The sequence below is a fragment of the Bubalus kerabau genome, chromosome 2 (genome assembly GCF_029407905.1).
Source record: "Bubalus kerabau isolate K-KA32 ecotype Philippines breed swamp buffalo chromosome 2, PCC_UOA_SB_1v2, whole genome shotgun sequence".
Taxonomy (NCBI): domain Eukaryota; kingdom Metazoa; phylum Chordata; class Mammalia; order Artiodactyla; family Bovidae; genus Bubalus; species Bubalus kerabau.
Window position 1 is genome coordinate 39,879,932 of NC_073625.1, and position 72,089 is coordinate 39,952,020.

At 44.6% G+C, this 72,089-nt stretch overlaps 1 long non-coding RNA gene and 1 other non-coding gene across 3 annotated transcripts; one reads left to right on the forward strand and one right to left on the reverse strand.

The window, feature by feature from the left end:
• Window positions 1-6,068: 6,068 nt before the first annotated feature.
• LOC129644681 (uncharacterized) lies at window positions 6,069-59,646 on the forward strand. Of its 2 annotated transcripts, none has more exons than XR_008710926.1 (3): window positions 6,069-6,416; window positions 31,095-31,187; window positions 59,187-59,646. It is a non-coding gene; the product is annotated as an uncharacterized LOC129644681 (long non-coding RNA). The 2 variants fall into 2 exon arrangements; XR_008710927.1 differs by lacking the exon at window positions 59,187-59,646 and adding an exon at window positions 42,673-42,849.
• Window positions 51,528-51,600, reverse strand: TRNAG-CCC (transfer RNA glycine (anticodon CCC)). The gene has a single exon. It is a non-coding gene; the product is annotated as a tRNA-Gly (tRNA).
• Window positions 59,647-72,089: the final 12,443 nt, after the last annotated feature.

Below are 72,089 nucleotides of genomic sequence, written 5' to 3' on the forward strand. Positions count from 1 at the left end.
GGATTTCCCAGGCAAGAATACTGGAGTGGGTTGCCATTTTCTTCTCTAGAGGATGTTCCCGACCCAGGGATTGAACCTGGGTCTCCTGAATTGCAGGTGGATTCTTTACCAACTGAGCCACCAGGAAAGTCCATATCATGTGTTAAGAGGGTTGTGTTACACTCCCCACCATGACTTCAGATCTGACCGTTTTCCTTATAATTTTCTCAATATTTTTTGTCTTAGGCTTTTTTGTTGTTGTTGTTGTTGTTATTTGTATAGGACTGTGAAGAAGGCTGAGCTCCGAAGAATTGATGCTTTTGAACTGTGGTGTTGGAGAAGACTCTTGAGAGTCCCTTGGACTGCAAGGAGATCCAACCAGTCCATTCTGAAGGAGATCAGCCCTGGGATTTCTTTGGAAGGAATGATGCTAAAGCTGAAACTCCAGTACTTTGGCCACCTCATGCGAAGAGTTGACTCATTGGAAAAGACTCTGATGCTGGGAGGGATTGGGGGCAGGAGGAGAAGGGGACGACAGAGGATGAGATGGCTGGATGGCATCACCGACTCGATGGACGTGAGTCTGGGTGAACTCCGGGAGTTGGTGATGGACAGGGAGGCCTGGCATGCTGCGATTCATGGGGTCGCAAAGAGTCGGACACGACTGAGTGACTGATCTGATCTGATCTGATCTGATCTGATAGGTCTTGAGGCTATGCTGTTTAGGTCACAAAAGTTTGCAAGTTTTTGATGCCTGAAATGGACTAACTTGGCTCCTAGGGTGGCAGCATGGGGCCAGTGTCAGGATGTCAGGATGGTATGATAGGACTACCTGGATGGTTCTTTGTGGATGCCCCACTGGGACCCGGTAGGGAGGGCTGCCCAGGGCTCAAGGGGCCAAGGTCCTGGCCCCCATCATGAGTCTAACACACACTTGGAGGCACTTACTGTTCTCGCCTTTCCTCAGGTTCTTACTTCCTTTCCAGCAACTTCATTTCTGCACAGATTGGTCTATTTTTCTCCATTTCCATCGAATATAATTTTCCTGCCCCAATTCTTGCCTTTGTCAGATTGTGTGCCTCCTTGGTGTTTCTTTCTGAGATCTTTGTAAAGCTCCAAATAAAAGTGCATGTATTTACGTGGCGTGAATAATGCATGAATCCGTTCCTTTCAGTGCATGAAACTATGCCCTGTGTAATGTCACTCATTAATCTCTATTGCGAAAAAGGTGGGAGAAGGTCAATAGGGTTCAAGGTAATTAGTCTTTGATTAGCACCTGAGAAGCTAAATAAAAGAGCACATTTACCCCCGTCAACTTGAGTTGATAAAACCACAATTCCTGTTGGAGGCAAGGCATGGTGTTCAGGGTGGTGATGGAGAAAAATCTTTGTGTTAATATAAGCATAAGTCAAGGTAAATATTTATCTGGGAAAACAGACAGGAACCATTCCAAAGTATTCATCAGAAGATATTTTTGTTAAAGAGTATCTGTCACCAGAAATCTAAAATCTTTATACACATTTAGTGATAAAAATGTGAAATAGTGATATTGCAGCTCCAATTAAGCCTCCTGTTTTCCCAGTTGAGTCAGGCTCTTAAAGAAGGCTATTTCTCTTTGTGATCTTTTCAGGTAGGCTCGTAAAAGCCAACTCTTTCATTGGGAATGCTTTTGTGCAACTGAATGACAGGGCTGTGATGGCTGAGAACCGGGGCCCACCCTCCCCCAGGGAGGCAAGAGCAGGGTGTGTCGTTCATAGTTTTTATGCCGGAGCCTCATGCACTTTTGAACGCCAAACATGCTCAGTAAATCCTCTTGAAAAGGAAAAGGTGCATGGATTTTCTGTGGATGTAAATGGCTTTACCCTGGCCTCGCTTTTTTTCCTCTTTCTGCTTTTCCATGCTCTGAACCTCTTGTTCATCCTAACGTTTGTCTTGCCTCTCTCACTAGGAGCTTTGGCAGGATCCGTAACGGTCCCTTCTCTAACCGAGCACAACACTACAAGGCCATCCCAGGATAGACCGCCACACGTGTCTTCCACCTGCTTTTTGTCTATGGAAAAACTTTTAGTCAAAGAGTAAATTTAATCAGAGAAGAGAGAACATGCTGAAAGAAAGGAAAACATTCAAGCAAGATAAAACAATAATACTTGAGCTGCTAAACAAAGTCAACATCTTTAGTTCTTTCTCAAGGACTGTACGTGGTATTCTGAGCCATGTCCTCCGAGCTGTTTTGCTCATAGGAAACCACCACCAGGTGGGAGAAGTTAACCGCCTACTGCCCACAAGCATGTAGACCCCAGAATAGCTGGAACCAGGTTGATGATGCTGACTCTTAATTACTTCACCACCAGCCAATCAGAAGAATGTCCACGAGCTGACCACGCCCTGGCCCTTGAGCACTAGGAGACTCCTCACCGCTCACCTGGATGGACTCACAGTCTCAAGGGCATTAGCCTGCCATGGCCCCCTTTGCTTGGCAGAGCAAAAAGCTGTTTATTTTTACTTACTTCACCCCAAACTCTGTCTCCCAGACTTAATCTGGCACCAGTGCACAGAGCCTAAATTTTACCAACATTCCCTCAAATGGGGTGAGAAAAGGAGGGCTACAGGCTAGAACTCTTTTTGGCCTAAAATTGAATCAGAGGGCACAACCACCAGCGTCCCTCTGGGGGAGGAGGTCATCTGGAGGGCATGCCCTCCGTGTGACACTTGAACTGGTGACGCTTGATCCCGGCTGGAGCCTTGGGGGGCCCCTCCCTGCCTGTCCTGGAACAAGGCTCTGCCCACTGTCCTCTCAGCCCCGCCTGGGCGAGCAGGTGGTGCTGAGACCACGGGGCAGGCGCAGGACTGAGCCCCGCTAAGACGTAAGATGGCTACAGAAACGGCAGACTGGTGGAGGGGTGGGGGGGGCACGTGGAGATCCCCTCGCTTTGCAGAGCCGAAGTCAAGCCTCACGTGTGAGCTCCTTCCTTCCGCCGCCTCCTCTCCCTCCGGTCTCTCTCCGCTCCCCACTTACATATGAGGCGTCTGAGAACTAGCACCTTCCATTTCAACCAGAATTACCAGAAGACTTTTAGATGTTTCTACATTTCCATAAAGGCGATACTCAAAATGTGGGATGGGAGTGGGGACTTTATGCAAAAAAACCGAAAATCAACTTTCGCAGAAAGGGAAGAAGATCCACCTTCTTCCAGACTCTCCCAGAACTGGTTTCTCAGGGGAGTTGCCCCTCAGGTTAAGACCTCAGAGGTTTAGGAATAACTGTAAAGCATGCCTTTCAAACAGAGGTTAGACTTATGCAGGCCAACAGGAAAATACTTGAAATTCAGCTTCTTCTTTCCCCTAAACTTCTTCCCTATTCACTGATGGCATCTGGGAATCATTTCTGAATGTGAAATGTTGTTAAATGACCAAACATTTATGGGCAGGAGAGGAAGGTGGTGGAAGGAAGGGACTTACACTGGAGGCTTTACTTTGGCCCTGCCAAACGAGGGGATCTCCACTCCTGCCCGCCTGCAGTTTCTGTCTTAAGTCTTACATCTTAGCGGGGCTCAGTCCTGCGCCTGCCCCGTGGTCTCTGCATCACCTGCTTGCCCAGGTGGGGCTGAGGGGACAGTGGGCAGAGCCTTGTTCCAGGACAGGCAGGGAGGGGCCCGGAGACCAAACATTTACAACAGGTTTTCTTTGGGGAACCCCTCATTCCCCCTGCAGAGTATTTTATTTACTTTACAGAGGATTTTGTGATATCTTTCAGGAATTGGGATACTTCTCACCCTGTCCACCTAACATAAAGTCCAGTGACAGCAAAATCACCCAAGTTTCTTTTTAAAATTAGAATTTTAAAAATATTTTAATTTATTTAATGCAAACTCTTTAGTCATGCCATGCGGGATCTAGTTTCCTGACCAGGGATGGAACCCAGGTCCCCTGCATTGGCAGTGAGGAATCCTACCCATGGAACACCAGGGTAGTCCCTTAAGTTTCTTTAAAAATTTTTTATTTTTAAAAGTTATTTTATTTTTCAATTATATTGGAGTAAAGTTAACTTACAATGTTGTGTTAGTTTCAGGTATAAAGCAAAGTGAATCAGTTATATATATATATGCATTCTATTTCAGATTCTTTTCCCATACAGGTTATTACAGAGTATTGAGTAGAGTTCACTGTGCTATACAGTAGGTCCTTGTTGATTATTAACTTTATATATAGAAGTGTGTGAAAGTTAATTCCAAGCTCCTAATTTATCTATTTTCCCTACATGTCCCTTTTTAGTAACCATAAGTTGGCAAAACTACCTAAGTTTCTAAGACTCCGGATCATCTTTGCTTTCTTCCTGGTTTCCTGCACTGCAGGGAGGCCTGGAGGACTGGGGTAAAGAACCTTGGCTCTTGTTATATCAACAGCTTTCATTTTGCTGTCGCCCTAATGGGACATGTCCCTGGAACAGGAAAAATATAGTTTATTCAAATAATCCCTAACATCCTTTAATGAAACTCCCGGTCACCCTTTGGTCCTTTCCTGTGAACTGCAGATTGGTGAGGTTAATAAAATAGGACTACTCTAAGAAAAACCTGATGATGATGGTGATAAAAAGACTAGATCTTGTTGGCTCCCTCTCTGTGTATTGCTTCATGCCACCTCTTCTATGTCATCCTGATGACAACTATTTGAGAGAAATGTGTCGCTGCTCCTTTTCACTGGGGAAGGGGTGAAGCATAGGGAGGTCCTGCCCAGGTTGGGTAGCTGGTGATCCAGTGAGGCCAAGACTTAGACTCAGGCGTGCCTGACTCCAAACCTGCCTCTTAACTCATCTGTCTGTCACCAGACACTTCTTATCCTTAACCCTTTAAGTTGAGGAACCTGGCTATAAACTCTTATGAAATAGTTAAAAAAAAAAAACAACCCTTTATTATCATCACCGTGTGATAACCAAGCCAAGAACTGTCAGGGATCATTTTTTCTGGTTTAATATGCAGATGAATCACAAGCCTATTTGGGGGCAGATCTACCAGCTTGGAGGGCTTCCCTGATTAGCTCAGTTGGTAAAGAATCCACTTGAAATGCAGGAAATCCCAGTTCAATTCCTGGGTTGGGAAGATCTGCTGGAGAAGGGATAGGCTACCCACTCCAGTATTCTTGGGCTTCCCTTGTGGTTCAGCTGGTAAATAATCTGCCTGCAATGCAGGAAACCTGGGTTTGATCCCTGAGTTGGGAAGATCCCCTGGAGAAGGGAAAGGCTATCCTTTCCAGTATTCTGGCCTGGAGAATTCCATGGACTGTATAGTCCATGGGGTCACAAAGAGTCGGACACAACTGAGCAACTTTCACTTTTCTTTCACCACCAGCTTGGAAAGATTCTGTTGGGATCTGAGGGGTGGGGATCATGGTGAAGGGAAGGTGGATCTACTAGCTTGGAAAGATTATGTTGGGATCTCAGCCATGGGGCTTATGGCAAAGGGCCACTGGAATTAGGTATAAACGGAACTAGAAGAACCAATTTGGTTCTAGACATGGTTCCAAAGGGCTCCCCTGGTGGCTCAGCAGTAAAGAATCTGCCTGCAGTGTAGCAGACTCAGGTTAAATCCCTGGGTCAGGAAGATTCCGTGAAGGAAATTGCAACCCACTCCAGCAGTCTTGCTTGGGAAAAACCACGGACAGAGGAGCCTGTCGACCTACAGTCCACATACTGTAAAAGAGTCAGACACGACTGAGCAACTCAACAACAACATGGTTTCAAAGCCAGCAGACCAAACCTGCATTCCACAGCCATGGTGGCTCTGTCTCACGCGGGTCTGTGTCCACGTCTAAGACGGTCTGATTGAAGGAATTGCAGAGTCAACACCGAGAGCCTGAAGTCTTTGCTGCGTGATGATGTGCAGAGTGAGGAAGGGTTTGCTGTGAGGACTGCGAGGTCTGCCAGGCCTCGGGGAGCACCAGCCCCACCTTTCGAATGTGCGGTACTTGGGATGAGGGTTCTCCGGGCGCACGGTAGGAATTTCGAATACTTGCAGTCACTGCTCACGGGTACGGGTACTGTGTGAGGCTGAGCCCTGACCCCAGCTCGCTGCACGTGGATTAGATAAACAAGAGGGCGGCTCGGGAACAAGCGGAACAAGAGGCAGCGGTGCGGTTCTTCAGGCACGTGGGTGAGCCGGCTCCTCCCGGGTGCGCGGAGCGGGTGGAGGGCAGCTAGACGCAGGTAGGCTCGCATCCTGGGGGAAACACCGGCTTCTGCGGATGGTCTCGGGGCAGGACAGGCCGAGTCCCCACGGAAAAGCCGCAGGTGCACGCTCGGGGCTCCGGAGCGACCACCTGCGTGCTGAGGAAAGCCGGCTTTCTTGGTGAGCCTTGGCCTTCCTGCGGGACCAGGACAAACCTCAACACGGTGAACTGCGCGGACCGAGCTTGTGGGAGTCGTCAAAACCCTATGGAAGCAGGTGACTGATGTGTCTTCTGGTACACAAAGTCAGATTTCTTTTTTTCCCCCAAGACCGATTTGTATTCTGCTTGGTCTTCCCTTTGGATTCACGATGTTCTCTGAGACTCCGAAGTAACAGGGAGTTTTCGTCTCTCTCATGAATTCTAAAACACACTCTGGGTAACTAACTTCCAGCTGTCTGTACAATCAAAGTAAACCCAACGAAAGTCATTAGGAAATACTAGAAAATTCTATTTTCAGGTAGCACCTGACTCTTTTCTTTATTATTATTTTCCCCTGATAGTTGAGAGGTGGCTCTTGCTTGGGAGAGATACTTGATATTACATGATATTAGATGTGTGATATCAGAGCTTCACCCCAATACACCAGGAGGGCCCTCAGAGGGGCCTGGCTACAGGGGAACACCGCGCCGGAAATTTCGGAACAAGGGGTTGGTGGCGGGGGTTGGAGGACAGCAAAGTGTTGAAAAGCTAGCCAAGGCATGTGGTTTTGTTCAGAAGTGGACATTAAGGAAGTGAGGGAAGCTGTGTCTCCCCTTCCCCACCCAGTGCGGAGCACAGGGCCTCAGTATGGGTCTTGCGCATGCGTGCTAAGTCGCTTCCGGCGTGTCCGACTCTTTGTGATCCCATGGACTGTAGCCTGCCAGGCTTCTCCATTTATGGGGTTTCCCAGGCAAGAATAACTGGATCCAGGGGATCTTTCTGGACCAGGGATCAAACCCGCGTCTCTTGCGTCTCCTGCATTGGCAGGCAGGTTCTTTACCTGCCAGCACCACCTGGGAAGCCTGCCTGTCTCACTGACACTTTATGTAATGAGTAAGTGAATTTGGGAGCACAGGGTCGGGATTCCAGAATGTTTCTTGTCACCCTTCTAACTTGTCTGGATGTTGCACTGTCTGGCCCGGGGTGGCCTTGTCCTGTGTTGGTTCCTTCAGGTGTGGAAAGAGCTGAAATCCTTGCTTGGTGAGAGATTCTACTGCAAAGTTGTGGGTTTTCTGATGTTTTGGAATCAAGATTGTTCTGGTTATCTATTATTGTATAACAAACTACCGCTAAAGCTACTGATTTAAAAGAGCAATTTTTTAGATACCTAAGGACTTTCTGGGCCAGGAATTTGGGCCTGGTCTGGCTCAGGGATTCTTGTTCTACATGTGGTTCTGATCTGATGGGGGTTCCTTTTACATGGGGCAGAAGGGCTGGTCAGGAGGATCCAGAGTAGCTTTCCTGATGTGTCTGCTGCCTATCTGGGATGACGGGAGGGCACACTTCAGCTGCCGTTGTGGACTGGACACCTGCCTGTGGTCTCTGCAGCATGGTCGTCCCTGAGGGAGCAGGAAAGGAAGTCATCAGTTTTTTAAGCCTGAGCGTGGATACCGGCCATTCTGTTTCTGCTCTATCAGTCAAGCAGTCCTAGAGTCCACTTAGATGCCAGGGGAAGGGACACAACCTCACCTTTCTGTGGGAGAAGTGTCCAAGAATTTGTGGCCATTATATTTGATCACAAATATCCTCAAAATAAAAATGTCTCACAATTGCCAGAAGGTGGAAACCACCCAAATGTCCATCCATGAATGAATGGATAAAGAGAATGTGGTCTTTCCATACAATGGAATACTAATCAGCCATAAAAAGCAGGAAATTCTGACAATGCTCCCACATGGATGAGCCTTGAACATGTTGTGCTAATACAACTAAGCCAGTCACAGAAGGACAAATTCTGTATGATTCCTCTGATAACAAGGTCCCCGAAAAAGTCACACGTAGAGAGACAGAGAGTAGAATGATGGTAGCCAGGGGCTGTGGGGAGGGAGAGACCTGGAGAGAGCTTATGTACTGAGGACAGAATTTCTGTTTGTGAAGATGAAAAAGCTCTTAATGGATGGCAATGATGGCTGCCCCACGATATGAACGTAATTCATGCCACTGAACAATGCACTTAAACATGGTTGCTGCTGCTAAGTCACTTCAGTTGTGTCCGACTCTGTGCGACCCCATAGACGGCAGCCCAGCAGGCTCCCCCGTCCCTGGGATTCTCCAGGCAAGAACACTGGAGTGGGTTGCCATTTCCTTCTCCAATGCATGAAAGTGAAAAGTGAAAGTGAAGTCGCCCAGCCACGTCCGACTCCCCTCGACTCCACGGTTAGGATGGTAAATTTTTCTTGTATATGTTTATCACAAGAATGCAATTAAGTAAATTATATTAAAATAAAAATATATGGTAGATTTCTGAATTTGAGTAGTCTTTTGTATCTCCATTAGTGTCTGATATTTTTGAAGGGCTAAAGACCTCAGTACTCTTTTGTTTTAGGGCTGTATCTCCTTAACCTCCTGAGGATTTTTGTATCTAATCTGACCTCCTTTTCAATATGAGATGAAATGGACCCACTGAAATAGGTAGAGGCACTGATGGTCCCAGTCTTGGCGCCAATTGGGATACAATGTTTAGGTGATTTGTGAGTGCCATTTAAAAATGAAATCCATTGAGGACTTTCTCATCCCCAGGAAAATGTACTCCTACATTATGAGTTATTGTCTTGTTGCCTTATTGAAATAAGTAAAAGAGAGTTACTAAGAAGCGCTTTCACTGCCCTGTCAGCATCTATCAGCAGAGTCAACACGATGCTTCCCCAACTTTGTTGACTTGTAGGCAGATTAATTCAATCTTACCCTCCAGCTGTAACTGCCCCCTGGCAGAAGGACAGACCTAGTGGATTTAAAGGAAGCAATAGTAGCAATCTATCTTAAATGCAGATTTTCTGTTGTCTTTTTTCTTCAAAGGACATATTATTTATCACTTTGTATTCTTCTATAATGTTTATATTGATAATTTTGCCAAAAAATTTAACATTTATATGTTTAACCATATGTTAAATTTATAAAATTTAAATTATAACATACATTTGAAAAAATGCACAGTTCAGTGTGTTTTCATAAAATGAATAGACTCATGGACTGCAACTAGATCAAAAAAAAGAACATTTCACAATCGTGGAAGCTCCCTTGAGTCCCTTATAGTCACAGCCGTCCTCCCCAAGGGCAGTCTTGCTTTTGACTTCTAAAACCATCTATAATGGTTTCCCTGCTTTTGAACTTTTTCTAAGTGGAATCATACAGCAGTTGCTCTTTTTTGTATTGGCTTCTTTTCACTCAGATTTATGTTTGGGAGATTGACCCATGTGTAGCTTGTGGTTGTAGATCATTTTATTCTCATTGAAATATACCACAATTTATTTCTCAATTCTGCTATTAGGCATTTGGGTTATTTTCAGTTTTTTTGTTTAATATGAAAAGTGCTGCTATCAACATTCTCATACAGATGTGCCTGCCTATCTGTTGGATTTATATAGAGACGTTGAGTGACTAAGTCACAGGGTATGCAAATGATGACTTTACTTGTACATACCAAATAGTTTCTTGAAATAAGTCAGATCAATTTATATTCCCACTATTGTGTAAGAATTTCCTTTGCTCTAATGCTTCCCAGACTTGGACCTATCAGCCTTTTTCATTCTAACCATGCTGGTGGCAGGTGGTGGGATCATGTTGCACTACTTGTTTGTCAATTAGGCAAACAAGTCAGGCTTTCGTATTATGCCTGTCTAAGTAATCTGTCCATTTTCTCTCTCCGCATTGGGTTGTCTGTCTTTTCTTTACCAATTCATAAACATTTAAAAAGTATCTTCTGGATGCAAATACTTTATTGAATATTATATTGCAAATATATTCTCTTATCCAGGGTCTTGGCTTTTCACCCCTTTAATGGTGTCTTTGAGGAACATAAATTCTTAATTTTAGCATAAGTAATATAACACTGTTTTCCAACTTGTTTCCTTTTTGCATAGCACTTTTTAAACATCTTTATTGTCTTATCTTTTACTTTTAGATTTGCAATGTTAGGATGTGTGATGGTTAGTTTGTTATTGGATGAGATTAACATTCAAATCAGTGAACTTTGATTAAGCAGATTGCCCTTCAGCAGGTGTGTGGGCCTCATTCAATCAGTTGAAGGCCCAAATAGGACAAAAGACTAACGTCCCTGAATAAGAGTGAATCCTCCAGCAGATGCCCTCAGGGTGCACCTGCACCATTGGCTTTCCTGGGTCTCCAGCCACACCAGTGCTGCAGATTTTGGATTTGCTAGCCTTCCTAATATTCCCTTGTGTCTCAGATGGAGACCTAGACTCAATCCCTGGGTTGGGAAGATCCCCTGGAGAAGGAAATGGCTACCCATCCCAGTATTCTTGCATGGAGAATTCCATGGACAAAGGAGTCTGGTGGGCTACAGTCCATGGGGACACAAAGAGCCAGACATGAGTGAGTGAGTAACACTTTTACTTTTTTACTAATCACATGAGCCAATTTCTTATAATAAGCACATCCTGTTGGTTCTGTTTCTCTGGAGAGCCCTAACACATTACATGAGATAGAGGTCAAGATACATGTTTTTCAGTGCCCCGTACACCTGACTTTAACCTTGGGGCTCCATGGCAACCCAGTTTAATAGTGTTGCTTCAGAACTCATGTTGAAAGCATCCTGTAAATGTGTAATTTTTTGCCTGCTTCTAGCCACCCACTTTTCCTTATAGGCAATTTGGAGTCTCAGGAGCATAGGGATAGACCTTAGAAAGGGAGTGACTGACCTGTCTACCAAACCTAGAATAAAAAGCATTGAGATCTGAGTTAGGATGCCCTGCAGGGAAGCACAGGAAGGCACATCAAGGGGGCATAGTGAGAGGTGAGCAAGGGTGAGATGCACTGGAGGAGAATCTGAAAACAGGCCTGGGGCTTGGGCCGGGGGGTGCACTTGGGGGTGGGGGTGGGGGGGGGCGGAGTCCCAGCCTAGCAAATGGGAGGGTCTATGGCCGGTTCAGCTCAGGGCTCCATAAAGGTTTCTGCCTGGAACCCAAGTACACTCTCTGACGGTGAATCTTCCTGGGTGTTTCAGACCCTGTTCTACCTAGTTTCCATGTTTGTCTTTGTTCATTATGCGGTAGAGAAGAGAATTCCACAGGAGGGGATCTTGTTTCTGAGACGCAACCTTAGTGGAGCAGTCCACAGTTGGAGAAGAGACAGAGGAGGTATTCAGAGTCCCTTAGACTCTGTGATATTTAATTACATGCAAACCTGCCCTTTAGGACCTGCAGGCACCTGAGGGAACACTGTTATATTGGTAATGACTTTTTATTATCCTTGAAAGTGAAGAGGAACTAAAAAGCCTCTTGATGAAAGTGAAGGTGGAGAGTGAAAAGGTTGGCTTAAAGCTCAATATTCAGAAAACTAAGATCATGGCATCCGGTCCCATCACTTCATGGGAAATAGATGGGGAAACAGTGGAAACAGCGTCAGACTTTATTTTGTTGGGCTCCAAAATCACTGCAGATGGTGACTGCAGCCATGAAATTAAAAGACGCTTACTCCTTGGAAGGAAAGTTATGACCAACTTAGATAGCATATTCAAAAGCAGAGACATTACTTTGCCAACAAAGGTCTGTCTAGTCAAGGCTATGGTTTTTCCTGTGGTCATGTATGGATGTGAGAGTTGGACTGTGAAGAAGGCTGAGCGCCGAAGAATTGATGCTTTTGAAGTGTGGTGTTGGAGAAGACTCTTGAGAGTCCCTTGGACTGCAAGGAAATCCAACCAGTCCATTCTGAAGGAGATGAGCCCTGGGATTTCTTTGGAAGGAATGATGCTAAAGCTGAAACTCCAGTACTTTGGCCACCTCATGCGAAGAGTTGACTCATTGGAAAAGACTCTGATGCTGGGAGGGATTGGGGGCAGGAGAAGAAGGGGACGACAGAGGATGAGATGGCTGGATGGCATCACTGACTCAATGGACGTGAGTTTGAGTGAACTCCGGGAGTTGGTGATGGACAGGGAGGCCTGGCGTGCCACGATTCATGGGGTCGCAAAGAGTTGGACACAACTGAGCGACTGATCTGATCTGATCTTACCCTTGAGCTATGGCATTGAGGTCGCAGTTGATTACATGATTCCTATGGGTTCTTCTGGATCTATTGACTGTGAGATTTGAGAAACAGTATTTCTGTGGTGGGCAGAAGTGCAGTTTTGATCTGTAAGAGATATTGGGATTCTGGAAAGTATTTCTTTTAGGTTGAGTTCAGCCAAGAAGTATAAATTATTATCATACAAGGCTCTGATGAAATTACCTGTTGAGGGCAAGTTATGAGGGACACTCTTGAATTAGATATAATTCCTATAGGTACCTGATTTCTTTAAAGGCAAGTATTCTGTAGGATTAAAATGTTAATCAAGTATTCTTTCAATAAATCCTCTCCCTTCCCCCACTTTTTTTTTTTTTTGCCTAAGTAACCCTGTGTTGATTAAGATGGTGATGAAGATTTTTTAATTACATTATTTAAGATGACTTTTAATGTATGATGTATTAATACTTTCAGCCAGACTAAGGAAAGGCAGATTTATTTTTGGTTACATACACAAGATACTCAATATGAATTTGTTAACTAAATGAACAAAAATCACAAGTATTATTTTTAAAAGAAAATAAATAAATGCAGAGTTTCATTTAAACTCTGCATTTTCTCCTAAGTGTTAAGCCCTGAAAAAGTGATCCCTTTTGTGAATGTCTAATTATTCATGGTGTGTTCTATCACTATTATAATCAATATATGATTTTAAGACAATGATACTGCTCACACTAATGAAAATTTAGTTACTATAGCTACCAATGTGCAAAGGACAAAAGAAAACAAGCAGACAGAAAAATCTTCTCTGGTGTGAAGACAAAAACATGTCTGCATTGGAAAATCCTTGAGGCATTGAAATTGTTTGTAAGAGGATTTGTGGTCATGATTTCAGAGGTCCTTTTTCCCTGACCTCTCGTTCTCAGAAGAGCTCTCAGATCACCTTTCCCAGGACACGTAGCTTCTCTGCGTTGTCTGGTGTGGACGCTACAACAAGGGCAGCAGAATGTGTGCTGACTGAGCCCTCTGCTTACTTGGGGTCAAGTAGCCGGTCTGAGGATGTCATCTGATGGTGGATAGAAAGTGTGACCCAACAGGGAGACTGTATACCGCTTTGGAGAAGTTGGCTGTTAGGAACTTCCTCTTTATTTCAGTGACTCTGGCTGCGTCATCCTGTTTCATGCAAGAGAGGTATCTGAAGAGAAAACACAGAGTGGCTGGAGTTAGATACATGAGGTGGGGACAGTCTTCAGAGCAAAAGCCATTAAGGACCAACTCGGGTCAGGAGACAAGATATCCAAGAGACTTATAGTCTGTGCAAAGATGCTGAAGCTGAGTAACAGTCTAAGATTGGGGTCCACAGGGGTTCCAAGAGCACAAAGCAAAGGAATCTAGAGAGTGTGTGGTCAAATGTATTGGTCAGGGTTCTCTAGAGACACAGAACTAATAGGGTGTCTGTGTATGTGTGTATATATATATACACACATAGAAAGAGAGAGAGAGGGGAGAGAGAGAGGGAGAGGCTTCCCAGGTGGTGCAGTGGTAAAGAATCTGCCTGCCAGTACAGGAGATGCAAGAGACATGGGTTTGATTTCCAGGTCAGGAAGCTCCCCTGGAGAAGGAAATGGCAACCCACTCCAGTATTCTTGCCTGGAGAATTGTCCTCCTCCATGGACAGAGGAGCCTGGTGGGCTGTAGTCTGTGGGGTCACAAAGAGTCAGACACGATTGCGTGAGCGAACACACACATATATACAGAGAGGAAGGGGTTTAGTATAAGGCACTGACTGAAAAGTGCAAACCAGGCCCATAAAGAGCCTGTGCCCCAGTCCAGGTCTGACCTCTGTCTGCTGGAAAATTCTCTTACTCAATGGAGGGTTGGTCCTGTGTTCAGGTCAGGCCTTCAGTTGATTCGATGATGCCCACCCCTGTGATGGAGGGCCTTCTGATTTACTCCAAGTCCATTGATCTATCTTTCCATCTATTTATTTATTTTAATTTTAATAATTGGAGTATAATTGATTTAAATGTTGTGTTAGTTTCAGGTGTACAGCAAAGTGAACCAGTTATTCATATCCACATATCCACTCTTTTTTAGATTCTTTTCCCATATTGCATTATTACAGCGTGCTGAGTAGAGTTCCCTGTGCTAAAAGTCCACTGATTTAAATGTTGATCTCATCCAAAGCACTTTCACAGAAACACCCAGAATACTTTGGCAAACTACCTGGGCACCGAGACCCAGCCAGTTAATATAAACGAACCATTCTGTGGGTCCAGATAGTCCGTGTTTGGCAGAGGGAGCCCTTCCTCCCTGGGTTTGCTCCATCTGGCCCCAAAGCCAGAGTGAAGCAAGTGTGCTTTCAGACAGGCTCACCTCCCTGCCTCCGCTGCTGGGTATTGCTCTAGGAAGGTGAATGTCTGGGGAGGTGGAAAAAGGCGGTCACTTTCTGTGACAGTGGGGAAGCAGAGGCTCTTTCTAGGTCAGCTGCCGTAAAACTGGAGGCGGGGGGTAGTTCGAGGGGGCACACGAACCCCACCCCTCTTCATTGAAAGGGAGGACCTGAGAGAAAGACCCTCTGATCTTTTTCATCTGCAGAGTGGGCTTTGCAATGTAGGAAGGAAATAGGAGAGTGAAAAGCTTTAGTGATCGATATTGAGAATGCAAATGTCTACCCGGGACATGGAATTTGATGAGGATCTCGGCCTGGATTGCCTCTTAGGCTGCTGTGAGCACAGCGCTGTGTTGTTGAGACGTCCTCTGTCCCCGGGTGGGGCATCTCCTGGGCACGAGACCCTCCAGCTCTGCGGGGGAGAGAACAAACAGGGCTGCCCTGTGCCTCTGCGGCTGACCGGGCGCAGGGGCTGCTCACATCAAAGTGAAGGCAGCTGGCAGGGATGTGGGCTGGAGGAAGATAAGATACCTGGCGCTTAGCCCTCGCCTGTCCTGCTACCTGCAGACCTGCCTGCAGGGGTTCAACCTTTTGCCTTTTGGAAGCCCTCGTCTTTGCACAGGACAGGGGCAAACAGAAATGGCTGTTAAGATTTTGATAGGCATATCCAGGTATCTTTTTATAATCGCTGAATTTTCTGGCTCCAAAGGAAATCATGTTCTTGGAAAAATGCAGAGAAGAAGCAGAAAGTAAAGGAAAAACAATAAAACCCATGCAACACAAAACAGTTGCACCAATTTTGATTATTTATCATGTGCTAGTTCTAATGGGTGTGAGTCCTCCCCAGGGAGGCCTGGAGACCAGCTAGTGCAGAGCCCCTGCGGTGGTGTCAGGACTCTTCACACCTAATGGCATTTCCAGCCATTAGGTGAAATTTGATCACCCCAAGCTCCAATACTTTGGCCACCTGATGTGAAGAGCCGACTCACTGAAAAAGATCCTGATGCTGGGGAAGTGAGGGCAGGAGAAGGGACCAACAGAGGAGACGGTTGGATGGCATCACCAACTCAATGGACATGAGTTTGAGCAAGCTCCAGGAAATGGTGAAGGACAGGGGAGCCTGGCGTGCTGCAGTCCATGAGTCTGCAGTGTCAGTCACGACTTAGCGACTGAACAGCAAAGCACATTTTCTGAAGAACTTCTGCCAGCCCAACTTCCCTGGACCCTCAAATGCTGTATTAATTTCCTACTATCGTTGTAAGAAATAACCACAAACTTAGTGACTTAAAATAACACAGATTTTATTATCTTACAGTCTCGGAAGTCAGGGGCCAAAACAGGTTTCACTGGGCTCAAATATCAAGCTGCTGGCAGGGTTGCACTCCTGGGGTTTCAGAGGAGAAGGCGCTTCCTGCCTTTCCTGGCTTCGAGAGGAGCCCACGTTGCTGGTCTTGTGTCCCCTTCCTTGTATCATTGCCACGCCTGCCCTGTCATCAGGTCTCCTTCTCTGACTCTGACCCTCCTGCCTCCCTCTTAGGAAGACCCCTGTGGTTATGCTGGGCCCACCCAGGTGATCTCTCCATTTCAAAGTCCTAGATGGAATCCCATCTTCCAAGTCCCTTTGTCTGTGTAAAGCAATATATTCCCATGTTCTGGGGGTTAGGACCTTGCTGTCTTGGTGATGCTAGTTGTAAAGAACCCGCCTGCCAAGGCCGGAGATGTAAGAGATGCAGGGTCGATGCCTGAGTCGAGAAGGTCCGCCGGAGGAGGGCATGGCAACCCTTTCCAGTATTCTTCCCTGGAGACAGATCCCAGGGACGGGGGAGCCTGGAGGGCTAGAGTCCATCAGGTCACACACAGTCAGACACGACTGAAGCGACCTAGCAGGCACGCACGTCTTTGGAAGGATCATGGTTCTATCTATCACAGATGCTACAGTCACTTCTTTGGTTTCCAGGCCTCCAAACAGGCTGGGAACTGACGAACGGAAGCTGTTCCCATGGCTGGGGGTCTGTGGTAGTCTGAGCTCAGGCCGGTCGGTAACCTGATCCACAGTGTATGTCCTTCCTGACAGTATCTGCCATCGACAGCAGCCCTGCTGCAGGGGCTTCCATCCTGAGTGGGATTTCACTGTTTGCCATCCTCTGATTCCTGCTGCCTAGAACAATAAGGAAACGGAATCTGAAAAATCAGTTGTGATCATCCTGAGGGTAGAGATGGAGGAAAACTGTGGAGAGAAGTGAGGGATGGTGCGCAGTCCATTGTTATTATATTTTAATTTTTGTCAAGATGGTGGAAGATCTTGTTAGGCCACTTTGTGCCACAATATTTAAAAAGTATATTTTACACATAGAGTATCCTGTTTTTATTTTTTTAAAGCATTTTCATATTCCAATCCTGCAGCATTTTTGCCTAGACATGCAATGGATGTTAATTGCAAAAGCAGAAAAAGAGCATCCAACAGAGAAGATATGTCTAAATAATAGCATTTTGAAATTCATGCTGCTGTGGACTGAATGTCGTGTTCCCACAGATTTGTGTGTCAGAGCCTAATCCCTAAAGTGAAGATATCAGGAGATGGGGTCTTTGGGAGGTGAGTAGGTCCTCTGTCCATGGCATTCTCCAGGCAAGAATACTGGAGTGGGTTGCCATTACCTCCTCCAGGGGATCTTCCTGATCCAGGGATTGAAGCCATGTTTCCTGTGTCTCCTGCATTGGCAGACAGATTCTTTACTACTGAGCCACCTGGGATGCCCCATGAGGATGGAAGCCTCACAAATGGGATTCGTGCCCCTCTGAGAAGAGGCCCCAGAGAGCTCCCTCACCTTTTCTCCCACGTAAGGGTGGGCATAGTGAAATTGAGAGCATCTATCAGCTTGGAATCAGGACCAGCCTCCAAATCTGGTGCTTCTTGATCTTGGACTTCCAGCTTCCAGAGCTGTAAGAAATAGAAGTTTGTTGTTTAAGCTACCCTGTCTGTGGGTATTTGGTCATAGAAGCCTAAGCTGACTGAGACACATAAATCAGTTTCAAGGTGGTTCTCTCTCTCTTTTTTTTTCTGCTTTTCCTTGTTCTTCTTGTTCAGTCACTAAGTCATGTCTGACTCTTTGCAACCCCATGGACTGTAGCACACCAGGCTTCCTGTCCTTCATTATCTCCCAGATTCATTATCTCAACAGATTCGTGTCTGTTGAATTGGTGATGCCATCCAACCATCTCATTCTCTGTCACCCCTTTTTACTTCTGCTCTCAGTCTTTCCCAGCATCAGGGTCTTTTCCAATGAGTTGACTCTCTGCATCAGGTGGCCAAAGGATTGGAGCTTCAGCTTCAGCATCTGTCCTTCCAATGAATATTCACAGTCGGTTTCTTTTCCTTATTCTTTTCTGGTTGTAATTTGGAACAATAAGATCTGTACTGTATGTTTGGACACTCATCCTCTTCCAAAAGGGGATGCTTCTTTGTATTTGAACAATGAACTGTTTGAAAAGTAAAATATTAAGTTGTTTATTGAATGACTAGCTTTTGTCTGTATCATAAGGCAAATTGATGACAGTCCCCTTGGTAGTTACCCCCGTAACTAAGGTTTCTCTCTTGTGACACCAGCTGTCAATAACCTATTTATAAGCATTTCCCACTCTGAAGCTAGACAGCACAGGAAATATTATACACATGTTAAGTTAGGAAGTTTGATGGTTGTCCCATTCACAATTTCACGGAGCTGAATGGTATGTTTGCAGGGAATCAGCTGAGGGAAGGACAGACAAAGTCTGCATAATCCTGAGATCATAAATAACATTCTATTTCAATTTTATTTTACAAAAAATACAAAAAAAGGATCATGTTTGCTTTTCCTTGTATTTGTAGTCTAAGGAAGACTTTCAAGTCAAGGTGAAAAAGTAGAAGTGTTAGTCCCTCAGTCATGTCTGACTCTTTGTGACCCCATGGATATTAGCCCACCAGGCTCCGCTGTCCAAGGAGAAGAAAGTAAACAAAAAGAAAAACATGATAACTATATTAAATATGCTCAGTGTCTTAACAAAAATTTTGATTTCATTACTGTTTAGGAGTGAAACTTATACTCAGTAGGGATTTAATGCCTATAAATTAAAAATTAATTTGTAATATAAAATTAATGTGAAGAAAGCTGAGCACCAAAGCATTGATGCTTTTGAACTGTGGTGTTGGAGAAGACTCTTGAGAGTCCCTTGGACTGCAAGGAAATCCAACCAGTCCATTCTAAAGGAGATCAGTCCTGGGTGTTCTTTGGAAGCAATGATGCTAAAGCTGAAACTCCAGTACGTTGGCCACCTCATGCAAAGAGTTGACTCATTGGAAAAGACTCTGATGCTGGGAGGAATTGCGGGCAGGAGGAGAAGGGGACGACAGAGGATGAGATGGCTGGATGGCATCACTGACTCGATGGACGTGAGTCTGAGTGAACTCCGGGAATTGGTGGTGGACAGGGAGGCCTGGCGTGCTGTGATTCATGGGGTCGCAAAGAGTCGGACATGACTGAACGACTGAACTGAACTGAATATAAAATTCAATCCAGATTATTCAGTTTATATAGATAATATATATTATAAAGCAGAGGTAGTATTCTGATGGAGACTGGGAAACATAGGCTCTATTTTTAGAAATCATCAGATTATTTTTCAACACTTTGTAGTTTCTTTAACCTTGAGAATTATGTTGTACTGAAGAATGTATTTTTTCTCTGTTGGAGTATATAGCAAAGTTGTCTAAAACAATTTCACCTATCTTCTCTACAGATGGAAAATACCTGTAGAAATGTTGGCATTTAATTATTTTTTGACTTCAGAAAACAATGACTTTTAGATTCTAAGCTAGGTGGACTGGATTTTGTATCAGTGTAGTCTTCACTTTAAGATAATGTAGGGTCTAAAATGTTGCTTGTAGGTCGGTTGTGCTGAGCTTTGAGTTTTTGCTTACGAGCCATCGTTGGCTTTTGTAGGGCAGCCTCTGAAGGTAGCCTGAGTCCCCTTCAGATGTACCTCTAAGGGGGCACCTCCTTGCTTTGGAGAGCCCCAGCAAAGAGGCCAGCCTGACACCCGGTGAGCCGATCATCTGAGAACCGCTCCTTTCTCCTCTTGCCGAGTCCCTGACCCCAGCTCTTCTGTGCTCACCTCCGCCTGGATGCCTCTTCCTGGCAAGGTCCTGCCTCAGCTGTGCTGTGTGCTGTGCGCTCAGTTGGTCTGACTCTGTGACCCCATGCACTGTAGCCTCTGTCCATGGGATTCTCCAGGCAAGAGTACTGGAGTGGGTTGCCATTCCCTTCTCCAGGGGATCTTCTCAACCTAGGAATGGAACCCACATCTCTCATGCCTCCTGCATTGGCAGACGGGTTCTTTACAACTAGTGCCACCTGGGAAGCCCGTTCAACTGTTATGGGCTCCAGGCTTTGTGTCCTGGACCACCGACTGAAGCTAACATCGTCTCAGGGCCCCGGTTGACAACCTCCCAGCTCTGCTTGGCATCCTGCATTTCCCCTTGCTGTGGGTAGAGTAAAAACACACATTTCTACATGATCTACCTGAATTAAAGGAGAAAGCAGAATCATGGAGCAGAAAGACATGAGAAAAAATTAAATACAAGTCTTTTCCCGCTGATGAGGAAGTTCCCAGTGTACCAGGAACCGTACTCAGGAGTGTATACTCACCAGTTCAATGTCACCATCCCCAGATGACAGCTGGAGAGATGGAGGCTTAAAGAGATAAGTAACTTGCTCAGGGCTAAGTGGTGAAGCTGGGACTCTAACCGGTTCTTACCACGCCTGTCCCTGCTCGTAACAGTAGCAGCCAGCACTGACCTAGTACTTTCTGTGCTACAGCTGTTGGTTTAAATGCTCTGCATATATTAGCTCATTTTGTTCTTCCAATAAGCCTGTAAAGTGGATGTGACTGTTATCATCACATGTAGCCCCATTACACACGTAAGAAAATGAGGCAAATCAGTGCTAAAAGCAATGAGCTATAAGCCATGCAAGGACATGGAGGAACTGTGAATACATGTGGCCAAGTGAAAGAAACCAGTCTGAAAAGGCTGTATACCATGTGATTTCAACTCTGTGACATTCTGGAAAAGGCAGAACTATCTCTGGGGGCTCAGACAGTAAAGAATCTGCCTGTAATATGGGAGACCCGGGTTCAACCCCGGGGTCAGGAAGATCTCCTAGAGAAGGGAATGGCAACCCACTCCAGTATTCTTGCCTGGAGAATCCCATGGACAAAGGAGCCTGGTGGGCTGCAGTCCATGGGGTCGCAAAGAGTAGGATATGACTGAAATGACTTAGCACATGTGAATGGACATAATCAAAAGATCAATGGTTTCCAGGGGTTGGTGGGGAAAGGATGAATAGGCACATCACAGGGATGTTTAGGGCAGTGAAACTCTTCTGTGGGATATCACAGTGGTGGACACACGTGATTAAACATTTGTTCAACCCGTGGAAAATACAGGCCAAGAATGAAGCCAGGGTACACGGTGGACTCTGGGTGGTGATGACGTGTCAACGTAGGTTCATGAGTTGTAACAAGCGTATCATCTGGTGAGGATGTTAATAATGGGGGAGGTGGTGCCTGTGGAGAGGGAGGGGCTAAATGGGAAATGTCTGTACCTTCTCCATTTTTCTGTGAACATAAAACTGCTCTAAAAATAAAGCAAAAAAAAAAATGTATGAGAAAAAAGGGGAAAACAATGAGGCACAGAGAGGCAAAATCGTAGCCCAAGGTCCCACAGGTAGCAAGTGGCAGGGGCAGGATGCTCAGAGACTGTGCTCTTCACCCCACAGCACATGGTTCCTCAGTGTCTTCCGCCCACCGAGCACTTTTCCCAATGCTTTCCTTGTTGCTGTTGTTCAGCCACTAAGTTGCATCTGACTCTTTGCAACCCCATAAACTGTAGCTTACCAGGCTTCCCTGTCCTTCACCATCTCCCTGAGTTTGCTCAACTCATGTCCATTGAGTCAGTGATGCCATCCAACCATCTCATCCCTTGTCCCCTTCTCCTCCCGCTTTTAATCGTTCCCAGTATCAGGGTCTTTTCCACCGAGTCAACTTTTTGCAACGTCCTTTGCAAAGACTCTTTGGAGCTTCAGCATCAGTCCTTCCAATGAATTTTCAGGCTTGATTTCCTTTAGGATGGACTGGTTGGATCTCCTTGCAGTCCAAGGGACTCGCAAAGGTCTTCTCCAGCACCACAGTTGGAAAGTATCAGTTCTTCGGTGCTCAGCCTTCTTTATGGTCCAACTCTCACATTGTACATGACTGCTGGAAAAACCATAGCTTTAAGAGCTTTCCTTCTATAGATTGGCAAAATACTCTGTGCTTCAGGGTCTAACTGTCTTAGTTCATCCAGGCTGCTATAAGGCATTACCACAGACTGGAGTGTGGGGTGAGGCTAAGACAGGTCTGGAGGCTGGAAATCTGAGACAAAGGCGCTGGCCTGATGGGACTCAGGTGGCTTTGAACTCACATGGGGAGGAGGGGGAGCATGGAACACAGTCACTCATGTCCTCTGATCAGGGCACTCATCCCATCTGGAGGGATTCCTTCCCAAAGGCCCCACCTCCAAACACCATCACCTCAACCTGCAGATCTGCAGGAACATGAGCATTTTGTCCATGGTGCTAGCCAACCGCATCACATGCTGGGGTCGGGGAGCAGGTGATACTGGTCCTGGACCGATGGCACTGCCAGGATGGGAACTCTCATGGCAGAACCAGGAAAGCCGCAGGCAGCCCAGGGAAGGATGGTCAGCCCAGCCAAGCAGGCAGTACCCCTCCCGCCTCTCATCCATCTAGTGACATTTTCCCCACAAATGCAGCTTCCATGTCAGATGACTCTTCCTGGTTCTGTGAGTTGTGCTCACTGCCACAGTGTGTGTGTGTGTGTGTGTGTGTGTGTGAACCTGCCCAGCGTACCTCCTGTCTCCCGGCCCCACCCCCACTCTCCAGCGCTGACACAGGCTGCATCCTCTCAGCGTCATCATGGGAGGTGGCAGCCTTAACAAAGCCTTAACAAAGGCCAGTGGCAGGGACCCAACAGCACCCCTGAGTTTCATTGCCTCACCAGGACCCAGGGGCTGCAAATGACATCACGTGCGTGTGTGCATGCTGTCACTTCAGTCACGTCCAACCTGTGAAACCCCATGGGCCATAGCCCACAGGCTCCTATGTCCATGTCTTCCCAGGCAAGACTAGTGGAGTGGGTTGCCATGCCCTTCTCCAGGAGATCTTCCCAATCCAGGGACTGAACCCATGTCTCTTATGTCTCCTGCATTGGCAGGCGGGTTCTTTATCCTAGTGACACCTGGGAAGCCCACAAATGACATTGCTTCTTGCCAGAATGCATCTCCTAGAGCTGTGCTTGAGAGGGGTGCCATGGGAATAGGTCTTTGCCTCTTCTCAGGCCTTCCAGCTCTGAGCCACAGCCCCAGGAGAAAAGGGCCGAGTGAAGCATCGAAGGTGCCCTTTTTTGAGTTATGCAAATCTCTCTGTGGGGTGCTCGCCCTCAGGTTGAGTGGGGAGGAGACCTGGGATTTGCATACATGTGTCCTGTTCTTTCTAAGGAATCCCCTTTCCAAGGCCAGTAGGCAGCCTTGCATGTGTCCACATGCTGTGTGGACTCAGTTCAGTTCAGTCACTTAGTCATGTCTGACTCTTTGCGACCCCATGGACTACAGCATGCCAGGCATCCCTGTCCATCACCAACTCCTGGAGTTCACTCAAACTCACGTCCATCGAGTCAGTGATGCCATCCAGCCATCTCATCCTCTGTCGTCCCCTTCTCCTTCTGCCTTCAGTCTTTCCCAGCATCAGGGTCTTTTCAGATGAGTCAGTTCTTCGCATCAGGTGGCCAAAGTATTGGAGTTCCAGCAACAGAGTTCCAGAAAAATATCTACTTCTGCTTTATTGACTATGCCAAAGCCTTTGACTGTGTGGATCACAACAAGCTGTGGACCCAGTGCCGGGGCACAGACTCCCTATTGTGCTACCTTCAATCTTCCTCCAACCCTTGGGAGCTGGAAAAGAAAGACATTTGTGCCAGTCACTGTCCTGAAGCTAGAAGGCAACTAGTAACTCACTCATGAGGACTGATCGCAGCTCTTGGTGGGGATGAGGCTGGCAGACTTGTGGAAACGAGGCTGAGTTGTATCTAAATATGCATATATCCTGGTGGTTCTGTTCCTCTGAAGAACCCTGACTAATACATACACACTATTACTGTTACTTCTAAATATTTAACCGAAGGTAATTTAAGGAACCAGAGAAGGCAACGACACCCCACTTCAGTACTCTTGCCTGGAAAATCCCATGGATGGAGGAGCCTGGTAGGCTGCAGTCCATGGGGTCACTAGGAGTCGGACATGACTGAGGGACTTCCCTTTCACTTTCCACTTTCATGCACTGGAGAAGGAAATGGCAACCCATTCCAGTGTTCTTGTCTGGAGAATCCCAGGGACGGAGGAGCCTGGTGGGCTGCCATCTGTGGGGTTGCACAGAGTCGGACACGACTGATGTGACTTAGCAGTAGCAGTAGCAATCTAAGGAACACTGTAGTAAAGAATTTGAATATAAAAAGATGGCTTTAGAATGATCAGTGTCTTTTTTTTTTTTAATTGGCATATACTTGAACTGACTCAAACGCATTCCTTTTTATGGCCAAATAATATTCCATTGTATATAGGTACCACAGTTTCTTTATCCATTCATCTGTTGATGGACATCTAGGTTGCTTCCATGTTCTAGCTATTGTAAATAGTGCTGCAATGAATATTGGGGTGCATGCGCCTTTTTCAGTTTTGATTTCCTTAGAGTATATGCCTAGTAGTGGGATTGCTGGGTCATATGGTGATTTTATTCCTAGTATTTTAAGGAATCTCCATATTGTCTTCCATAGTGGCCATGATTTACCATGTTAGTTTCTGGTGTACAGTGAAATGATTCAGTTATACATACATTTACATTCTTTTTCTATTTTTTTCCATGATGGTTTATTATAGGATACTAAATATAGGTCCCTGTATGCAGGTCAGGAAGCAACAGTTAGAACTGGTCATGGAACAACAGACTGGTTCCAAATAGGAAAAGGAGTACGTCAAGGCTGTCTATTGTCACCCTGCTTATTTAACATATATGCAGAGTACATCATGAGAAACGCTGGACTGGAAGAAACACAGCTGGAATCAAGATTGCTGGGAGAAATATCAATAACCTCAGATATGCAGATGACACCACCCTTATGGCAGAAAGTGAAGAGGAACTCAAAAGCCTCCTGATGAAAGTGAAAGAGGAGAGTGAAAAAGTTGGCTTAAAGCTCAACATTCAGAAAACTAAGATCATGGCATCTGGTCCCATCACTTCATTGGAAATAGATGGGGAAACAGTGGAAACAGTGTCAGACTTTCTTTTTTTGGGCTCCAAAATCACTGCAGATGGTGACTGCAGCCATGAAATTAAAAGACGCTTACTCCTTGGAAGGAAAGTTATGACCAACCTAGATAGCATATTCAAAAGCAGAGACATTACTTTGCCAACAAAGGTTCATCTAGTCAAGGCTATGGTTTTTCCTGTGGTCATGTATGGATGTGAGAGTTGGACTGTGAAGAAGGCTGAGCACGGAAGAATTGATGCTTTTGAACTGTGGTGTTGGAGAAGACTCTTGAGAGTCCCTTGGACTGCAAGGAGATCCAACCAGTCCATTCTGAAGGAGATCAGCCCCGGGATTTCTTTGGAAGGACTGATGCTAAAGCTGAAACTCTAGTACTTTGGCCACCTCATGCAAAGAGTTGACTCATTGGAAAAGACTCTGATGCTGGGAGGGATTGGGGGCAGGAGAAGAAGGGGACGACAGAGGATGAGATGGCTGGATGGCATCATTGACTCGATGGACGTGAGTCTGGGCAAACTCCAGGAGTTGGTGATGGACAGGGAGGCCTGGCGTGCTGCGATTCATGGGGTCGCAAAGAGTCGGACACGACTGAGCAACTGAACTGAACTGTGCTATGCAGTAGGGCTTTGTTGTGTACCTGTTTTGCATATGGTAGTTTGTATCTGCTAATTCCAAACTCTTAATTTATCCTGCCCCCCTCTCCCTTTCCCTCTTTGGTAACAATAAGTTTGTTTTCTATATCTGTGGGTCTGTTTATGATTTGCAAATAAGTTCATTTGTGTCATAGATTCCACATATAAGTGATATCATATGGTATTTCTCTTTCTGACTTCACTTAATATAATAATCTTAAGGTCTCCATGTTGTGGAAAATAGCATTATTTCATTCTTTTTGGTGGCTGAGTAGTATTCCGTTGTATACGTGTACCCCATATTTACCCATTGATCTGTTGATGGACATTCAGTTATTGTGAATGTGCTGCCATGAACATTGGACTGGGGTGCATGTATTTTTTTGAATTAGAGTTTTCGTCAGATATATGCCCAGGTGTGGGATTGCTGGCTCATAGAGCAACTCTATTTTTAGTTTTTTAAGGAACCTCCATACTGTTTTCCATAGTGGCTGCTCCAATTTACAAAGAATGATCAGTTTTAGGTGTGTCTGTATATGCTAAGGCTTGTTTGCTTACATTTTTATCAGTAAATTGTTGACTATTAATTACTTTCTGTTTTAGGGGTTTGACTGATCTGATTTAGAAACATTTAAACCAGGCTTTATTGTGTTAGTCTGATATTTCTGTGGGATCTGCTCACTCCCAGGTGAACTGATGCTTCCTGACCTCACTTTCCACGCTGACAAATAAGGGGAAATATTCTCTCCTGTGGTATGAAACTGTCGACTGTCTCAAAGAACTTTCTTCTGGAAATAGAACTGCTGCTGATCAATGTGATATTTGAACAACAGAGGAAAAGGTTTTCCCTTATAGTAAAGGTTTCATTGAATTTCCCATTAATCTTACACTTCCCTGTGTTATCTCTTAGTTCCTAAATATAAAATCATCCTTGGGACCTGCCTGAACTGATAAAGTTAGGCATAGAAAGTCCCAGACAATGAAAAAAGCAACTTAGAGCTGGCAAGGGCTAAATGGGACCAGCTGGTTTTATTATCTTTATATGCTCACTTGGCCAAGTGTTTTCCCGGGTTCCTTTGGTGACAGAGCAGACCGTGCCAATTTGATTCACAAATGCTGACAATGGAATTACTCTAAACATCCCTTTGGGGGAGATGATTAGAATGATTGCAACGCAGGATGGATGGCTATGGGAAGGGAGACACTGTGATTTCAGGGCCCAAATGATGGCTTCCTCCTCTGAAGATAACCAGTAACACAAACTACACGCTTTCACAGTGATGCATGGGAGTATCTTGGGCACACTGACCGTCCTTCCTGAACCCCAGTGTTAGAACACATGAAGTTAACCTGAATAATCAAACACAGGCATAATCCCTCTTTCTTGTACATATAGAAATAAAGATACTGTACAAATATGCAAAGAATACAAAATGCATGCATGCTAAGTCGCTTCAGTCGTGTCCCACTCTTTGTGACCCCATGGACTGTAGCCTGCTAGGCTCCTCTGTCCATGGGATTCTCCCGGCAGGAGTACTGGAGTGGGTTGCCATGCCCATCTCCAGGGGATCTTCCCAACCCAAGGATTGCATCCATGTTTCCTGTGGCTTCTGCATTACAGGCAGGTTCTTTACTACTGAGCCCCCCGGGGATGCCAATACAAATTGGGATCATCTTAATCCAATTGGAAGGGAGAGCTAGAAACCTAATGATGCACCATAAACATAGTTACTAATGTAGCTCTTCTAATCCTGGCTGTAAGTAACCTTTCCTTTTCCTTTCTGCTGCATTCAGTTCTATAAGGGGGACATGGGCACGGAGGAGGATGGTTCTCTCTATGATTTAGTAGAAAGACGCACCTTTATAGGAACGGTGATCCATCCAGCTGTTTATTTGACCTCTGCCAAAATTCAGTGTCTCTCTCCAGATTCATAAATGATGCTCTTCAGTCAGGAGATGTAGCCGAGGCTGTGGTTATCTGTGCAAGTTAAAAATACAGAACAAGAAGCACTTTAGGGAAAAAAAATAAGACAATTTCTGTTCTCAGATTTGCTAGACAAATAGCAGCTACTGACTGAAAATAACCAGGCAAGCTTGGCTGATAAAGGAGCCCAAGAGTAAGCAAAAATGAAACTTGTTTCATTGCAGACTCAGCTAGAAAGTATTTACAGATCCTATTTCATTCCTGAAGCAGTTGTGGTGATGTCATACATAACCAACATGGTTCATGCATTCGTCAGAAGCTGCTTGTCATTTGAGAAGCCATTTTTGCCTTCTGCTCTGTTTTCTCAAAGTGACGCACCAGCTATTGTCTTTGATGTGGGCAAGAAAGAAATTAAAATTTTTTTGGCAGTAAATGATGCATAGACAATACATCTGTAGTAAATTCTTAAGTCTCTTTCTCAATTCCATACTGCAGTCAGCAGGTGGGGCCATCAATAGAAAAAAATGGTCCACTAAGACCTTTTCATTTTGAGAGCACGTTTAGCAAACACTGATGATGAACCTGTCTTGGTATTTATGGTGCTGAGACATATTTCACGATGTGTTACATTGACATCTGTGTGACACACACTGAGATCTGCATGCCTGGATGAATGGACATTGCATTATGGAAACAGATGCAGGTGTTGATATTCCTGTGTTCAGGGTTGGGAAAGGGGCTCGGGGCTCCCTTTCTTGTTCAGACATGTGTACCTGTCATAGATCAGACATCAGAGCCTCTGTCTGGTGCACCCGCTTGGTTTTACATGGGCTGTGTGAAGGGAGATAAAACGGAATGGATTGATCTTGAGCCGTGGGTGAGGTGCGGTGATTTTTGTATATGTCTCTTCCTTGAATATGCAGTGGTGCACAGACTCCTGTTTTCATGGGACGCGTTCAAGCGCACAGTAAGTGACGTTCTGATGAGCTGGAACCTCTTCCTTCAGCAGATGTTTCAGCACATTGTTTCCCTGCTGCCACCACTTCAGCAGGTTTTTCTAAGTGAATAGATGGTTTGATTGCCGTGAGACTCACGTGCTCCCTGAACTTATCTTGCGTTTTCCTGCCATCATTCCAGACACAGTTTGGGTCACCATTCCAGCAGGAGAGACAGTCACACTAAACTATGCCTTTCTTCCTTTTCTATTAGATCTCAGGCAGCAAGGTCAGTGATGCTCTCAGAGACTTGATTACAAACACTCAACTGACACTGCAGATTGTTTTCCCCCTAGAGATTAACTAAATGATAATCTCCTTCCTAATTCTAAACAGAACACATGTTACTGTCACAGGAAACCATCCCCAGAGACCCTGCAAAGCTGCCTAATTCTGATATTGCCCTATCCTCATTTTTTGGGGATAGGATTCTTAGCTACTGTTACATAGATTGTGTTGCTGTAGTACTGAGTTTTGCTCTGGTTTCCAGACCTCTTTTATGTTTGCAAAATCAAGGTACCTTCCAAATGGAATTTTTCTGCTGTGTTTGACCAGCATCTGTGCTACTGAATTAAAGAAATGATGCCTAAGGAAATTGAGCGTAATCCAGTGGTTATCACAGCTTCCCAGGTGGCGCTAGTGGTAAAGAACCTGCCTGCCCATGCCGAAGATGTAAGAGACGTGGGATTGATCCCTGGGTCCGGAAGATGCCCTGGAGAAGGGAATGGGAACCCACTCCAGTATTCTTCCCTGGAGAATCCCATGGATAGAGGAGCCTGGGAGGCTATAGTCCACGGGGCCACAGAGTTGGACATGATTGACACGACTTAGCACACACACACCAGTGGTTATCACAGGGGAATAGGGATAAAATGACGATGGGGAGAGTTTTAGTTTCTATTTCATCCGCTTCAGTGTGGTTCATTTATTTTTGCCACAAGCAGATGTTGCATTGCTGATCATGAATAAAGGAGAGATTTTCATGATGTGCACAAACAGTTGCAAAGCTGGTTCCATTGGCAAATCCAGATCAGTTATTCATCTCAGGCACTGAGTCTCCTCTGAGCAATAACTTAATTGAATCAAAGTCTAATTCAGTTTTTCAACTTGCTTTCTGGGAGTCCTAATTTCTCTGTAACAGAATGGTTGTGAGATACCACTGGGAATTTCTTTCTTTCTTTTTTTTTTGAGGAAACTTCAGGGAGCAAGAAGGAGCCATTGCTGCCTCTGAATGCCATTTTCAGAAATGAATTTGAAGACTTGTTGAAAACATGATATTCCTTTTGCTAGAATTCAAGTGATTTTTAAATAACAATTCCCTTGAAATTTTAAACTCTGCTATTGCTGTTTGACAGTTATGTGGTTTTCCAGTGTTGTCCTTTATGCACAATAAAAAAAAAAAATCTCTCTACAAGGAAATCCAAAGTTAAGGCACCATCAAGATGACTGAGAAGGGGAAAATCCTACAAACTCTAGCTGACTTGGTCCACACCTTTGTGTAGATCTTCTTCCAAGCCTCTTGGTCAAAATGTTTTTGGGGACAACTATATAGGTGGAAGAACATAACTCCTGAGTTATGTTATTATGTTATGAGTAATTGCAGTTATGTGACTACAATTCTGGAAAACGTTTGATACCATGAGTGTATCTATTAGACTCTTTTGGTTAGGGATGATAGAAGCTGAAGCAGCTTAAGTAGAAAATATTACTATGTTTGCTTGTAAAACTATCTATGGGGTTGGAGATAAATGTGATCAGTTTTAGGTGTGACTTGTTCTGGGGGTTCAGACAATGCCATTGGACCTCTGACTCTGTCTTTTCTTACCTTGGCTCTGTTTCTTTCTGTATTTGCTTCATCCTCAGGCATGTTCTGGAGAAGGCAATGGCACCCAACTCTAGTACTTTTGCCTGGAAAATCCCATGCACGGAGAAGCCTGGTAGGCTGCAGTCCATGGTGTCGCTAAGAGTCGGACACGACTGAGCGACATCACTTTCACTTTTCACTTTCATGCATTGGAGAAGGAAATGGCAACCCACTCCAGTGTTCTTGCCTGGAGAATCCCAGGGATGGGGGAGCCTGGTGGGCTGCTGTCTATGGGGTCGCACAGAGTCGGACATGACTGAAGCAACTTAGCAGCAGCAGCAGCAGCAGCAGGCATGTTCAGTGTGCATAATGGCAAAGAGGACTGTGGGCTTGTTCCAAAAAGAAGAGAAAGCCACTCTTTTTTCTGAGTCCACATAGCAAATCTCAAGGGTCTAATGGACTCTAATCATCCCTGCCAGGGAGATGGAGTTCACTGAGTGACCAGTATCATGGTCCTACTGTTGAGGAGTGGGGTGGGCCTGATACAACCTCCCCACTCCCACCTTCATTCCAGGACCTTGTGGAGTGGAGGATTGTTCTCCAAGAGAAGAGTCATCAGATGCACAGACTGCAATCCCGCCTTGGAAGGCTACTTCTCTAGGACCTGGTAGGTTCCTCAGCCCCTAGGGAGACTGCCCAACGGTAATTATGTTCGGGCATTTGAGAATTAAGTGGATATTGTATCCCCTTAACTTTCAGTTCTAGCCAAGCAAGTGTTAAAAAAAAAAACAAATCCCTTAGTTATAATTCACTTAGAAAACCTAGGAAAAAAGATTGCTCAAATCTGTTTGTACCAAGGCTTTATTGGAAATGCATAAAACACATTTGGGTCCTCTTGGTGATCACTCCCTCAAGAATGTTTTTGTGATTTTCTCAATTCAGTAAAATCTCCCTTAACTAAATTACCCAATTTATCTCATAAAAATCTGGGTCTGCTATGAAACTGTTATAGTTGTGATGATGATGATAAATTATAAAGTAATTGTTTGGCAGTCATCATGTAAGGCTTCTCATATGTTTTGTCTTAAAATAATTTTTACAGAAATTCTGTGAGATAAGTATCAAAATCCTCACCTTGATAAATAGGGTTGAAGTAACCATACTTAGGAGAAGGCAATGGCAACCCACTCCAGTACTCTTGCTTGGAAAATCCCATGGATGTAGGAGCCTGGTAGGCTGCAGTCCACGGAGTTGCAAAGAGTCGGACATGACTGAGCAGCTTCACTTTCACTTTTCATAGGCAGCCCACTCCAGTGTTCTTGCCTGGAGAATCCCAGGGACGGCAGAGCCTGGTGGGCTGTCGTCTATGGGGTCTAACAGAGTCAGACACGACTGAAGCGACTTAGCAGCAGCAGCAGCAACCATACTTACCCGAGGTCACACTGTGTAGTGGAGCGGGCGTTCAAATGGATTTGTCTAGTTCTGAAGCCTAACCTCTTAACTGCTATACAACCTCTCTGTGCAGAGCTTGCCTGCATGAATAAAGTAAAGGGGGTGAAGGGAACTGCACAGCTGAGCCTGGAGGTCGGGTGGAGAGTGACTTTCTATGGGAGGGAGGTGATTCTGGGTCTTAAATGACTGAGGCATCATGACTTGGTTCATTTCATTGTTTGCATTTATTCCATTCAGATCCACCTACTTTCCAATCTACGACCATAACCCCTTTTAATCTCCATATTTGAAATAGATAAAAGTAATCTTTATTGAGGAGGTTGTATCCTAGATGAAACTCAGTCTCTTTCACTGTTAATTGCTTTATTTAAATTTTGGAAGGGTAAAATGATAATGGTTAGTATTTGAACCATGCTTCATAATTAATCAAGAGTTATCCAAATCATTGCTTGTAATGTAACAGGTCAGATGCTGGCATCTCCCCTGTAGTGGTGAGGAATCTTTAATTTGGAGAAGTCGTGTGACTTCCCTCCAAGTCTGCTGACTCCAGATATCATGCTCTATCAATTAAACTCTTTAAAACGGAACTGAATGATGATAAGATGGGCAGAGCTGTCCTGTAATCACATAGAGGTTATCATTTCCACTGGAAGTAAAACTGCCGAGGGAAGGGAGTGTCATGCGGTCATTTCACAGTTGTTAATTATTTCTGTTGCACAGTGCTTCTCCAGTTTATTTTTAGCTCTGGAGTATGAGTCACCGCCACGTTAACCTGCAGACTCTCATGCCGATGACTGTTCCAGTTTCTCTTTATTCTACCGAATTTGTTAGGGCACAGTCTGTGGCCCAGAATGTGGTCTCTCTTGGAGAATGTTCTACGTGAGCGTGAGAAGAATGTGGATTCTGTTGCTAGGTGAAGTAGTCAATAGATGTCTCTTACCTCCCATTGACAGACAGAGCTGTTGAGCCAACTATGCTCCTACTGATTTTCCGTCTGCTGGATCTTACAGATTTCTGTATCTCCCTTTCTGATAGAAGGTGGTGAAAGCTCCAGCTAAAATCCTGGATTCATCCTTTATTCTGTCAATATGGAGAATTCCATCCATCATTTTCTTATCTTAATCTTGCATTCCTGGAATAAATCCAATTTCACTGTTACATATTAACATTATTGTACATTGTTGGATTCAATCCGTTATGGCTTTATTCACTATTTTGCACCTGTGTTCATGACTATTGTGTTCTGTTCAGTTGGCAAGTTGTGTCCAACTCTTTGTGACCCTATGGACTGCAGTGTGCCAGGCTTCCCGTCCTTGACTATCTCCCAGTTTGCTCAAATTCATGACTATTTCTGGTCTATAATTGTTCTCTCTTGCAATGTCCTTATTAGATTTTAGAATCCAGTTTATATTGGCCTCAGTAAATGAGTTAGCTTCTCAGCTTTTTCCTTTTTAAAAAATCCTCTGTAAGTTAAGATTGATATTATTTTTTCCTAAATAGTACAAATAATAGACTGGTGAAGCCCTCTGGGTCTGCAGTTTTCTTTTGGGGGAGATTTAAAATTATAACTTAAATTCTTTTAATACATGTAATAGTCCTTGGCTTTTCTTTTTGTGTCAATCTTGGTAACGTTTTTCAAGGAATTAACTTATTTAAAATTTCTAATTTAATGGTATGAAGTTGTTTATAATATCCTCTTATTATCATTTTAATATCTCTAAAACCCTAAGTGACGTCTTTATTTTTATTCCTGATATTTGTAATTACTTATTTATTTCTATATTTTGAAAAAAGTTGCCAGGATTTATCAGTTTATTGGTCTTTTTAAAAAGTCAACTCTTGGCTTTTGAGGTTTTTCTATTATGAAATTATTTTATTTCATTAATTTATATTAGTTAGCAATGATAATAAGCTTCTTAGTCCATTTCCTTTCTCAGTTAGCTTGTTTTTTATAAGCTTTTATTATCTTTCTAGTGATTATTTTAGAATTTAAAGTATGCATGCTTGACCTTTCAATACCTGTTACAAATTATGCCCTTGTTTGTATTTTTCATATTTTAACTTTTGTCTATTCAGTAAGAGTATTTCATTTAACTCTACCAAAGCACATTGTATTTCCTTCCTGACCAGTTGCTCAGTCCCATCTCTTCAACAGAGACAAACTTCATCTAAATTATCTCATCTGATTGATGATTGTCATTTATAACTATATTGCTACATCTGTCTTGGGTATTCCTTTGGAAAAGGTGTATGGATTCATTACATATTCTAATGTATTGTCTATAGATTATAAGATAAAGTCAAACATGTATCTGTTGATACTTTTTAAGTTGACCTGTCTTTATACTTAGAAATGTCTCTTAATAGTAGGCTTCCATAGTGGCTCGGATGGTAAAGAACATGCCTGCAATGGAGGAGACCTGTGTTTGATTGCTGGGTTGGGAAGATCCGCTGGAGAAGGAAATGGCAACCCACTCCAGTATTCTTGTCTGGAGAATCCCATGGACAGAGGAGCCTGGTAGGCTACAGTCCATAAGATTGCAGAGTCGTACACGACTGAATGACTATCACTCATCACCTTAATTTTACTAGTATTTTCCTTCTGTAAGAAAGATCTGTTCTGCTCTTAAACTTTTTTACTTAATTATTTATTTCAGTTATATTTTTTAGTAGTAGAATTTTTATTTGATTTAAAAAAAAATTCTGTTCTCTGGCAAAACTCTTCTTGTCATCTATCTCACTGAACACAATAATCATGGGTATTTTAAAATCCATATCTAATAACTGCGTGTCTGCCTCCCTTATTTACTTTTTTTGGTTTTTAATAATTTTTACAGAGTACAGGTATTGGGTATAAAAAAATGTAAGAACCTCTGGTTGATGTTATAGTTCTCCAAAAAGGATGCAATTTCCTTCTGGCAGGCAGTTAGAGGAGTGTAGCTGGCTCTGGTCTAACCAGCCAGAGTGGAGAATGTTGTGGTCCTTGTGGAATCAAATGGAATCCCTCTTTGCCCTTGCTCCGAGGGCATTGCCTGGGCTCACCTTGAGCTCTGAGTTTTGTTTTCCCAGTGTGCAAGGCTGCTGACACCAGATTTTGATTTTCAGCCTTTTGGCTGCTGTTTTCTGCTTAGTCATGCAGTCTAGACGACTACTGGAGTAAGTGTGCCTTCCTCACTAAAATCCCGGCTCTTTGGGTGCCTCTGAGCTCCAGCTTTTGTTTCCCATCTCTGTGAGCACTCCAGGCCCCAGGCTGAGCTCCTCTGCCCCGTTTCTCAGCTTCTCCTGCAACGCTCCTGAATTGATAGGCGTTTCCGAGGAAGAGCAACCAACAGTGTTTGTCTCAAGTTCCCTCTTTTCCCTCACCTTTGGTCCCTTGAGATATTAGTTACTCTCAATGCCATTAAGCAGCTTTTATAAAAATTATGCTGCTTTTACCATTGTTTATACCAGCTACCTACCAGATGGGAGTGATCTATAATAGAACCAGGTCTCCTGTTTTGATTTCATGGTTGAGACTTCTGAGCGGTATTTCCCCTCTCTTTTGTGTTAAAGATTTTCTCCTCCGTGGTGATCTGTTGAGAGTGAGGTGCTGAGAAGCTGACTGAAAGGTGTGAGTGTGGCAGGTTTTATATCTGAAGGTGCTCCTGGGTGGTTATGGTAAACAGCTTCTCTGGATCCTCCTAATTGCAGTATCTGTAGGTGTCTTCTCTTAAGCTCCTACTTTCTGGAGGGTGATGTCCTCTAGCTTGTGCAGGGGGTGTGAGCCTGGAGGTCAGTCACGTGAGGGCAGGAGGGGTCCTTGGGGGTCAATACACAGGTTTCACTATTCCCTCTGTTTCTAGCATGGTGACCGTGTCAGGACACGCGGCTGCTGCATTGGCTGCGTGTGACAGCTTTCTAGTCTTCTGGGTCATGGAGGAGAGCGGGGTGTCTCAGCTCCTTGGGCTGACTTTCAGCAGTTCTGACTTCACCACACCCTCACCTCCACCTCAGAGGCAACAAATAACCCCCACTGGTAACATCGTTTCAGTGCTGCAGTCTCCTCGTGCAGGTGAACTGCTGAATATTTCTGATATCTATCTTCTTATTGTCCTATTAGTGGGATTTCAGGAGGAAACTATGTCAAAGCATGTGTTCAATCTGCTGTGCTTTACTGGTGGTTCACAGTACTCTCAGTAACTAAAAAGAAATCTTAATATCTTTCTTCCAGAATTGATTCATTAAGAAGTCAGATGTGATAGGCTGCTGCTGCTAAGTCGCTTCAGTCGTGTCCAACTCTGTGCGACCCCATAGACGGCAGCCCAACAGGCTCCCCCGTCCCTGGGATTCTCCAGGCAAGAATACTGGAGTGGGATGTGATAGGCACGTGATCTAAAAACACATATCCAAATTGTCAACCAAGAGAACTTTTCCTAGAGAGAGAGAGAGAGTATGATCACTGATGACTTGTTGTTCGGTTGTCAAGTTGTATCCGACTCTTTGTGACCCCATGAACTGCAGAACGCCAGGCCTCTGTGTCCCTCACCATCTCCCGGAGTTTGCCTAAGTTCATGTCCATTGAATCGGTGATGCCATCCAGTCATCTCATCTTCTGTTGCCCTCTTCCCCTTCTGCCTTCAATTTTTCCCAGCATCAGGGTCTTTTCCAATGAGTCAGCTGTTCACATCAGGTGGCCAAAGTATTGGAGCATCAGCTTCAGCATCAGTCCTTCCAGTGAATATTCAGGATTTATTTCCTTTAGGGTTGAATGGTTTGATCTCCTTCCAGTCCAAGGGACTCTCAAGAGTCTTCTCCAGCTCCACAGTTTGAAAACATCAATTCTTCAGTGCTCTGCCTTCTTTATGGTCCAGCTCTTGCATTCGTACGTGATTACTGGGAAGACCATAGTTTTGGCTATATGGACAACTTAGTACCAGAAAGCTCAATGTAATATGTATTTGCTTATTTGACTGTAAGAGCAATAAATGCTGGAGAGGGTGTGGAGAATAGGGAGCCCTGTTACACTGTTGGTGGGAATGCAAACTAGTACAGCCACTATGGAGAACAGTGTGGAGATTCCTTAAAAAACTGGAAATAGGAGTGCCTTATGACCCAGCAATCCCACTGCTGGGCATACACACTGAGGAAACCAGAATTGAAAGAGACACATGTACCCCAATGTTCATCGCAGCACTGTTTACAATAGCCAGGACATGGAAGCAACCTAGATGTCCATCAGCAGATGAATGGATAATAAAACTGTGGTACATATACACGATGGAGTATTATTCAGCCATTAAAAAAGAATACATTTGAATCAGTTCTAATGAGGTGGATGAAACTGGAGCCTATTATACAGAGTGAAGTAAGCCAGAAAGAAAAACACCAATACAGTATACTAACACATATATATGGAATTTAGAAAGATGGTAACGATAACCCTGTATGCAAGAGAGCAAAAGAGACACAGATGTATAGAACAGTCCTCTGGACTCTGTGGGAGAGGGAGAGGGTGGGATGATTTGGGAGAATGGCATTGAAACATGTATAATATCATATAAGAAACTAATCGCCAGTCCAGGTTCGATGCAGGATACAGGATGCTTGGGGCTGGTGCACTGGGATGACCCAGGGGGATGGTACGGAGAAGGAGGTGGGAGCAGGGTTCAGGATGGGGAACACATGTACAACCATGGCAGATTCATGTTAATGTATGGCAAAACCAATACAATATTGTAAAGTAAAAAAAAAAAAAGTATAATTTCATGTAATCAAGTTGGGATCATTTTATGGAGCTAGGGAGTGGGACCTAGGATATAGAGTAAAAATGATTTTACTGGAATATTACAGGTAAAACATTTTTGCATGCAATCTAGGGCAAGAATATGTTTTATTTCAGCTTATTTAGTAAAAGTAAAGCAACAGAGAACCCTTCTGAATGTGTACATGGTGTGAGTTTATTACACACGGAACTGATCGTCACTCAAACAGGGACATACAGTGTTAGACCTGGCAGAGAATATCACTGGTATTTAAAGCAAAGGAGTGTGTATCCATGGAGAATGTGTTGGGGAAGAGACGGCCAGTGAGTATCTCCTATTTGAAGTTATTCAGTATCTCTGGAAATTCAGACCTGAAGTAGCAGCATGGATAATGCATTTGCTGTCATGAAGGAGAAGATTGGGTTCTTATCTGGACTTGAACATCATGGAAAGACTTATGATGCCTCTATTAGAAAAGGGCAGCAGAGAATCAGCTCAGGGACACACGGGAACTTGGAAAATGGTTGAAGTTATTTATCTCAGAAAGGAAAGGAAGGATCTGCTGACACAGATAGTAACTGAGCTAAACAGTAGAGGTAAGGATGACCAGCACCCAGGCCAAGGCCTTAAGAAACTCATCATCTCCTCTGACATTCTTCCCTATTCTATCCAAGAGATCAATCATTGACTGTTTTGATTGACTATAGATTGATTTCTAAGGAATTTCTTCTTTCTCCCTTCGAATCTGGAACAGTTTTCCCTTCTCCATTTTGAAATCTTATGGCTCTCTAATCCCCTCTCCTAAATTTGTTGTGTTCTGTAAGCATCTAAGAATTTTTAATGTGTGTACAGCAATGGCCTAGGTGGTTTTCCTTCTAGAATTCTTCCACTCATGGACTTAACTTGTCTTACAGCTGTTCTTTTAATTATGGATACCGGCAATGTGAATGTCCTTATATTAGTAGGAAAGTTTTACTTAAATAAAAGAATCCCAATTAAAACAATCACAAGCTGCAAAGAGAACTTATTTCCATCCGTGATTAGGAAGTTAGGGGTACAGCAGTATTGAGCTAGGCACACCTGGATCTCCTGGAGCAAATGTAATCAGGGTTGTATTTCTATCGGCTCCTCTTTCCTCCGGGTTACCTTTATATTCAAGGCAGTCTTTCTTCACATGGTTTCTAAGTAGTGTGCCTTTACAGTAATCCCCAAATTGACCTTGGTAGGTAGAGGATGCGTCTTCAAGATGACTGCAGAAACGTCCCAAGATGCTTCCCCAAGGCAGAGCTGGGGCCACTTGCCCAATCCTGGACCAGTCCTTATGGACCAAGAGATGGTGTATTCTGATTGGCTAGGCCTGTGAGCCACGTGCTCACTCTCTGCGCCGAGGTGAGGTTAGCCCCGCCAGAACAGTATAAACCAAGAATGCAGAAAGGCTTCTTCCTATGGAATTTCTGGGCAAAGACATAAATGAAAGAAATCACTGTTCACGGACCTCCTGCAAGTTAAACATTTTCCTCCCCAAATCTTCCTGAGGCTAGAGGCTGGTCCAGGCGCCTTATCCATCTCTACATCCAAATGGTAGCCAGTTCACCTACCTGCTGGCTGGTACAGGGGAAGTTGTTTGCTCATCTTTCCTTCTCTCCAGGATTCTATCCAAATGCCGCTCTCTCTCTGAGAACTCAGAGCACAGCTGATGCTAGCCCGACCACTTCCATTCACACGTGATGTCTTGTATCTGCTTCCTCCCTCAAGTTCTCTTCCAGCTCTTCTCCACTTTTCCTGAAACTTCTCTCTCTCCATCCCACGTTTGAGTAAAATGTGCCTGTACGGGGGCTGACGGCTTGAAGAGTGTGCAGCGTGATATTCTTATACAAAGGAAAGTGAGGTCAGGCTTCATAGAGGGGACATTAGATATAATAGTCTCTTTAAGATTCAGAACCTTCACGAAAGTCGTCTTTCAGCCAAATCATTTTCTAGTCTGAGCGTTATTATTCAATGGTTGGCATTTAAAATCAACTCTTTCATGATAAATTATCCTTTAGTTTGGTTAATTGTGAGTATTTGAAAGGCATTGTGAAACTGTTGCAGCCACCGTATAGGCTCAACAGTTCATGGACCGAACTGGACAGCTAATGATGGTTTAGAATAATTTGTCTACACAAGAGTGCACTTTCTTTGTGCTAAGCCTGCCATACCTCACAAAATAAACTCGTGACTGCAATTTTTAGTATTTGAGACAAGTCAAATAGCATGTACTTAATTAAGACTCATAAAAGGCCTATATTACATCCTGGGTTGGGGGTGGGGGGTGGGGGGTCATAGTGCTGGAGGTGGGTGGAGGGAGGTTACCTTGTAAAATGAATAGGACTTTGTTCCTGCCCTGGAGGAGTTTATCCTGGTGGGCTAGGAGGGTGGGGAAGAAAGCAACCAGACACACTCACAAAAGGTCTCAGGGGCTTTGATAGAGCCTCCTTCTTGGGCTTTGGTGGTCCTGAGCCCCTCATTTTGTCCCATGTGGTTATTTCAATAGCAAAAGTTAAATGCAACCGATAGTCTGAGTTCAGAAACCACAGTTGTGGTTCTGAAAGCTTGTGTCTGCACTTCTTTGAGTCTGTACAGAAACTATGACTCAATTTTCTATTTGGAGGGCCCCTAGAATTTCCACCCTTGACGTGGAGTGTAAGCCCAATTTCTGACTACTTGGTAAATCAGCAAGTCTTCTAGATTCTCCACAAACGGGGTGGTGGATTTTCACAGGGAGGGAGTGTTCTTTGGGCTTATCAGCTTCATTTTTTACAGGACAGGAAGTGAAGCGCTGACTTGCTCACACCTTCAACTCCATCTTCTGCAAACTATCCCCTTCTTTCGCTTCCTGCCACTTCCCTTCTGTGTCCTTCCCTTGCTCTGTGAAGCATCCACCCGGGTTCGTGTTCCTTTCAGGCATGGGAGGACAATAGAAAGCCTTGGCTTTCAAATGCCTCGCATTTTCTTCCCCTCTGAGTTGAGCTATATAAAAAAAACTCAGCCGACGAAGTCAGTGAAAGTCTTAACCAGTTGAAGCCCGCAGTGGGGTGGTGGTGGGGGAATTAGACAGGAAGAATGTAATTGCCGAAGCAAACAGGGCCAGATGAGGATGACACTCCAGCCAGGAATCTTCGCCCTGCACTTGGCGCTTCACTGACTGTCGACTGCAGTGCAGACCACGCAGGTGCACAAGCTGGCCCAGCCTCTTCTGCATAATAACCTACCAGCCATGGCCTCGAAGGCGTGATGTCATCATCCGTTAGTGCTAGTTCTGTCCTTATCGATCGGTGGGTTGTAACAAGATTAATTAATTGCTGAGGCATACAGTTGTCAAATCACTTTAAATGATTTTATATCCGAAACGGATATCTCAATCTATGTGTTGGATTCAAGATGCAATACCATAATTACTAATATTAAATCAAGGCTTTGTGCCATGGCATGGGTTGTCATATATTTCTTAAGTTTTTTTTTTTTTTTTTTTTTAAAGCAGAATGGAAACTTGTACTGCCTTTTCGTGTGCATTTGTGTTTTTCTGCCAGGATTTTCCAAATTGGTGAATTATTTAAAAATATGGAATTAAAATAGTGTAACTAAGGTTATCCTTGTGGTAAGTCTAGAAGGAAAACAGACTGTTGAAGTTGCTAGAGAATAAGAAATCTAAATGAGCTCTAGAGACTGTAGTTTGTCTTTAGAAGGAGAAGGCTTCTCAGTGCCATTTCCTGAAGAAATTTCTTTGAAATGGAAATGGAGTTGGAGCAGGAGCCCAGGGGCTCAGTCCATGCGTGGCGGGGGCCTGGTGGCCATGAGGAGGAGATGGGGGTGTGTGCAGTTCTGACCAGCATTACCCTGAACTGTCAGAAAGCCCTCTTAGTGGGTCACACCACTTCTTCCAGTTCCAGCTCCCTCTGCCCAAAGGGTTGCCTTTCTGAATGGCAGATGTCAGCTGGGGGACCCGAGGGCCACTTGGTGGCCGTGTCCACTTCTCTAGGTGGCTGGATTGTGCCTCCTGCCCTCCATACCAGCTCCCTAGATGTTTCTTCCAGCCTGCCAGCTCTTTTGATGAGGAGAGAAAGCTGATACTGCTGATCCACTGCTGTGTTCTCCTCTCCTCCCTGTTTTTGCCGAGTGGGTTTCTCTCTCTGCAATTATTTTCCCAATCTTTCTCCACCTAACAGCCTTCTTTATTCTTCGAAACCCCAAATTTCCTTGGCAAAACCTCTCTTGAACACCGATTCCCCAGGAAAACCTCTGAAGGCCTCCTGCTTCTCTGGGCTTCCTCACCCTTCTCCAGAGATTCTCTGGGCAGTCCTCTCGCTTCCTGACACTCCCACAAAGTTCTTCCAGGAAGACCTCGTGTGTCCCAGCTTCCTGTGCTCCTCCAGAGCTCTGCCAACCTCGGCTGTCTCTTTCTCAAGGCAGCTCCTGGCTGTGCTCTGTGTTCAGCGCTGCAGTAGGACTGTGAGGCTGAGAGACGTGCACTCATCTGGGGGTGTCATGCGATAGAGGAGCCAAATAGATTTGGGTGTGGATTTTGCCTCCAGGAGTTTTTCCTATTAAAATCTCCAAGAACCTCTTGGTATCTCTAATGATACCAGGGGTGATTCTCACCAGCCCAGCCTTGGTCACCTGCCCGTCGCTGAAGGACCCCTGTGTCTCGGGAGATGATAGACTCACTGGATGGGCTTGGGTCCTGGGATTGCCTCTGTATCTGTAGAGGTGGGATCAGACCCCCTTACCACATGGAGGAAGAGTGGGGTGGGGGTGCTAGTCACTCAGTCATGTCTGACTCTTTGCGACCCCTTGAGCGATAGCCCCCAGGCTCCTCTGTCCATGGGATTTTCCAGACTAGAAAACTGGAGTGGGTTGCCATTTCCTCCTTCAGGACATCTTCTTGACCCAGGGATTGAACCCATGTCTCCTGCATTGCAGGTAGATTCTTACAAAAGGAAGGGATTCAGGAGACATGAAGAAGAGTAGCAGATGTCAACTCTACCTGCAAACCAGAGGCAAGACAATGAAAGCGTGGCCCTGGAAATGACTGCACGTGTGCACGGGGAAAGGTTGAAAGAGAATATTTGACGTTCCGCAGTGATCACGGTGATAAATTTCAACTGCCTGGAAACAAAAGAGAAAAATAAAAAAGCAACAAGAATAGTATTTAAGGCCTTGAACCAGAAATGCCTTTTGCACGAGCCATCAGAATCGCCGAGAATGTTAGGGCAGAGGGAGGCTTTTTGGAGTAGGAGGGATGTGGATGCTAAGACAAAAGGAAGCAACCTCATTCTGATGAAATGCGATGCTGCCGGCAGCGTTTGCGTCTCATTGCAACCTTGAGCATCTCCAGTTAGGAGGCTCAACGACCTGCCTTGTGTATCAATGGTACCTCTTTGTTTGAAATAGTAACACACTTTGCTCTGGATGGTTATAATAATGGAGTTTAAATTGGTGGATACAGATGCTATCATTTCGACTGGGTTGTTATCCTTGTGTGGCAATTTGAGGAATCAATTCAGGGCACACATTTCAGAGTCCAGGCAGGAAGGTGGCTCAGAGTGCAGATGACCTGATTTATCTTGATTCCCAGGCTGGCTTCTTCCCACCAAGCTATTCTTCACTCCACTGTAAGAGTTGTCTTTCTACACCAGTCTGATCATGCTTCTCCCTGCTTAAAATCTCCTGATGACTCTCGATTGCCGTCAGACTTAGGTAAAGTCTGGAATCCTAAGCAGGACATTCAAAGCTTCATCTTCCTGGCTGTCTTTGCTCTGTCCTCCACACCCACTTCTGCTAGAGACACACGGCAGTTTTCTGCTTCCTGGAATGCTCGGCTCCTCAGTGCCTCTGGGCTTTGCTTAATCTGCTTCCTGATCCTGAAGACCCTTCCTTATCCCTCCTCTCCCTGGTTAGACCTAGTAGCCTGGAGTGAAAGCGAAAGTGTTAGTCATTCAGTCTTGTCCCACTCTTTGCAACCACATGGTGTGTAGCCCCCTACGCTCCTCTGTCCATGGAATTCTCCAGACAAGAATACTGGAGTGGGTAGCCTTTCCCTTCTCCAGGGGATGTTCCCAACCCAGGGTTCAAACTGGGATTTGAACTGCAGGCAGATTCTTCACCTTCTGAGCCACAGGGAAGCCCGGTCACCTGGAGACCCTCACTCAGTCAACCCCGCGTGATTCACTTGGCCTTCTGCTGTCCTCCAGGGTGTATCACGGTTCCTCCCTAATCACTCTCATGTTAGGAGAGGTGCTCACCTGTAAATGTGAGCCCTTCCCAGTGTGTCTGCCTTCCGATAACCAGCGCAATACCCAGGACCTACCAAGCACTGAATTCCTGTTTGTGGAGCCTGGGAGCGTAAAGGAGACCAATCCTGCAAAATGACTTAGAACTTTTCTGTGTCCCAAATGGTTGATTGGAAATTATTTAGAAGCCTGGGCCTGTTTCTACAGAGACGTGTATGTGGGGGTAGTTCTAGAGAGGGGAGTTGGTCTGTGGAGCCACTTTGAGTTAAGCATGAAGGAAGTTATTGCGTATCCATCAGTGAGCGGTGCCTGGACAGCTGCGGTGCTCTGAGACGTGGGGACATGCCCATGTGTCACTGAGATGTGGGAATGCCACCCCCACTGTGTCTCAGGGGCTGAGCAGTGGGGTCTCCAGGTGCAAGTCAGTTGCTTCCTGAATTGTCCTTAGAGTTGGTTCCAGCAGGTGTGGATGGTGGACAGTGGGTCCGTCTGTGGTCCTGGGAACCCAGGGGAAGCGTCAGAGGAGCGTCCTTGTAGGAGCCTGGAATCAGGTCCCAAGGGGGAGGGGGAGGGGGGGCGTGGAATGGGTGAGGGCCCCTGGGGGGTGTCCTCTAGCTTCCCTTCCTTTGCATAGCCCAGCTGCCCTCACCATGGCAGGCCAGAGGTCGTGCGGGGGCAGGGGAGGCTGTGAGATGAACAGGTGAGTGGTCTCGCTCGGCTTCCACTGCCCCTTCCGTCTGCGACGCCCTCACTGCTTGGAGGGTCTTTTCCTTTGCTTCTCTTCATCTTTCTCACTCACCATTACCTGGCCTGTCCCTCTTATGGTGACCAGCACACGATGGGCATGGAATGGTGACCAGACAGGGGAGATGGGGCGGTGATGGGGACAGAGCGTGGCAGCCAAATGCAGCTCAGTCACATGGGTCACGGGGGCCTTTACATCTCTGGGGTCAGACATCTGGGATCTAGTCCTTATTCTACCTACTGAGGACTCTTGGGCAAATCATCTAAATTCTCTCCCCTCAGTGTTCTGGACCGTATGGTGAGGATGCCAATGGTACGCCCCTTCCCTGCAAGGCTGTTTTGTTGTTGAAGGAGATGCTTCACAGAAAGCACTCCTGGGAAGATTCAAATGGTCTGGCCCTGGAACAGCTGAGGGCAGGGGTCCCAGGGCCTCAGGCTCTGCCCCTCACCACCCCTCTCTCCTCCCATCCTCGCCCCAGCCCTCTTCCCCCACCCTGGTACTGATTGTCCACCCCAGGCATCAGACACGTGAGGGAAGGAGCCCTCAGGTTGACCTCAGCCCAAGGCAACAGCTCTGGGATGGACGAGTGTCCCAACATCTGCAGATGACTTTGCAGATGGGCTTCCAAACTCCCGCAGCACATGACGGGGTGACAGAGAGGCAGGTGGGGAAAAGCTGCTCCCGAGGCGGCGTCAGCTCTCCTGGGGCTGAGCCTGAGACAGCGCCCTCACCGGCCTGCAGGTCCTCCTGGGGTGCCGGGGGCCTCTGAACACATGGCTGCTCGGAGCCTCTTTGCGGGTGCTCCTGCGGCTCCTGCTGGCGGGGTTCCCCGTCCACTGGGAAACAGCTGCTTTCCTATCAGACTCAACTCACACGTCGAGGCGAAGCCTTGCCTGCCCCTCTGGCTACTCCTGCCTCCCCGATTTCTCACCTTCCTCCTGACAGTCCCTGCCCCTGAGCCACCCCTCTCCCTCGGTGCTTGCCCGGCTGGTCCCTCTTCAGCTGGTGTGTCCTGCATGCACTTCTCTCTCTGAGTTTGTGGGCTCTTTGAGGACAGGGCCTGTTTTTGTGCTTTTGTTTTTATGATTTTCATACCATTCACTTTTATTTTTATTTATTTATTTTTTTATGGTAGTTATGTGCACATTAGTTTTTTAAAAAATTAATTTATTTATTTTAACTGGAGGCTGATTACAATATTGTAGTGGTTTTTGCCATATGTTGATATGAATCAGCCATGGGTGTACATGTGTTCCCAAACCTGAACACACCCTCCCACATCCCTCCCCATGATGACCCTATATACAAGACAGCAAAAGAGACATAGATGTAAAGAATAGACTTTTGGACTCCGTGGGAGAAGGCGAGGGTGGGATGATGTGAGAGAATAGCATTGAAACATGTATATTACCATATGTGAAACAGAGCGCCAGTCCAGGCTCGATGCATGAGACAGGGTGCTCAGGGCTGGTGCATTCACTTTTAAGACATTTATCTCTTTGTTTTTGGCTGGGCTGGATCTTCGTAGCTGCAAGGGATTTCTCTGCTTGGCATCAAGTTGGGGCTACTCTCTAGTTGCAGAGCAAGGGCCTCTCCTGCTGCTGTTTCCCTTGTTGGGAAGCACAGACTGTAGGACACATGGGCTCCGTGGTTGTGGCAAACGGGCTTCATTGCTTTGCAGGATGTGGAATCTTTATGGATCAGGGATCAAGCCTGTGACTCCTGCATTGGCAGGTAGATTTTTACCACTGAGCCACCAGGGCTTCCCTGTTCTTTACCTGTTTTCCTTTAATCCTTCCTGTGTCCCTACATGTCCAGCACCATGCCTGGCACATGCCGATGATGACTGTTGAGTCAGTGACTAGATAAATATATATCTGAATGCATTAAGTCACATGATCTGTGATTGATGCTGGATGTGAGAGCCTGAAGCAGGTGCAGGGTGGCAGTTGTGGGCCGTCTCAGCGGATGGTGGGAGGAAGTGACCAATGGAGACCCTGGGCTTGCTATTAGAGTTGCCCTGCTTGGGGTGGGGTGTGCACATCACAGAGCTGGGCTGTGGACTTACTGTTTCTGCTGGAAAAGGCTGCCACTCTGGGAAGGAAGCTGGCTGCCAAGGTCCAGGGGGATAGAGCAAGGTCAAGTTCAGGAGTGACCTCCATGTGTAAGGGTCTTAGAAGACAGGCGGTCAGGGAATGTGGAACAAGGGCTGGAGTCCAGCAACAGTGCCGGATCAGATGTCACATAGAGAGGCCCAAGAAGGAAAGGAGCAGGGAGATCAGGCCAGGATTTAGGTGAGCAGGTGAGCTCCGGGGGTGAATCTGTAGGTGCAGCCTAACTGTCTTGTAATTTATTATGAGGCCCTGAAGGTTTGTGTTCCTCCAAATTTATCTGCTGGGATCCTGATCCTCAAAATGATGGTGTGTGGGGATGGGGCTTTGGGGAGGTGGTTAGGTCATGGAGGTGGAGCCCTCATTAAGGGGATTTTTTTTTATTATTGTTCAGTCACCAATGTGTCCTACTCTTCGTGACCCCCATGAGCTCCAGGCTTCCCTGCCCCTCACCATCTCCCAGAGTTTGTCTAAGTTCATGTCCATTGAATTGGTAGTGCCATCCAAACAGCTCATCCTCTGTTCCTCCCTTCTCCTCCTGCCCTAAATCTTTCCCAGCATCAGGGTCTTTTCCAGTGAGTTGGCTCTTGGCATCAAGTGGCCAAAGTATTGGAGCTTCAGCTTCAGCATCAGTCCTTCCAAAGAGTGTTCAGGGTTGATTTCCTTTAGGATTGACTGGTTCAATCTCCTTGATATCCATGAAGGATATTAGTGCCCACAGAAAAGAGACCCCAGAGAAATAGCTCACCCCTTCTGCCAAGTAGAACACAGTTCAAAGAGGCCCCAGGAGAGGGCTCTCACAGAAGCTGGCCATATTGACACCTTAATCTTAGACATCCAGCCTTCAGAACTCTGAGAAATACATTTCTGTTATTGATAAGCCACTCAATTTATGGCATTTTGTTGTTGTTGTTATTCAGTCATTCAGTCATGTCCTGTGACTCCATGGACTGCAGCACACCAGGCTTCCCTGTCCTTCACTATTTATTGGAATTTGCTCAAACTCATGTTGAATCATTGATGCCATCTAACCAGCTCATTCTCTGTTGTCCCCTTCTCCTCCTGCCTTCAATCTTTCCCAGCATCAGGGTCTTTTCCAATGAGTCGGCTCTTTGCATTAGGTGGCCAAAGTATTGGAGTTTCAGCATCAGTCCTTCCAATGAATATTCAGGATTTATTTCCTTTAGGATTGATTGTTTTGATCTCCTTGCAGTCCAAGGGACTCTCAAGAGTCTTCTCCAACACCACAGTTCAAAAACATCAATTCTTTGGCACTCAGCCTTCTTTGTGGTCCAGCTTTCACATCCATACAGGACTACTGGAAAAACCATAGCTTTGACTGTACAGTGCCATAAATACACCAGTACTCCTCACTTTCTCACCAGTAGTTGGGGCCTCGTTTGTATTTGCAGCGCCTTGGCTTCCCTGAGATGCTGAACCATTGCCAGATGACTGTGCTCTGGGTGGGACTGCCTGCCGCCCTGACCAAGGAGTCTGACTTATCACCAGGCACCACCCTTCCCTGGTCTCTAAGATCCACAGTGTTTCACTGGCCCCAGCATGCACTTGCTCTATCCTCCATTACTAACTTGAAGCAAGTTCTTGCCTACTGTGAGCCAAGGTGTGGGACCTTCCCTCAACCTTCTATCCAACACATGTTGTCAGAACATTATTTGTAGCAAACACTGATTTTCACCATCAATCAAAGCTTGGAAGTCACTGCATGAGGAGCATGAGGCCCCCTAGGTGATGATTCCTGGACCAGATCTGTCCATGAACATTTTCAGATCTTGAGGCTCTGAAAAATAAGTTTTTATTTTCCATTCATGAAATAGTGTTATAGTGCATTGTCATAGTGTTTCTAATGGCAAACTTTTTGTAAGACCAACTATAAAGTATATACATGAAATTTGCATTTGAAAGCATTAAATGCAAAATGCATTGAGGTTTCAAGATGTTGCTCCCAGCATTGAACCTTCTGGCTAACACGGGAAAAAAGAAATTTGTAGAGTTAAGTTCGGAATAGGTTTGGATATTAGAGAAAATTTTAGACCATCTGGACAATGGGATGGGGGGGCATGAACTATTTTGGGTAGGTAAAAGATATGCAAAATCAGAACACAAGCAGTCGTTGTGAGAATCAGTTGATGACAGGAAGGAAAGGCTGCCTGCCCTTACGGATGGCTACTGTCATAACTGGGCACTTTTCTGTGTTGGGAGGAAGTTCAGTCTGTGAAGAACATTGACAGAACAGCCGAAGGGTTCTCCTGCTGATTCTCTGTGTGTTGAATTGAATATCCTGATTTTTGTTCCATTAAAATTTTCAACTTAACCACAACACGAACAAACAGAAGAAAGGTTTCCGTGATCCTAGTATTCCTTTCAGTAAATAACTCCGTCTTGTGTACTTCAGAAGGAAAGCCCTAAGTTCTTTTAGAGTTTAGAGAATTCAGCTAGGATAATGGTTGGGTGAATGTGTGCTCAGTTGTATCTGACTCTTTGTGACCCTCTGGACTGTAGCCCGCCAGGCTCCTCTGTCCATGGGATTTCCCAGGCAAGAATACTGGTGTGGGTTGCCATTTCCTACGCCAGGGGATATTTCCAACTCAGGGATCAAACCCAAGTCTCCAGCATCCCCTACATTGCCAGGTGGATTCTTTACCACTGTGCCACCTGAGAATCGGATGAGAGCTGGCAGCAGTGAACCGATAGGCATCATTAACAAGTTATGAGACTCTGGACAAGTTACTTTCTTGTCTCTGCAACATCAAATCTCAGAGTGTCCCATTAGAACCAGGCTGTGAGGCTTGTCATGACTGTTAAATGAATTAAAATCTGTTAAATTTTTAGGGCAGTACTTGGCCCATAGAAAACACCAGTGAATGTTAGAAATGAGTATTTCAGGCTTCTGAGAAACAGCTGTTTGTTCCCTTGTTAGCTAGCAACTGTATTAGATCATTAAACTCCCAAAGTCTCAGATTTCCCCCATGTAAACTGGCAATAATAATAATTACTCTGCAAGATAACAGGAACCCATAAATGTTGATAAAATAGTATAAATGGGAAGATTCACAATTGGTTTATAGGTATCTCCACTATAGATGTGGAGATGGAGAGTTGGACCAGCTTCTCCTACTAGGAACTACTGTTAAACAAGTATTTTGTAGATGATGGAAACCTCTAGTTATGAAAGCAATAAACAGCCACTGTAGAAAATTGGAAAATACAAGGAAGCACAGGTAAAGGTTAGACATGGCTTGTTAATCTCAAATCTGAGATATATGCTCTTAATATTGCAACATATGTCCTCTATCATGTCTATAGTCTGTACATCAAGCAAGAAGAAGGGGAGAGAGCTGTAGACCTGGAAGTCAGAGGATGTGGGGTAGGGATGGTTAACTGATCCCAGTGTTCATTCTCCCCCTCTTAGTTTTTTTTTTTTTTTTTTCTTTAATGAATGTTTTGCTATATTCTCAACTCCCTCCTTTTTATTTTTTAACTGAATTAATTAATTTATTTTTATTTGGCCATGAGACACTGCATGTGAAATCTTAGCTCCCAGACCAGGGATCAAACCCACACCCCCTGCTTCGGAAGTGCAGAGTCTTAACCACTGGACTTCCAGGGAAGTCTCCTCTCCTTCTGACGTTTAGTGAAAGGATTCCTCTGTAGAGTGACAAATTGTCTCAGGTTTTCCTGGTCTGAAGGGCATCTCGGGAGGTGGGAATTTCAGGGTTCCTGTAACGGAGAAAGCACCCTACCTGAGGCATGCCTGGGGACCAGGCTTCCTGTCTAGTGGGTCACGTGCAGAAGTGATGGGGGAAAATTCCTGGTCACGTCCTTTAAAAAGGATATCTGTCCCTTGTTTTCTTTCTCTGTTCCCAAATCCTGGAAGGTGGTCGAGGGGTTTGGGAACCTGCTTCTCCCAAAAGCATCACTAGATAGTTTCAGTGAGAACAGAGGAAGAAGGCACTTGACGCTCTGGACAATTAAAATACAGGCGTAAACCAAGATAGCAAACCAGAGACACTAGAAGAGAAGAGATGGCCACGCCCACCAAGCCACGGTGGACCACGCCCACCAAGCCACGGTGGACCACGCCTACCAAGCCACGGTGGACCACGCCCACCAAGCCACGGTGGACCACGCCCACCACCGCCGGGTGCGTTGATGCTGAGGTCACATGACCTTGACAGACTGGAGGCTCCAGCCTGCTGGGTGAGCAACCACAGTAGGCAGATGGTACCTGCTTTCACCTTCTTTTCCTGGATGAAGGGAAATGCGAGGTCCACTGTCCCTCTTGGAGTTCTTAAATCCTTATTTTATAAAGGGGAAAGAGGTGGCTCTTTGTGGAGCCTCACCTGCCCGTTACACAACGGTTTCTTCTTTATTTCTTTTGTCTGTGCTGTTTTTTAGTCACTAAGTGGTGTCAGATTGTTTGCGACTCTATGGACTGTAGCCCGATAGGCTCCTCTGTCCGTGGAATTTTCCAGGTGAGAATACTGGAGTGAGTTGCCATTTCCTTCTCCAGAGGATTTACCTGATCCGACACAGGGATCAAACCCAGGTCTCCTGCATTTCAGGTGGTCTTCTGCACTGCAGGCTGGTTCTTTACTGAATGAGCCACAGGATTTGTTTATTTATTTATTTGGTTGTGTCAGATCTTTAGTTGCAGTTTGTGGGATCTAGTTCCCTGACCAGGGATCAAACCTGGGCCCCCTGCATTGGGAGTGTAGAGTCTTAGCCACTGGACCACCAGGGAAGTCCCAATACCTTTCTCACCTCTGCACTTGTATCTGCCTTTGACCTCCTTGCGTGTCTAAGCCGCCAGCCCGGCAGAGGCTGGAGCTCTGTGAGCCTGGGTGAGCCACTCTCACAGCAGCTGCCCTGAAGAGGCACCCTGCGTCCCAGGCTGCGAGTGAGCCACTTGCCTGCACCATCCACTGACCTTTGTGTGACATGGAGAACAGAAATACGCTTTGTTGTTTTCCAGCAACAGTGCTGAGGGCCTCTTTGTTATAGAGGCTGAGTCTATACCCTGAGGGTTGGACTTGCTCTGTGCAACCAGTGTTCCATGACCTGGAGGAGAGCTATGAGAGCTTGTTTTGAGAGCCAAGTGGAAAGGAGCTCATTGGGGTGGAGTGAATTTCTCTTGTAGGTCATGAAAGAATACCCAAAAGCCCCTTCATGGGATGCCTAGTAACTTCACAATGCTTAGAAATCTTCCATACTCAAAATAGCACATAAATGGCTTTACGACATTCCTTTCAATGATGGTTCTTCTTACCTCCTGGTTTCCCAAGGGGGTAAGTGCCCTTATTAGTTTCTGAGGAGAAAAATGTACTTCCAGGGTATTACCTTACTATGAGAGCTGCCTTTTTTCTTTATAATTGAAGAAGTCACAGCAGGTACCCAAAAGATTAAAGTTTGTGTAGGAAGGAATTAGTGGTTTTTGAAAAAAAATATTTCAAAAGTGTTGTGCTCTTGTGCAGTGCTACTGAAGGAACATTCTGTGCCAACTCCTCGGCAGAGATCTCGTAAGGAGTAATAACTCCTCTACGGAGTTGTTCCTTGAAGACATAAAGTCCAGCAGCCTCTCTGCATGGGGTCTGAGGGGCCCTCGTTTTGGGGTATTTGCTGGTTGGAATGTTGTGGTTATTTGCATCATAATTAATTTTTTTTTTTTCATAGAAGAACATACCTGAGTGTCTTGGAAAGAAATTAGTGAGAATCTACCAGTTTCTTTGATAATTGAATTTAAGTACTTTAGGGCCAGTTTTGCTGTGAATAGGAAAGCTCATCCCCCATTCATTAAAATGGTTGGGGGTTGGTGTACTGGGTGTGGCAGGGAAATAGATGCTTCTCTGGTGGCTCAGACAGCAAAGAATCTGCCTGCACTCCAGGAGACCCAGGTTCGAATCTGGGTCGGGAAGATCCCCTGGAGGAGGGCATGGCAACCCACTCCAGTACTCTTGCCTGGAGAATCCCATGGGCAGAGGAGCCTGGTGGGCTGAGTCCAGGGGGTCGCAAAGAGTCGGACAGACTGGGCGACGAGCACACTTTGACATGATGTGTGACCCACCACTAATAAAACACTAAGCTGTAGAACTCCTTGATGAAGCCATCCCTGTGGGGTTAGCGCTCTTAGTTAAGAGAAGACTGATATTGCAAGCAGTGGTGATGTTAACAGTGTAGAAAGACTGATTTCTTTCAATATTTTCAACCCCATTCGCAATGCTTAGTTTTGTGTCCTCCTGACCGGGCGAAGCTGGTAAAACATTATTCCTGGAAGTGTCTGTGAGGATGTTTCCAGAAGAGATCAGCATTTGAACCAGCAGATGGAGTAAAGAAGATCACCCTTCCCCATGTGGGTGGGCTTCATCCGATCCCCTGAGGGCCTGACCAGAACAAAATGGCGGAGGAGGGGCCAACTCACTCTCTGCCTGAGTGGAGACGTCCTTCTCCTTCCCTAGCACATGGGTGCTCCTGGGCCTTGGGCTTTCAGACTCAGACCAGGACTTGTGCCATTAGCTTCCTGATCCTCAGAGCTTTGAACTGAACTCCAACACCAACTATCTGGGTTCTCCAGCTTGCAGGTGGCAGGCATGGGGCTTCCTTTGTTTCTGTGGGTAGGGAAGACATTTATTTTATTTTTGGCCACCCCATTTGGTATGTGGGATCTTAATTCCCTGACCAGGGATTGAATCTGAGCCCCCTGCATTGCAAGGTAGAGTGTTAACCACTGGATCAGAGAAGTCCCAGACCGTGGGACTTCTCAGGGTCCATAATTGCATGAGTGAATTTCTGTAATCAATCTCCTTTTCTGGGGATCTGCATCTATCCTGTTGGTTTTATTTCTCTGGAGAACCCTGACTAATACACTGTTCATTGATGACTTAAAGCAGATGTTTCAAATCAAGTCAAACAGCCGCTCAACACAATACAAATCAGGCCTGAAGAAATGTTCCTAGTTCTGTGAAGTAGACAGAGATGAACATGGCAGAGCCTCTGTCTGGGTGAGCTTGCCGTCTGCTGAGAAATGATTTCAGTGGAAACATAGCTGTCACCAGAGAAGGTTATGGAGAAGGCCTTGCGGGACGTAGCAAACTTACACTCAGATGTCTCTCCAGGCAGCAAAGGCCAAAGACCATTCTTGGGAGAATGAGAAAGTATTCACTAGGAGTAGCTGTTGCTAGTAGATATTTTTCATGCAGGGTGGGATAAAAATAGTTTTCGGTTACTGTCCATGGATAGTTCATGTGAGCTTGGGAGGAAGACTGCATTCTGAGAAGATGAATCCTGGAGAAGTGGCCTATTAAGCGGGGTATTTATCAAAGTGTTTTATGGGGGCAGTGGTTCATTATTTTCTCTGTTCTCTGTACTCCAGGGAGCATTAGCTTTCTGAATAGGTTGTTTTGAAAGCACCGCCTGTGACAGGCCTGAGTCTTTATGGATTGCCTCCAGTGATTCTGGATGTCGCAGGTTTTCAGTTGAGAAATAAAGCCACCGGTCCCCTCATATCCGATTCATAGGATTCCAGGCTGAGGCTGAAGCTCTGCATATCAGGAGCACCGAAATGCTCGGAGCCGTTTCTTTACGGAGGCCACTTCGAAAGCTGTCTGTTGACTTAACAGTTACTTGCGGCAGCAGGCACTTGACAAGTGGTAAGCGTTTTCTCTGCCTGACATTCGAGCCCTCGGAGGGAGAGGAGTATATGGTATATGGAGAGAAATGTAAAAGTTGTCTTGTAGAAGACAGAGGGAAATGGGGAAGGCCATATTGATTGCTTCCTCTAACTTTCTCTCCTCTTAGAGAATGTTTCACAGGCCATTAAACTTAGCAAGCTTTAGGTGACGGATGGAAAAATGAATGGGGGTCAGTAGGTGTGCGTTTCATCTTTTGAATCATGCTTTGCTTTATAATGCAAAAGGGATTTCAATTAATCTACCGTTTCATCAAGAAAGCAACTTGGTTGTCCTCGATGTATTGCTGTCACTAACTGCTGTGATAGGCAAATTGGAGACCTTGCCCTAAGCTACTCTGCGATGCTTTGATTCTCAAGAATAAAATAGATATGTCCTCAAAACAGTAGCTGTTGCTTCATGTCCACATACAAATGCAGGCACACATTAACACACAGACTTTTGTAGGTGACACATACATCATACAAGGAGAATGTGGTAACATTGTTGGTTTGGGGAAATCAGGATTGTACCTATAAAAGTGATTTCTTTGGAGGGAACTTTTAAGATGAAGGAGAAGGCAATGGTACCCCACTTCAGTACTCTTGCCTGAAAAATCCCATGGACGGAGGAGCCTGGTAGGCTGCAGTCCATGAGGTTGCTACGAGTCGGACACGACTGAGCGACTTTACATACTTTACTTTAGGATGAAGGGAAAAAAAAGAATCTTACTACCCGAGTGCTTGCTTTGAATGGGAGAGAATTTTTAAAAACCAATTCCTTATTATTTATTTATTTTTTTTGTTTGGATACTTAAAAAAATTTATTTATTTATGGCTGTGTGGGTCTTCGCTGCTGTGCATGGGCTTTCTCTAGCTGCTGCGAGCCCGGGTTGCTCTCTAGGTGTGGTGCTTGGCTATCCTTGCAGTGCCTTATCTCGCGTCATATCACAGGCTCTAGGGTGTGCAGCCTCAGTAGTCGTGGCATCGGTCTCAGCTTCCCTGTGGCCTGTGGAATCCTCCTGGACCAGAGGCGGAACCATGTCCCCTGCACTAGCAGACAGATCCGGATCCACTGGACCACCAGGGGAGTCCCCGATTTCTTCTTTAAAAAGTTTTTCGTTTTCCTGGTGTGGTATATTTGGAGAGATGGGAGACTGACTTCTTTTATTTAACAGAAAGCCTTAATAAAACTTTAGGGGGAATTCCTTTATTTGTTTATTTTTTATGAGACGTGATGGTTGACAGAGATTACCTTGAAGTTTCTTTGCTGAATTCCTGGTTCCTGCTTACATTTGTTCATCTGGCTGGCTTCCCCACTGTAGAAATGGAAACCCATCTTTCTGGGTGCATAGGTCACAAAACCATGGTGTTGTCAGCTTTTCTTTTCCTTCCAAATGCCTTGTGCAATATGGCAGCTAATTCTACCAGCCTCACCTCAATGCGACCGCACCTCACCACTCCATCCTTTATCTCCTCTGCACTCCACCTGCCATGAACCCCCATCATCTCTCTCCTGGATAACAAACTTCCACCTAACCTCCTTTTTCTCCCTTTTTCCCCCTTTTTCTCCCTTCTCCCCCAGGTCATCTCATTTTCTGCTTAAAAGGTTTTTATATCTCTCAATCTTACCCAGAGTCAAAGCCAAACTTCTTACCACGTCCTGCAGGGCCTTATAAGGTCTGTCTACCTCTTAATCTTCTGACCTCACCTCCAACTCCTCTCCCCACATTTCCCCAGCCACACTGGAGTCTCTGCTGTTCCTTTAAGAACCCAGGCAGTTTCCACCCCAGGGCCTTTGCACCGGCCACTCTTGTCACCTGGCCCATTCTTTTCCTTGGTATCCACTTGGCTCCCTCTCTCACTTCCTTCACATTATTGTTCAGTGCTACCTTTTCAGGGAGGCCTTCCATGACTTGAATACAATCTACTTAAAGTTACACTTTAAGTAGTTACACTACCTATCATCTTCCATTCTTCCTTACTCCTTTATTTTCTTCCACCTCACTTTTCACCACCTGACACACTGTATGCTTTCTTATTTGTTGTCTGCATTGCAAGCTCCAAAAAGACAGGCAGTTTTGTCTGCTTATTGCTGTACACTCAGTGTCTACAATAGTTCCTGGCCCATAGTAGACAGTCAAACAATACTTGTTAAAGAAATACATAGTAAAGTAACTCTCCTCATTCACTCTCATCAAGAGGCTCTTTAGTTCCTCTTCTCCTTCTGCTATTAGAGTGGTAGCATCTGCTTTGGCCACCTGATGCAAAGAGCAGCTCATTGGCAAAAACCCTGGGAAAGATTGAGGGCAGGAGGAGTAGGGGGTACAACAGAAGATGAGATGGTTGGATGACATCCCCAGTTCAGTGGGTATAAGTTTGAGCAAACTCTGAGAGATAGTGAAGGACAGGGAAGTCTGGTGTGCTACTGTCCATGGGGTTGCAAAGAGTTGGACACGACTTAGCAACTGAACAGCAACAGCAATAAAGTAACTAGGATTTGGGAGGCACTGTAGTGCAGCTTCTATGAGGGGAAGATTTTGGGGTACCCTGGAAGATAATTCTTAATGGAGATGGAGAAGGAGAGGGAATCTATCAGAATGTGATGATCACAGCCAAGAATCCAGCTTTTTGTGTTTGGTCTTCTTGGCAATAGACCTCAGCCTCATTGTCCACTTTAAATGGTGAAAGAGTAACAATCCTCTGGCTAATATTTCAAAACTGTGCCCTTGTGTGTGTGCGTATCTATCTGTAACTCATATATCCTCACTCTTAGAGCTGGATAGATTTAAGCTGAATTTCTCTCCAGTCTTAGAGCTTTAATTACCAGGTGATAATCTAGCTTTCAGATGGAAGCATTGGGATGAGTTAAGATGCCTGTATGTTTTTTCCTTATCAGTATTCGTTTTTGAAGAAAATGCAATTTATGTGAAGGATATATGTGCAGAGTGTTGCCTATCTTAGGGACAGGCATGAGATTACCAAATGACTAACTGACTCTCTGAGCTGCTTAAAGAATTTTAAAGCAAGCTGCCTGAATGTCAGTAAGTGTCTCTTTTTCAGAAACCTGGAAGTATCTTTCTGTACTTCAAAAGAAAAACAAAGATCTCATAGTATTTTCCGCCTTTAATGAATGAAAAAGACACTGGCATAAAAGAGAAAATGAAGACATTGGAAGGGAAAGATAAATGACAACACTGTATATGATATAAGCCCCACACTTACCATCTTTGAGGACTCTTCTGTGATTTACAGAAGATCTGGGAGAATTTAGAAGAGTTTTTATCGGAAAGAAAAAAACAATGTGCCAGATGGTCAATGAGAAATTCTTTCCTTCCGATAAAGTTTTATAATTACACTTGTAGCTTACTTATATGTCCTTAATATTTTGATATGGCAGAGCATGCATGATTATCTGAAAGTAGTCAATCAAGATTGTGGATTATGCTTTTGGGGTACATTAGTGAATTACAACATTTTCATGCAGTTTTGAAATATTGAATGGTATTCCTCAATGATTGAGTTTTTGGAAAAGCACTTATTTCAGTGGAAATAGTTTTGCATCTTTTTGTTTGGATCAATCATTGTGATTGGCCTGTCATGACAGCAGTGATTGACACGGCATTCAGAATTATGATAAAAAAGTCAGGATCTGGAGACGTATGTGGTTCAAAATGTAAAGGAGTTCTTAGTACTCTTTATGGATTTTTAAAATAAAGTTTTAAAAATTGATTGAGAAATTTCAAGTAAGCATAAAAAGAGGGTGTGAGATTTTTGGTGATGGTTTAGTCACTAAGTCATGTCTGATTCTTGTGACCCCATGGCCCTCTGTCCATGGGATTCTCCATGGAGAATCCAAGAATACCAGAGTGGATTGCCATTTCCTTCTCCAGGGGGTCTTCCCAACCCAGGAATCAAACCTGGGTCTCCTGCATTGCAGGCAGACTCTTTACTGACTGAGCCACCAGGGAAGCTCATTTATCTCAAAAAAGAAAAAAAAGTTAATGTTTTAAAAACCTTGCATGTTTTGAACACAAATTCGGCAAACTTTATTGGTGAAAGGAATTGCTGGTTCCTTTTAGCTAGAAAGGAAGTATAGACAAAACAATAGTAATGGTCCAGGTACAGTTTTTTTTTTCCACTTGTCTCCTGCTGCATAGCAAGTATCTCCAAATTTAGTGACATCAAACCACATTTTGGAGGCTTATGGATTCTGTGAGTTCTGATCCAGATGGGGCATTGTAGAGATGACTCGTTTCTGCTTCAGAGTACCCAGGAATTGGCTGAATTGTCAGTTGATGGGCTGAGGTGACCTGACAACTGGCTTGGACTTCCTCGCAGCATGGCAGCCTTCAGACTGTTGAGTCCTTACAGGGCTCTAAGCACAAGCGTTCCTGTGAATGTGGTGAAAGTTTTAGTACCCTATGACCCAGACTCAGGAGTGAGGTCACTCGCTGCCACTCCGTCTTATTCTTTCACGTGAAATTTGTTACCTCTATGTGGGCTCCTGGGAGGATGGTGAGTGTATTTTTGCATGTGAAGAAATTTAAATACTTTATTGCCATGCTTCTGCATGTTGCACATCATCTGGGGCTGAGATGGGGTGAGGTGCTGGCAGCAGAGTCAAGGCTGCAGAACCTAAAATGTTTGCTACTGGTCCTTTCCAGGAAAGCTGTGCCACCCCTGGTCTGGAAGAGGACAGAGGGGACAGGCCAGGACAGTTTTCCTGCAGAGAGGACCTTGAGCTGAGACCTGGATGATGACAAAGCACTGACTCTGGGAGGCGGGGTATGGACCTTTCTGGGAAGAGGCAACAACTCTGAGGTGGGATGAGGGCAGCCTGGGGGGCAAGACGGAGGTTCGTATCTGGACATGGAAAACAAGGGCCAGGACAGGTGTTCCTGTTGTTTCTAGTGCCAGGTGTCTGCCTGGTGGCCTGGCAGAGCCTACGGCCCTCTCCCCAGACTAGTACTACTAAGTTCATGAAATAAAAGACATAGAATTCTGAAGGAGATGGATTATAATGAAATGCAGTTATCAAAATATTATCAAACAAATTTGCATTATAATAATATGTGTGTTTCTTTATTAATGCATTCATTAACCGGATTTGGAAGTTGGTCTCATAACTACTGTAATTTTAAAATAGATCTGAGGGATGGAATGGGGAGGGAGGAGGGAGGAGGGTTCAGGATGGGGAACACATGTAAACCTGTGGCGGATTCATTTTGATATTTGGCAAATCTAATACAGTTATGTAAAGTTTAAAAATAAAATAAAATTTAAAAAAAAAAAAAAAAAAAAAAAAAAAAAAAATAAAATAGATCTGAGAGTAAACATTATTTCAAGCTGTCAGCAACAACTGTCATATTGTATCAAAATACCTGTGATTTTTATTTGTGACTCACTCCTGGGTACTGCTGAAACTACTTGCTTTGCTTGCTGTATTAATAACTGAAGATGCATTAATAAGGGCGTTCCAGAGAAACAGAACCAATAGGAGATTCTGTCTGTCTATAAATGAGAAGTCAGTTTACACAATTATGGAGGCTGGGAATTCCCATGCTCTGTTGTCTGAAAGCTGGAGACCCAAGGCTGCTGATGGTGGAGATCCCAGTCCAAGGGTGGAAGACCCAGCTGAACAGTGAGCCACAGAAAGAGAGAGAGCAGATTTTCCCTTCTGTCACCTTTTTGTTCTATTCAGGCTCTCAGAGATTGCATGGGGCTCACTCACATTGGGGTGGGTGGTCTTCTCCATCTACTGATTCAATGTTAATGAATAAGGTTTAAATAACATTTAACTCAGAAATAATAAATAATAAAAACTCAGAAGCAATATTTATGCAGACATTGGGACACCTGTGGTCCAGTCAAATTTGATACGTAAAATGAACCATCACAGAAGGAAGGGCTAAATCAAGCTGAGGTAGGGAAACCTGAGAGAGATGAACTTGTCCCTTTCTGAGCTCAGGGAACCATGGCCCCAAGTCAAGACCTGTTGATGCAGAAGCATGTTTTCATCTAAACACAGTGGAGCTAAATGTGAGGCTCAAGCAGCAGGACTGACTTGGGCTTTAAAAATGTTCTCTCTAGCTGCTCTGGGGAGGGCAGATCACAGGGAGCTAGAAAGCAGGCAGACCTGTCATTGTTCAGCGGTTTTCATTCCATAGCTTGTTTGCCTTTGCTGTTGCATTTGGTGTGTCCAGAGCAGGAGGGGTGAAGATTAAACAGAATAAACTGGAAATTCAGGGTATTGCAGCCAGTATTTCCAGCATGGTCCTTTCCAGAAGTCATTTTAAGGGAGAAGGAATGCTCACTTAATTCCTCTGGGAATTCAAGGGATTGAATTAGATAGATTTGCAGGCTAATGGAAACTAGTCTATGCCCCAACCAGTAACGCTGAAGAAGCTGAACGGTTCTATGAAGACCTACAAGACCTTTTAGAAGTAACACCCAAAAAAGATGTCCTTTTCATTATAGGGGACTGGAATGCAGAAGTAGGAAGTCAAGAAACACCTGGAGGAACAGGCAAATTTGGCCTTGGAATATGGAATAAAGCAGGGCAAAGACTAATAGAGTTTTGCCAAGGAAATGCACTGGTCATAACAAACACCCTCTTCCAACAACACAAGAGAAGACTCTACACATGGACATCACCAGATGGTCAACACCGAAATCAGATTGATTATATTCTTTGCAGCCAAAGATGGAGAAGCTCTATACAGTCAGCAAAAACAAGACCAGGAGCTGACTGTGGCTCAGATCATGAACTCCTTATTACCACATTCAGACTTAAATTGAAGAAAGTAGGGAAAACCATTACACCATTCAGGTATGACCTAAATCAAATCCCTTATGATTATAAAGTGGAAGTGAGAAATAGAAGGGCCTAGATCTGATAGATAGAGTGCCTGATGAACTATGGAATGAGGTTCGTGACATTGTACAGGAGACAGGGATCAAGACCATCCCCATGGAAAAGAAATGCAAAAAAGCAAAATGGCTGTCTGGGGAGGCCTTACAAATAGCTGTGAAAAGAAGAGAAGTGAAAAGCAAAGGAGAAAAGGAAAGATAAAAGCATCTGAATGCAGAGTTCCAAAGAATAGCAAGAAGAGATAAGAAAGCCTTCCTCAGTGATCAATGCAAAGAAATAGAGGAAAACAACATAATGGGAAAGACTAGAGATCTCTTTAAGAAAATTAGAGATACCAAGGGAACATTTCATGCAAAGATGGGCTCGATCAAGGACAGAAATGGTATGGACCTAACAGAAGCAGAAGATATTAAGAAGAGGTGGCAAGAATACACAGAACTGTACAAAAAGAGCTTCACGACCCAGGTAATCATGATGGTGTGATCACTGACCTAGAGCCAGACATCCTGGAATTGTGAAGTCAAGTGGGCTTTAGAAAGCATCACTGTGAAGAAGGCTGAGCGCTGAAGAATTGATGCTTTTGAACTGTGGTGTTGGAGAAGACTCTTGAGAGTCCCTTGGACTGCAAGGAGATCCAACCAGTCTATTCTGAAGGAGATCAGCCCTGGGTGTTCTTTGGAAGGAATGATGCTAAAGCTGAAACTCCAGTACTTTGGCCACCTCATGTGAAGAGTTGACTCATTGGAAAAGACTCTGCTGCTGGGAGGGATTGGGGGCAGGAGGAGAAGGGGACGACAGAGGATGAGATGGCTGGATGGCATCACTGACTTGATGGACGTGAGTCTGAGTGAACTCCGGGAGTTGGTGATGGACAAGGAGGCCTGGCGTGCTGCAATTCATGGGGTCTCAAAGAGTCGGACATGACTGAGCGACTGAACTCAACTGCAAACTTTGACATTCTCTGAATCTGTACCTTGCATTTCTTTTAATTGTAGGTAGCCATCAATAGGGCTTCCCAGGTGGCGCTAGTGGTAAAGAACATGCCTGCCAATGCAGGAGACATAAGAAACACAGATTTGACCCCTGTGTTGGAAAGATACCCTGGAGAAGGGCATGGCAACCAACTCCAGTATTCTTGCCTGAGAAATTCTATGAACAGAGGAGGCTGGCAGACTATAGTCCATAGAGTCACAAAGAGTTGGACATGTCTGAAGTAAGTTAGTGGGTGTGTGCACATGCACACACATGTACACACACACACACACAGAGCCATCAATAACTGTGTTCATTCATAAATAGGTAGAATGAACTAGGATGAACTCTTTGAAGTGTGTTCATGACTATGTCCCGTTTATCTTGTTTAAGTGATTAGATCACAGCCAAGAATACAGAATGTTGTTTTTAATGACAAAAAGTGTGACATTGCACAAAAGAAATTGCTCTTCTTCATTACAATATGTGTATGAAATAAATATGACAACTTTAGCCTTCTACCCTTCCCCTCAATTTCTGTTCCTGGTTTTCAAATTCTCATTACCTCTAGAAGTCACATCCTTGAAGTGATTCTAATGTTTTCCATCTACAAATAAATGTCTTGGGTTAATTCACATTTGCAGTGAAATGTGGATCTTCTGCATCTTCAGTTTAAATACATGACCCTGAATGGTTATGTTGAATCATCTGATCAAGGTCACTCTTACTCTTTCTCGCCTAATGCTGCTTTTAGTTTGTGTGGTTAAAAATGGCAGGATACTCACCTCAGATTCCAAGTGAAGCGAAGTGTTCATGGTAAAGGTGATGGGGAGAGGGAGGGGACACATTGTGTTTGCTTTTCCCAGTATGCCCATGGGGTTCAGGCCAAGAGGTGTGGAGAGTCTGCTGTCTCCAAATAAGTATAGTCCATTCATTCTTAAAATGCAAGTTGTTATTGCTGTTCAGTTGCTCAGTCATGTCTGATGCTGCAACCCCATGGATTGTAGCATGGCAGGCTTCCCTGTCCTTCACTATCTCCCAGAGTTTACTCAGACTCATGTCCATTGAGTCAGTGATGCCATCTAATCATGTCATGTCACCTCCTTCTCCTCCTGACCTCAGTCTTTCCTAGCATCAAGGTTGTTTCCAATGAGTCAGCTGTTTGCGTTGGGTGGCCAAAGGATTGGAGTTTCAGCTTCAGTATCAGTCCTTCCAATGAGTAGTCAGGGTTTATTTCCTTTAAGATTGACCGGTTTGATCTCTCTGCGGTCCAAGGGACTCTCAAGAGTCTTCTCCAGCAGCACAGTTTCAAAAGCATCAATTCTTCTTGCTCAACCTTCTTTATGGTTCAGCTTTCACATCCATACATGATTACTGGAAAAACCATAGTGGGAACATTCTTCACTTGCACAGAATGACCAGTGTCATTTGCCATGTCCTACAGAGATTAGTCAAAGAAAGACTCTGGTAATGGGTGGATGATTCCCCCAGGTGTGGATCTTTAAGATCACCTAGAATTGCTGTGGGTCTGTGCACATGAGCGTGAAAGCCTAGTAGGTGCCCAGTGAGGCTCCAGCTTGCCCAGAATCAATCCTTTCTGTCTCGTGACTTGGTCTGCCTCCTCCTGTCTCTGGAGGGAGCCAGTGTTCTCCAGCTTCCTCTTCGTTCTGTTGCCTTTGGGAGAAGACAGAAGATGAGGCTGCTGGGAGGGGTTAAGTTGACAGGTTTTTGCCTTTTATTTCCAAAGATCATGCACATCACTGACATGAGACCCAGCTGCAGTGTAACACAGAGAGCCCTGCACTGGGCACCAGGAGAGAACAGTAGAGTCTGTAGGGCTGAAACAGTGTGAGATGCGGCCACCATTTTGAAAATAATAATGGGTTTCACCATTTTCCCAAGCACACATGGAATATTCTCCAGGATAGATCATATCCTGGGCCATAAATCTAGCCTTGGTAAATTTAAAAATATTGAAATCATTTCAAGCATCTTTTCTGATCAAAATGCAGTAAGATTAGATATCAACTACAGGAAAAAAAAATGATATGGAGGCTAAACAACATGCTTCTAAATAACCAACAGATCATGGAAAAAGTAAAAAAGGAAATCAAAATATGCATAGAAACAAATGATAATGAAAATACAACTACCACAAACCTGTGGGATTTAGTAAAAGGAGTGCAGGAGGGAAGTTTATAGCAACACAAGCCTACCTCAAGAAATGAGAGAAACATCAAATAAACAACCTAACTTTATACCTAAAGTAACTAGAAAAAGAAGAACAGCAACAAAAAAGAAAACCCCAAAGTTAACAGAAGGAAAGAAATCATAAAAATCAGTGCAGAAATAAGTGAAAAATAAACAAAGGAGACTATAGCAAAGGTCAACAGAAGTAAAAGCTGGTTCTTTGAGAAGATAACAAAATAGACAAACTGTTAGCCAGACTCATCAAGAAAAAAAAGGGAGAAGAATCAAATCAATAAAATTAGAAATGAAAATGGAGAAATCACAATAGACAACACAGAAATACAAAAGATTATAAGAGACTCTATGAGCAACTATATGCCAAAAAAATGGACAACTTGGAAGAAATGGACAAACTCTTAGGAAAGTATAGCCTTCCAAAACCAAACCAGGAAGAAGAAAATCTGAAAAGATAATTCACAAGCACAGAAATTGAAACTAATAAAAAAATCTTCCAACACACAAAATCCCAGGACCAGATGGCTTCACAGGTGAATTCTATCAAAAATTTAGAGAAGAGCTAACACCTATCCTACTCAAACTCTTTCAGAAAATTGCACAGGAAGGTAAACTCCCAAACTCATTCTGAGGCCACCATCACTCTGATACCAAAACCAGACAGAGATGGCACAAAAAAAGAAAACAGCAGGCCAATATCACTGATGAACACAGATGCAGAAATGCTCAACAAAATTCTAGCAAACAGAATCCAACAATATATTAAAAACAGCATATATAATAACCAAGTGGGCTTTATTACAGGGATGCAAAGATTCTTCAGTATTTGCAAATCAATCCATGTGATACACCATATTAACAAATTGAAAGATAAAAACCATATGATTATCTCAATAGATGCAGATAAATCCTTTGACAAAAGTCAATACCCATTTATGATAAAAAACTCTCCAGAAAGTAGGCATAGAAGGAACATACTTCAACATAATAAAAGCCATATACAACAAATCCATAGCAGACATTATACTCAATGGCAAAAAATTGAAAGCATTTGCTCTTAAATCAGGAACAAGACAAGGGTGACCACTCTCACCACTACTATTCAACATAGTTTTGGAAGTCCTAGCCACAGCAATAAGAGAAGAGAAAAAAAATAAAGGGAATCCAGATTGGTAAAGAGGAATTAAAACTCTCACTGTTTGCAGATGACATGATCCTCTAGATGGAAAACCCTAAAGATACCACCAGAAAATTAGTAGAGCTAATGAATGAATATTAGTAAAGTTGCAGGATATAAAATTAATACATAGAAATCCCTTGCATTCCTGTACACTAACAATGAGAAAACAGTAAGAGAAATTAAGGAAACAATCCCTTTCACCATTGCAACAGAAAAGAATAAAATACTTAGGAATAAATTTACCTAGAGAAACAAAAGACCTATATATAGAAAGCTATAAAACACTGATAAAAGAAATCAAGGAAAAGTGAACCCTCTTAAACTGTTGGTGGGAATGCAAACTGTTACAGCCACTGTGGAGAACAGTGTGGCAATTCCTTGAAAAACTGGGACTAGAACTGCCATACAACCCAGCAATCCCACTGCTGGGCATTCCCACTGCTGGGTATATACACTGAGGAAACCAGAATTGGAAGAGACACGTGTACCCCAATGTTCATCGCAGCACTGTTTATAATAGCCAGGACATGGAAGCAACCTAGATGTTCATCAGCAGATGAGTGGATAAGGAAGTTGTGGTACATATATGCAGTGGACTATTACTCAGCTATAAAAAGGAACACATTTGAGTCAGTTCTATGAGGTAGATGAAACTGGAGCCTATTATACAGAATGAAGTAAGTCAGAAAGAGAAACACAAATACGGTATATTAACACATATATATGGAATTTAGAAAGATAGTAACGATTCTATATACAAGGCAGCAAAAGAGACACAGATGTAAAGAACAGACTTTTGGACTTTGTGGGAGAAGGCAAGGGTGGGATGATTTGAGAGAATAGCATTGAAACATGTATATTACCATATGTAAAATAGATGACCAGTGCAAGTTCGACGCATGAAGCAGGACAGTCAAAGTTGGTGCCCTGGGACAACCCTGAGGGATGGGATGGGAGGGAGGTGGGAGGGGGGTTCAGGATGGGGAGACACATGTGCACCCATGGCTGATTCATGGTGATGTATGGCAAAAGCCTCCACAATATTGTAAAGTAATTATCCTCCAATTAAAATAAGTTAATTTAAAAAAAGGAAAAAATTAAGATACTAGAATATATTGTATATAGCACAGTGACTATATCTATTTTTATAGCTTTAAATTAAGTATAATCTATACAAATTTTGAATCACTGTGTTGTACACCTGAGTCTAAAATAATATTGTAAATCAACTATACCTTAATAAAAATGGATTGTAGGAAAAAAGAAAGCAAATACCTAGTATAAAAATAAAAGAGGTAATGTCCTAATTCTTCTTTCTGTTTATATTTTTCTTCTGCTATCATTAAAGGAAAAAGGAAGTATCTAAAATATTTGACAAGTTGAAAAAGATATTAGCTTTTGAGTCATTATTTCGCAAGGCATTGAGAAAGTTAAAACACATCTGGATATAGTTTGTAAAATAATTATGTTTCCTTGGAGAGTTAATATTCTAATTTTTTCTTTGCAAGGTTGAATGTGCAAGTGTGTGTGTGCACAGACATCTGTCATGTGTAGTTCCTCGTGTGTGTGTGTGTGTGTGTGTGTGTTCTGTCATTTCGTGAAAACAGGTTTGCATCCTAGTGTAATTTTTAAAATTTTTGTTTGAGCATAATTGATTTACAGTGTTGGGTTAGTTTCAGGTGTACAGTAGACAATCTGTTATACATATATCCACTCTTTTTTAGATTCTTTTCCCATATAGGTCATTACATCATTAAGTAGAGTTCCTTGTGCTATACAGTAGGTCCTTATTAGTTACCTACTAATATTTCATATATTCAGTTTAGTTCAGTTGCTGAGTTGCGTCTGACTCTTTGCGACCATGGACTGCAGCACGCCAGGCTTCCCTGTCCATCGCCAACTCCCAGAGCTTGTTCAAACTCATATCCATTGAGTTGGTGATGCCATCCAACCATCTCATATTCTGTCATCCCTTTCTCCTCCTGCCTTCAATCTTTTCTGACATCAGGGTCTTTTCTAATGAGTCAGTTCTTCGAATCAGGTGGTCAGAGTATTGGAGCTTCAGCTTCAGCATCAGTCCTTCCAATGAATATTCAGGACTGATTTCCTTTAGGATGGACTGGTTGGATCTCCTTGCAGTCCAAGGGACTCTCAAGAGTCTTCTCCAACACCACAGTTCAAAAGCATCAGTTCTTCAGCACTCAGATTTCTTTATAGTCCAACTCTCACATCCATACATGACTACTGGAAAAACCATAGCCTTGACTAGACGGACCTTTGTTGGCAAAGTAATGTCTCTGCTTTTTAATATGCTGTCTAGGTTGGTCATAACTTTCTGTATCTAACTGTAGAAAACAACTTTTAGAAAAGCATGAAGAAAATACAGTAAACAATCATTGCTTTGATCTACTTTGTTTCAGATAAAACAGGAAACCTGGATCAATCCCAGAAAATAACACCCTGAACTCGGCATACATATTCCCTACAGTCCTGTACACCTTTTTTTTTTTTTTCCTGAAGGAGGAGAGGATGGTGGAAGGTTCTGTGCTCACAATTAAGTGAATTACTTGCTGGCTCATCTCTAACTTTAATTACTTTCTCTTCCTCAACTTTGCAATTAGCTGATGTTGCTACAAATTTTTGTCACATACTTAATCTTTATATAGCGTTTTTGGCCAGAGCACAGTCCAGGGCTGTGAGCTATGCTGATATCTTTATCCAGAGGTGAGACTCACGGGCCACGTTATCTGCCCAGCTGCACCCTTGCAGGGCCGGCCTGTGTCACGTGGCGGGCAGGGAAGTCTCAGCTTCAGTGTTCAGCCCCTGTCCACACCTGCCAGGGGCACAGTGCCTGTGACTGCACACATCTTTACCTCTCTCCCCATGCAATTTGTGCAGGATTTGTTCTGCACGAGGAGCTTTGTAAACCCTATGCCTCTTAATCTTCTGCAGACATAGGTGCCCACAGGGTTCTACCCAGTTGACAGATAATATAACTGAGTCTCAGAAAATTTATACTACTCATCTCACTGGAGAGGCGGCCAGGAGTTTGCCTCGTTGCCTTGTCCCAAACTTTACTCTCCACTGTGTCCGTTGCATGCTGATGGAAATCAGTGCAGTGCTGTAGAGTCAGATGGTGTGGAAAGAAGGAGAAAATGTGCCCATTTTAGGGGGGAAGTGTTTATCAGGCAGGGCTCTGGGGTGGGAATTAGCAAGCTTTAATGAGAGAAGAGCCAGACAGGTACTGTGCACTTACTGGTGAAAGGGCAAGGGGTGAATTGGAATTTTCAAGTTTTAAATTTAGGGAAGTTGGAAGGGTGGGGAGGCCTCTTAAGTAGATGTCCCTGTACTTGATTTCATGTGAAATCTGAAAGATATCCTTATTTGAAGGATTTAGATATGTTGTTTCAGGTGTCAAACCTGACTTCCAAGGGTCCTGTAGGCATTTTGACACATGTAATTCGTGAGGAATCGGAGCAAAAGATGTAGAATTAGGAGTTACACACAGGTCCTCATTGAAATCAGAGCTTGCTAAAGAATGTCTCCACCCAAGTCCACCTGTTTCCAAAAATCTACATCGGGGTAGAAGGCTCAGGATGGTTAAGGAATTTGCTCAGATTTGCTAGGAGAAGGGTGGGGCTGGCGAGTGAGCTGGCTCTGTTTGGTTCTTCTTCTTCTTTTTTTAAATTGACTTTACCATGTTGTGTGAGTGTCTGCTGTTCAATAAGGTGAATCAGCTATACATATACACATCTCCTCCCCGACTTGGAGCTCCTCCCCCATCCCGCTCCTCGCGGCCTCACAGAGTGCCCAGCTGACCTCTCTGTGCTGTGTAGCAGGCTCCGTCTCGCTGTCTGCTTCACAGTGGTAGCGTGTGGATGTCAGTCCTGACCTCCCGGCCTGTCCTGTCTTCTCCTTCCCCTTTCTGTGTCTGCCTTCCGTTTTTTATGTCTATGTCCCTATACCTGCCCTGCAAATATGTTCATCTGTGTCATTTTTCTAGATTCCACCTACATGTATTAATATGTACATTTGTTTTTCTCCTTCTTTCTTCAGTCTGTATGACAGACTCTAGGTCCATCCACGTTACTACAAATGACCCTGTTTTGTTCCTTTTGGTGGCTAATATTCCATTGTATATATACATTGATGGGTACCATGTCTTTATCCATGCATCTGTCACTGGGCTCTTTGGCTCCTAAACCCAGTATCTTCCCACGAGCTCCTGTCCTTCAAGTAGAGGAATGCAGAGCAGTGGGAGGAAGGCACTCCTGGTGAAGGGGGATGTTGAGCTGCCTCTGGTCCAGTGACAATATAGAAAAACATCCTGGGGGAGGGGTTTAACTTGCTTCTTAGGATGCCTGGGGCTGCTCCCTGAAAAGAGCATTGAGCCTGTTTCCTGACCCAGTTGCATTCACAGTGTTATGAGGGCCCATGGGGGATTCTGATAACCCTCTCCCATTACACTCCACCAAGAAACTGGTGATGATTTTATTTTTTTAAAGCATTTTATTGTGAGCATTTTTAACACTACAGAAAATGTAAAGAACAGAACAATGATGCCCATACATTGACCATCTGAACTGCTCAGATTTTGCCAAAATTTGCTTCATCTCTGTAATTTTTGCTCAACACAATACTTCATCTCTAATACTTCAGCATGATCTCTAAAACATAAGGACAGTCTCCTTGGTAACTTCTCCTTAGTAACCTCAGAACTACCGTCACACTCAATAAATCAATGATGATGCCCTCATATGTTCATCTAGCCAGGGGACGAAGAGAACAGCCTCTATGCTGTGTTCCATCTGGATCTTTCTGTGCCATCATATTTTGATGAGGTCTGCCCGGAGATGTAGCTTCGGCCTTTAGGGTGCTTGTAACCACATACTAGCCTTCACACGATAACGACTGCCCTGATGGTTACTGAATCTTGAATGATCACTGTAGGCCATACACTGGCCAAGCTTTCCCATTCGTTATTTAGTCCTCATGGCCAGGTTATAAGGTGGATTTTGTTATTACCCCTGTTTTTTGAAGAAACAGGATTATGTCATGTTTCAGTGATGAATCTTTGTGAATTAATCTCTCTGCAAATCTGTGGAGCTGTATATGGTTACAACTCATTGATGGCCAGCCAGGGTGTGGTGTGTTGGTGTTTTGGCCATGGGGATCAGCTGTTTTATTTGTTTAAAGCCATGACAAAGCGCCGTTTTCATGGAATGGAATGGTCAAGATGCTCTTTGCTTGAGGTGCAGAGACACGTCCTGTGTCACCCTCAGTTTTTCTCAGGCAATTGGTGGTTCAGGATAATCTGGGGGACATGACTATTTAATCACAGGGAGCCTCAAATAATGGTAGTGTGAGTATGAGTGTGGGTGTCCCTTTCTGAATCAATGAATTTAAAATAAGGTTTTCTGGACAGGACTTATTTCAGGATCGAGTGATCTGTTTTGTTGCCCTTGGGATTAACGGTGTGACTGCCCTCTCGGAATACTTGTTAATTTCTTCTGTGAATTTGTCTTGAGTGGCCCCTGCTGGCATACAGGCAGGGGGCCGGAGTGTGGGCATTCTGTCCCACCTCCCTTCGCCTCCCTACTCGCCCGCCATGGGTTTTCAGCTGCCCATCTGCTGTCCCTGCCTCAGGCTTGGGGCATGAACATGGGAACATTACGGTCTGGTGCCCAGTGGCTGGGTTGTGGGAGGGGCTCCAGGTGTGGCCAGACACCTGTGCAGCTCTGTACTCACCCAGGAAGACCCCTGGGGCAAGAGGGAGGGGGCGAGACACTCAGTAGCAAAGAAAGACCACCAGGTCAGGTGCAGAAAGAGAGACTGATGAACACAGTGAAAAAGCTGTTTCCTGCTTTTTAAACGAGAGGTCCTGTCTTTCTCTTTTGCACTGGGCTCTCCTCTGTTGTCTAAGGGGACTGACGTCTGGAACCCTTGGACATGTGGTTCTACACCAGAAGGAGCTCTGGACTTTGGGCAGGAGAGGGAAGAAAGAAGTTCAAGGTCACATCCATTTCCGGAAGGGGACAGCGGGGCTTGGCGAGCTGCAGTCTCGGAACAGGTGCCTGGTGTCTCTGGAGCATGGCTCTGGGCGTCGACCTGACTGAAGAATCGGAGTCAGGGGCTGGGGGTGGGAGCGGCTGGCTCAGAAGCATCTGCTTCTGCATCCAGGGCCCCAGAGCTTCAAATGGTGGAGGCAGGTGTCTACTGAAAAAGATGCACAACTTGAGAGTTGCGGGTTAAGTTTTATTTGGGGCAAAATGAGGACTGCAGCCCTGGAGACAGCACTGCAGATAGCTCTGAGAGACTGCTCCAAAGAGGCAGTGGGGG